The sequence below is a fragment of the Lolium perenne genome, chromosome 7 (assembly GCF_019359855.2).
Source record: "Lolium perenne isolate Kyuss_39 chromosome 7, Kyuss_2.0, whole genome shotgun sequence".
Classification (NCBI taxonomy): domain Eukaryota; kingdom Viridiplantae; phylum Streptophyta; class Magnoliopsida; order Poales; family Poaceae; genus Lolium; species Lolium perenne.
Window position 1 is genome coordinate 19,340,798 of NC_067250.2, and position 72,089 is coordinate 19,412,886.

Sequence of the window (72,089 nt, forward strand, 5' to 3'; positions counted from 1 at the left end):
AATAGCTTGCCTTGAGTGGTATAGTGGTCAAAGTGTTCCTCTTCTTCTTCGTAGAAGACCTCCTCCTCCTCGTAGCCTTTGGTACTAGCGTCTATAAACAGATACGAGGTAACAATCACCAAGCAAATACTTAAGTACTCTATTTATCACACAAGATGATCTAGCATCATCACAATCATCACCCAACTTAATACTAGGGTTTTCTATTAGGTCCTTTGAAATTAATTTCCTCTCATTGAACATTACTAAGATTTAATTTCCTCAAATAAATAAGTATGAGATCATGTTGACCAAAGTCACCACTTCATCTTTATCCATTTGGGAAAATGATTTAAATGAGATACTTCACCTCATACAATTTAAATACTATTTTGAAAATGATTTAATATCTCAAGTAATAACATATGGGGTCATGAAGACTAAGGTCATCACCTCACATTGAATTACTTGTGAAAGTGATTTAAATGAGATGCTACACCTCATAGATTTGAAATACTAAATTTCAAATAATTTAAATGAGCTAGAAATGGCCACATAGCCACTATTTGAATCTAGCTCATGATCATTTGAAACAACCATGTCATATTTTTGCATAAACAATTATAGTGTTTGAAAACTGAATTATGAGAATTGGAATCTCCTCAAAATTCATTATGGTTGATTTTTAATAAATGTTTGAATTTTGAAAAGGTACTTCCTTGTTATTTTCTTTGCAAGTGATCTTCAATGAACTAGGGTTTGAGACCAGTGGGGTTTGATAGACAAATTAATAAGCTTTCCAGAACAATTTGAATCACTCAATTTGGGTTTGTAAAATTGAAGTTATTCAATTTATAGCAAAGCATGAGTATTTGAATCTAGTTCAAAAGAATTAAACCGATTTGATTCTGTGGGCTCGAGCGGGAAAACGAAATGGGCCAGAGAGAGAGAAGCAGGCCGGCCCAGCAGTGCTTCTCGCACTCGCGGGCCGCCTGACAGCGGGTCCCACTGTCAGCGTGACTTAACGCAGCAAAACGGTACGCGAGAGATTGGCCGTAGGATTAGAATCAGATCCAACGGGTGAGGTGCGTCGTCGTCTCTGACGAGACCCAACCCTGGCCGCGGCGAGCCTAGGGGGTCGGAGACTCACCGGAGCTCCGGCGAGGGTTGGCGTTGGCGGCGTTCAACGTGGAAGATGATGGCGAGGCTCCTGGTACCGGCGGCTTCTCCTAGGACGGCTCCAATCGATGACGAGCTTGCAGGGTGCTGGCGGGGCTCCGGAGAGAAATTGGGGTGACTCCAGCGATAATGTGGAGGGGGGAGTGGTCGAGGAGAGTGAGAGGAAGGAGGGGAGTGGAGTGGTGTGAAGATTGGCGGCCGGGGCGTGCTCCTTTTATAGGGTCGAGGAGGTGCTGCGGGGCACATGCAGGTCATCGTCGACGACGATGCTACAACAGCGCAAAGGCGTGGGCGAGGGCAGGGGACGGTGCTACGTCGTCTGGCGGTCCTTGCGAGCGTCATGGCGTAGCAGGAGGGGGACGGGAGCGTGCGGGCGACGTCGCTGTCCGTGAGTACTGCGGCGGTGGTCGTTGATGAGGACGACGGCGATAGGGCGCGAGGAGGCGAGTGACGATGTCTAGCAGGTTCCTGGTGTTGAGGTGAAGCTACGGGCAGAGGCTGAGGTCAGGAGGTGGTCTCAGTCGCTAGGGCGAGGACGTGCTCTGGCGTGTCCAGGGACGTGTCCGTGCGCATCCTGGCGTGTCTAGGCGTCGTGGGCACGTCCTGGCCAGGGCAATGTTGAGCTCTCCTTGGCCAAGGGCTTGTACCAGCAGGGTCAGGTGAGCAAGGTCAACCTCCAGGACATGCTGAGGTAGACCAGAGGTGAGAGGAGAGGGGGGTTGGCATGGTGGTGGCATGTGGGTGACATAGGCAAGGTTTGGGTCACTTCTCTCCTTGGAACAGTGGGGCAAGTGCATGGTGAGGTCAAGGAGAGGTGCAGGGATACTGTGGATAACAAAGATAGTGATGGTTTAGTCCAAAACCCACTGGATATTAGAGAGTTTGTACTTGCCATATTTGTGCACACAAGGTGTTTGTTGAAATGGTCGAAAGAGAAATTATTTTGAATTTTGCCAAAAAAAATTCTTGGGTGTGAATCTAATAATGTTTGGCACACCTTGGTGGTCTTGGTTTGAAATTTGGGAAGGTTTGGTGAAAATCCAAAATGGGGTTGATCTAGTTTCTGTTTCAAAGTTGCTACTTGGCATGCCATTTATAAGAATTTGAAAATGAATTTGCAAGGTTGGTCAACACCAAAGATGATCACCTTGATGTGTTCTTGGATGACGTGCAAAGAGTTGAGAAATTTTGGTTTAGAAATTTCTAAATACAGGGGCTCAAAGTGGGTAACATGTTAAAATTGTCACATATGACCATTATCATATGTGACTTGTATTTTCCATTTTCTTTTCTTTTGTTTTGATTTTCTTTGACCAAAATGTATTATTATGAGTTTATAAATGTTTTCAAACCATTTACACAAAGTAATCATGGCCTAGGTTAAGATTTGGAAAAGTGGCCATAAGCTCACATAAGCTTTTTCTTTTATTTTATTTTTATTTTGCTTTGTTTCTTTTTGACTCCAAAGAGCAAGGTTTAGGGTTTTAGAAACATTGGTAAACACTTCAAACAAGACTCATGGCAAAACTCACAACATTCATGCTTGAACACTAGGCACATAGGGGAATGTAATTCAAAAAAATTGTTGGCTCCAAATTTTGGAAAAAAAAGGGAATTGGTCTTTTCATTGTTTTAAAAATTGGGATGTTACATCATCAACCTTGAGAGGTTCCACCATGGACATAAAGGCGTGGTGCTCACAAAAGTTTGCTAGTTGCCTCTGGGTGGACACCTTGCTCTTGAGATCTCCGAGAATGTTCTTGAATGAATGAGACTTGAGTCGTAAGTTTCTTGTAGTAGCATCTTCACGGCGAGTGTTGGCCTCAAGGATAGGAGCTTGAGAGGCCTCTTGATCTTCATCATGGCTTAGGTCCTCGCCTTGACCTCCATTGTTGTTGTTGAGGGAATCATCATCATCATGAGCGTCGGGCGACTCTGGGTTCATAGAATAGGTAGTATCCGGAGTGGTCGTCCCCGAGAGGTCTGATGAAGAACTTGTAGCTTGGACTTGATCCTTGGTGGTGGTTGTTGATGAACTTGCGTTTGTTGTTGTTGATGTCGATCTTGGGGTAGTGGTTGCCTTGCATTTGGTTCCTCAATAGAAGAATCTTGTCCTTGTGGTGTAGATGGCTCTACTTGAGTAGCTTGGTCCTTCCCTGGTGCTCAAAGGAGGGAGCTCTTGGGGTCAGTAGAAACCAACACCCATCCTTTCAATGGCCTCCGGGGGAATTGCATCTCCTTTCTCACAAGAAGCACTTCGCCCTTCTAGAGAGATATCATCTTCATCGAAGGTCACATCACAAGTTTCCACAACGCGTCCATTTGACTTGTTGAAGACCCTATAGGCATGAGAATCCGTAGCATAGCCAACAAAGATACCTTCTTGAGCTTTTGAGTCAAACTTGGAGAGACGTGCATCCTTGATAAGCACATAACACTTGCAACCGAAGACCTTGAAGTAGGAGACATTTGGTTTGTTGCCGGTGAGGATTTCATAAGGTGTCATCTCCAAGCCCTTGCGGAAGTATAGACGGTTGGTGGCATGACAAGCGGTAGAGATAGCCTCGGCCCAAAATTTGTAGTTGGATGTTGACGTGGGAGTCGTAGCTTCCTTGTGACGGTAAAGCACACGTCCATTGGGAACCCCAAGAGGAAGGTATGATGTGTACAGCAGCAAGTTTTCCCTCAGTAAGAAACCAAGGTTTAATCGAACCAGTAGGAGTCAAGAAGCATGTTGAAGGTTGTTGGTGACGGAGTGTAGTGCGGCGCAACACCAGGGATTCCGGCGCCAACGTGGAACCTGCACAACACAACCAAAGTACTTTGCCCCAACGAAACAGTGAGGTTGTCAATCTCACCGGCTTGCTGTAACAAAGGATTAGATGTATAGTGTGGATGATGATTGTTTGCAGAGAACAGTAAAACAGTATTGCAGTAGATTGTATTCGATGTAAAAGAATGGACCGGGGTCCACAGTTCACTAGAGGTGTCTCTCCCATAAGAAATAGCATATTGGGTAAACAAATTACAGTTGGGCAATTGACAAATATAGAGGGCATGACAATGCACATACATGACATGATGAGTATTGTGAGATTTAATTGGGCATTACGACAAAGTACATAGACCGCTATCCAGCATGCATCTATGCCTAAAAAGTCCACTTTCAGGTTATCATCCGAACCCCTTCCGGTATTAAGTTGTAAACAACAGACAATTGCATTAAGTATGGTGCGTAATGTAATCAATAACTATATCCTCGAACATAGCATCAATATTTTATCCCTAGTGGCAACAGCACATCCATAATCTTAGAGGTTGCTGTCACTCCCCCAGATTCACGGAGACATGAACCCACTATCGAGCATAAATACTCCCTCTTGGAGTTACAAGCAATGACTTGGCCAGAGCCTCTACTAGCAACGGAGAGCATGCAAGATCATAAACAACACATAGATAGATTGATAATCAACATAACATAGTATTCTCTATTCATCGGATCCCAACAAACACACATGTAGCATTACAGATAGATGATCTTGATCATGATAGGCAGCTCACAAGATCAGACAATGAAGCACAATGGGGAGAAGACGACCATCTAGCTACTGCTATGGACCCATAGTCCAGGGGTGAACTACTCACACATCAATCCGGAGGCGACCATGGCGGTGTAGAGTCCTCCGGGAGATGATTCCCCTCTCCGGCAGGGTGCCGGAGGTGATCTCCAGAATCCCCCGAGATGGGATTGGCGGCGGCGGCGTCTCAGTATGTTTTCTCGTATCGTGGCTCTCGGTACTGGGGGTTTCGCGACGAAGGCTTTAAGTAGGCGGAGGAGATAGGTCAAGGGGGTGCCCGAGGGGCCCACACCATAGGCTGGCGCGGCCAGGGCCCAGGCCGCGCCGCCTGGTGGTGTGGCCACCTCGTGGCCCCACTTCCTTTCCCCTCAGGTGTTCTGGAAGCTTCGTCCAAAAATAGGACCCTGGGCGTTGATTTCGTCCAATTCCGAGAATATTTCCTTACTAGGATTTCTGAAACCAAAAACAGCAGAAACAAAGAATCGGCTCTTCGGCATCTCGTTAATAGGTTAGTGCCGGAAAATGCATAATAATGACATATAATGTGTATAAAACATGTGAGTATCATCATAAAAGTAGCATGGAACATAAGAAATTATAGATACGTTTGAGACGTATCAAGCATCCCCAAGCTTAGTTCCTACTCGTCCCGAGTAGGTAAACGATAACAAAGATAATTTCTTAAGTGACAATGCTACCAACATAATCTTGATCATACTATTGTAAGCACATGTAATGAATGCAGCGATCAAAACAATGGTAAATGACATGAGTAGACAACTGAATCATAAAGCAAAGACTTTTTATGAATAGTACTTAAAGACAAGCATCAATAAGTCTTGCATAAGAGTTAACTCATAAAGCAATAATTCAAAGTAGAAAGCATTGAAGCAACACAAAGGAAGATAAAGTTTCAGCGGTTGCTTTCAACTTGTAACATGTATATCTCATGGATATTGTCAACATAGAGTAATATAACAAGTGCAATATGCAAGTATGTAGGAATCAATGCACAGTTCACACAAGTGTTTGCTTCTTAAGATAGAGAGAAATAGGTGAACTGACTCAACAATAAAAGTAGAAGAAAGGTCCTTCAAAGAGGAAAGCATCGATTGCTATATTTGTGCTAGAGCTTTTATTTTGAAAACAAGAAACAATTTTGTCAACGGTAGTAGTAAAGCATATGAGTTATGTAAATTATATCCTACAAGTTGCAAACCTCATGCATAGTATACTAATAGTTCCTGCACCTTGTCCTAATTAGCTTGGACTACCGGATCATCACAATACACATGTTTTAACCAAGTGTCACAGTGGGGTACCTCTATGCCGTCTGTACAAAGGTCTAAGGAGAAAGCTCGCATTGGATTTCTCGCTTTTGGTTATTCTCAACTTAGACATCCATACCGGGACAACATAGACAACAGATAATGGACTCCTCTTTAATGCATAAGCATGTAGCAACAGTTAATGTTCTCATATGAGATTGAGGATATATGTCCAAAACTGAAACTTCCACCATGATTCATGGCTTTAGTTAGCGGCCCAATGTTCTTCTCTAACAATATGCATGCTTAATCATAAGGTGGTAGATCTCTCTTACTTCAGACAAGACGGACATGCATAGCAACTCACATGATATTCAACAAAGAAATAGTTGATGGCGTCCCCAGAAACATGGTTATCGCACAACAAGCAACTTAATAAGAGATAAAGTGCATAAGTACATATTCAATACCACAATAGTTTTTAAGCTATTTGTCCCATGAGCTATATATTGTAAAGGTAAAGAATGGAAATTTTAAAGGTAGCACTCAAGCAATATACTTTGGAATGGCGGAGAAATACCATGTGGTAGGTAGGTATGGTGGACACAAATGGCATAGTGGTTGGCTCAAGGATTTTGGATGCATGAGAAGTATTCCCTCTCGATACAAGGTTTAGGCTAGCAAGGTTATTTGAAACAAACACAAGGCTGAACCGGTACAGCAAAACTCACATAAAAGACATATTGTAAACATTATAAGACTCTATACCGTCTTCCTTGTTGTTCAAACTCAATACTAGAAATTATCTAGACCTTAGAGAAACCAAACATGCAAATCAGATTTTAGCATGCTCTATGTATTTCTTCATTAATAGGTGCAAAGTATATGATGCAATAGCTTAAACATGAGCACAACAATTGCCAAGTATCACATTATTCAAGGTGTTATACCAATTACCACATATATCACTTTCCAATTCCAACCATATAACAATTTAACGAAGAAGAAACTTCGCCATGAATACTATGAGTAAAGCCTAAGGACATATGTGTCCATATGCAACAGCGGAGCGTGTCTCTCTCCCATACAATGAATGCTAGGATCCATTTTATTCAAACAAAACAAAAACAAAAACAAACAGACGCTCCAAGCAAAGTACATAAGATGTGACGGAATAAAAATATAGTTTCAGGGGAGGAACCTGATAATGTTGTCGATGAAGAAGGGGATGCCTTGGGCATCCCCAAGCTTAGACGCTTGAGTCTTCTTGATATATGCTGGGGTGAACCACCGGGGCATCCCCAAGCTTAAAGCTTTCACTCTCCTTGATCATGGTGTATATCATCCTCCTCTCTTGATCCTTGAAAACTTCCTCCACACCAAACTCAAAGCAACTCATTAGAGGGTTAGTGCACAATTAAAATTCACATATTCAGAGGTGACACAATCATTCTTTATACTTCTGGACATTGCACAAAGCTACTGAAAGTCAATGGAATAAAGAAATCCATCAAGCATGACAAAACAGGCAATGCAAAATAAAAGGCAGAATCTGTCAAAACAGAACAGTTCGTAAAGACGAATTTCTAACAGGCACCAGACTTGCTCAAATGAAAAAACTTAAAACTAATGAAAGTTGCGTACATATCTGAGGATCACTCACGTAAATTGGCATAATTTTATGAGTTTCCTACAGAGAATTAGACCCAGATTCGTGACAGCAAAGAAAACTGTTTCTGCGCAGTAATCCAAATCTAGTATCATAATTTTATTAGAGACTTTACTTGGCACAACAATGCAATAAAACTAAGATAAGGAGAGGTTGCTACAGTAGTAAACAACTTCCAAGACTCAAATATAAAACAAAATACTGTAGTAAAAACATGGGTTGTCTCCCATAAGCGTTTTTCTTTAACGCCTTTCAGTTAGGCGCAGAAAGTGTGTATCAAGTATTATCAAGAGACGAAGCATCAACATCATAATTTGTTCTAATGATAGAATCAAAAGGTAACTTCATTCTCTTTCTAGGGAAGTGTTCCATACCTTTCTTGAGAGGAAATTGATATTTAATATTACCTTCCTTCATATCAATGGTAGCACCAACAGTTCGAAGAAAAGGTCTTCCCAATATAATGGGACAAGATGCATTGCATTCAATATCCAAGACAACAAAATCAACGGGGACAAGGTTATTGTTAACGGTAATGTGAACATTATCAACTCTCCCCAAAGGTTTCTTTATAGCATTATCAACAAGATTAACATCCAAATAACAATTTTTCAATGGTGGCAAGTCAAGCATATCATAAATTTTCTTAGGCATAACAGAAATACTTGCACCAAGATCACATAAAGCATTACAACCAAAGTCATTGACCTTCATCTTAATGATGGGCTCCCAACCATCCTCTAGCTTCCTAGGAATAGAAGTTTCGCGTTCTAATTTCTCTTCTCTAGCTTTTATGAGAGCATTTGTAATATGTTTTGTGAAAGCCAAATTTATAGCACTAGCATTAGGACTCTTAGCAAGTTTTTGTAAGAACTTTATAACTTCAGAGATATGACAATCATCAAAATCCAAACCATTATGATCTAAAGCAATGGGATCAATGTCCCCAATGTTGGAAAAAATTTCAGCAGTTTTATCACAGGCAGTTTCAGCAGTTTTAGCAGTTTCAGGCAGTTTTGCTCGCTTTGCATTAGAAGTAGAAACATTGCCAACACCAATTATTTTACCATTGATAGTAGGAGGTGCAGCAACATGTGGAGCATTAGCATTACTAGTGGTGGTAATAGTCCAAACTTTAGCTACATTATTCTCTTTAGCTAGTTTTTCATTTTCTTCTCTTTCCCACCTATCATGTAGTTCAGCCATTAATCTTATATTCTCATTAATTCTAACTTGGATGGCATTTGCTGTAGTAACAATTTTATTTTCATTATCCCTATTAGGCATAACTTTCAATTTCAAAAGATCAACATCAGCAGCAAGACTATCAACTTTAGAAGCAAGTATATCAATTTTCCCAAGCTTTTCTTCAACAGATTTGTTAAAAGCAGTTTGTGTACTAATAAATTCTTTAAGCATGACTTCAAGACCAGAGGGTGTATTCCTATTATTGTTGTAAGAATTCCCATAAGAATTACCATAGCCGTTGCCATTATTATAAGGATATGGCCTATAGTTGTTACTAGAATTGTTCCGGTAAGCATTGTTGTTGAAATTATTATTTTTAATGTAGTTTACATCAACATGTTCTTCTTGTGCAACCAATGAAGCTAACGGAACATTATTAGGATCAACATTTGTCCTATCATTCACAAGCATAGACATAATAGCATCAATCTTATCACTCAAGGAAGAGGTTTCTTCGACAGAATTTACCTTCTTACCTTGTGGAGCTCTTTCCGTGTGCCATTCAGAGTAATTAATCATCATATTATCAAGAAGCTTTGTTGCTTCACCAAGAGTGATGGACATAAAGGTACCTCCAGCAGCTGAATCCAATAGGTTCCGCGAAGAAAAATTCAGTCCTGCATAAAAGGTTTGGATGATCATCCAAGTAGTCAGTCCATGGGTTGGGCAATTTTTAACCAAAGATTTCATTCTTTCCCATGCTTGTGCAACATGCTCAGTATCTAATTGTTTAAAATTCATTATGCTACTCCTCAAAGATATAATTTTAGCAGGGGGATAATATCTACCAATAAAAGCATCCTTGCATTTAGTCCATGAATCAATACTATTCTTAGGCAGAGATAGCAACCAGTCTTTAGCTCTTCCTCTTAATGAGAAAGGGAACAATTTTAATTTTATTATGTCACCATCTACATCTTTATACTTTTGCATTTCACAAAGTTCAACAAAATTATTGAGATGGGCAGCAGCATCATCAGAACTAACACCAGAAAATTGCTCTCGCATAACAAGATTCAGTAAAGCAGGTTTAATTTCAAAGAATTCCGCTGTAGTAGCGGGTGGATCAATAGGTGTGCATAAGAAATCATTATTATTTGTGGTTGTGAAGTCACACAACTTAGTATTTTCAGGAGTGGCCATTTTAGCAATAGTAAATAAAGTAAACTAGATAAAGTAAATGCAAGTAACTAATTTTTTTGTGTTTTTGATATAGCAAACAGGATAGTAAATGAAGTAAAACTAGCAACTATTTTTTTTGTATTTTGATATAATGCAGCAAACAAAGTAGTAAATAAAATAAAGCAAGACAAAAACAAAGTAAAGAGATTGCGATGTGAAGACTCCCCTTGCAGCGTGTCTTGATCTCCCCGGCAACGGCGCCAGAAAAAGAGCTGTTGACGTGGGAGTCGTAGCTTCCTTGTGACGGTAAAGCACACGTCCGTTGGGAACCCCAAGAGGAAGGTATGATGTGTACAGCAGCAAGTTTTCCCTCAGTAAGAAACCAAGGTTTAATCGAACCAGTAGGAGTCAAGAAGCACGTTGAAGGTTGTTGGTGACGGAGTGTAGTGCAGCGCAACACCAGGGATTCCGGCGCCAACGTGGAACCTGCACAACACAACCAAAGTACTTTGCCCCAACGAAACAGTGAGGTTGTCAATCTCACCGGCTTGCTGTAACAAAGGATTAGATGTATAGTGTGGATGATGATTGTTTGCAGAGAACAGTAAAACAATATTGCAGTAGATTGTATTCGATGTAAAAGAATGGACCGGGGTCCACAGTTCACTAGAGGTGTCTCTCCCATAAGAAATAGCATATTGGGTAAACAAATTATAGTTGGGCAATTGACAAATAGAGAGGGCATGACAATGCACATACATGACATGATGAGTATTGTGAGATTTAATTGGGCATTACGACAAAGTACATAGACCGCTATCCAGCATGCATCTATGCCTAAAAAGTCCACTTTCAGGTTATCATCCGAACCCCTTCCGGTATTAAGTTGTAAACAACAGACAATTTCATTAAGTATGGTGCGTAATGTAATCAATAACTATATCCTCGAACATAGCATCAATGTTTTATCCCTAGTGGCAACAGCACATCCATAATCTTAGAGGTTGCTGTCACTCCTCCAGATTCACGGAGACATGAACCCACTATCGAGCATAAATACTCCCTCTTGGAGTTACAAGCAATGACTTGGCCAGAGCCTCTACTAGCAACGGAGAGCATGCAAGATCATAAACAACACATAGATAGATTGATAATCAACATAACATAGTATTCTCTATTCATCGGATCCCAACAAACACACATGTAGCATTACAGATAGATGATCTTGATCATGATAGGCAGCTCACAAGATCAGACAATGAAGCACAATGGGGAGAATACGACCATCTAGCTACTGCTATGGACCCATAGTCCAGGGGTGAACTACTCACACATCAATCCGGAGGCGACCATGGCGGTGTAGAGTCCTCCGGGAGATGATTCCCCTCTCCGGCAGGGTGCCGGAGGTGATCTCCAGAATCCCCCGAGATGGGATTGGCGGCGGCATCGTCTCAGTATGTTTTCTCATATCGTGGCTCTCGGTACTGGGGGTTTCGCGACGAAGGCTTTAAGTAGGCGGAGGAGATAGGTCAAGGGGGTGCCCGAGGGGCCCACACCATAGGCTGGCGCGGCCAGGGCCCAGGCTGCGCCGCCTGGTGGTGTGGCCACCTCGTGGCCCCACTTCCTTTCCCCTCAGGTGTTCTGGAAGCTTCGTCCAAAAATAGGACCCTGGGCGTTGATTTCGTCCAATTCCGAGAATATTTCCTTACTAGGATTTCTGAAACCAAAAACAGCAGAAAACAGCAACTGGCTCTTCGGCATCTCGTTAATAGGTTAGTGCCGGAAAATGCATAATAATGACATATAATGTGTATAAAACATGTGAGTATCATCATAAAAGTAGCATGGAACATAAGAAATTATAGATACGTTTGAGACGTATCATTGGACTTGTACTCCATCATCATAGTTCGAGCGGCTTCAATCAAGGTTTGATTCTTCCTTTCAGCGACTCCATTTTGTTGCGGGGTGTAAGTTGCGGAGTATTGGTGTTGAATGCCTTCCTCGCCAAGAAAGTCATCCAACGTGTAGTTCTTGAATTCCATCCCATTGTCACTCCTAATTACGATGATCTTGGCGTTGAACTTCATTGAACTTGATTGGCGAATTCCATCATCGTCCTTTGCGTCTCACTCTTGTGCTTAAAGAAGAAGACCCAACAATACCGTGAATAGTCATCAACTATCACGAGGCAATACTTCTTCCCTCCAAGACTCTCATGAGACGGCGGACCGAAGAGGTCAACATGGAGGAGCTCCAAGCATCTTGTGGTGGAGATGATAGTCTTGGCCTTCTGAGGAGCCCCATGCATTTTTCCTTCAACGCAAGCCCTACACACATGATCCTTACAAAAGGAGACATTGTCCTTTAGTCCGAGAATGTGGCCTCCCTTGTGAAGGCTTTGCAAAGTCCTCATGTTAATATGGGCTAGCCGGCGATGCCAAAGCCAACCCACATCACCTTTGGCAAATAAGCAAAGAGAGGGAGAAGTGGTCTTTCCGGAGAAATCGACCACATATAACCCACTCTCTACATACCCAACAAAGGCTACACGTAATGACTTTCTCCACAAGAGGACCACCATATGTTCATCGAAAAAGGTGCAAAGACCCATACGTGCAATTTGATGAACGGAAAGTAAATTGTAACCAAGGGTCTCGACTAAGAGAACATTCACAAGTGAGATGTCCGGTGTTACCACCACCTTACAGAGACCCAATACCTTAGAGCGCGTGTTGTCGCCATATGATACGGTAGATAAAGATGGCTCGAGTTCGACAAAAATGTTCTTGCTTCCGTTCATATGACTTGTGGCTCCACTATCAACCACCCATTTTGACCCACCGGAAGCATAGTCCTACAATGAATCAAGTTTTGGATTTAGGTACCCATTTTTCAATGGGTCCTATCATGTTAGTAACAAGGGGTTTGGGAACTCAAATAGTCCAATCAATGTTTTCCTCAAAAGGACCAATAAAACGAGCACAAACATGACCATAGTAATCAACAAAAATAACATGAGAAGGGTTGTTAGCACCGGCATAGCCCCTTGTGGTGGAATCGGGAACTCCACACCTCCTTGGGCTCGAGTCACCTTCCTCACGCGTGATACCCATGTTCTTGTTGTTCTTCTTCTTCTTGGTCCTTCTTCTTATCTTTCTCTTTGGATTGGTAGCTACACCTCCTTCATTGCTAGAGCCCTCATTGGCTCCATCTTTAGCTTCAAGGACTCCTTCCAAGTATTTGGCTTGGATTTGGATCCTATCAATCTTTGCCTTCAAGCAATTGACTTCATCTTCATGCTCCGGGTGAGGGTGAGTGATATCAAACACTTGGACCTCCTTCTCCTTGTTCACCCGGAAATGCTCTTTCAATGCATCTTCTTGGAGAGAGTTCTTCAAGAGCGAGCGCTTGTGCCCTTCCAAAGTGGCAATCTCATTATCATGATTGCAACAAACTCAATCCTTGCTCAAAGGAAAGTACTCCTTCAAGGCCTCTTCTAGCATAGCGTTGACTTCTAAGAGCTTGGCCTCGCTCCTCTTCAAGATGTCAATCTCCTCTTCATGATCACAACAAGTGACCTTCTCTTTGCTCATGCGGAAGCACTCCATCAAGTGCTCATTTTGCACGCCATTCAACTCCAAGAGCTTGGCTTTGGTCTTCTCAAGAGTTGTGATCTCTTCATCATGATTGCAACATGGTACCTTTTCCTTGCTCAACCGATAGTACTCATCCAAGGCTTCTTCTTGAAGGGAATTGACCTCCAAGAGAAATGCATTATGTCTCTTTAAAGAGGAAAATTGATCTACAAGCTCGTCACAACAAGAGTTAGGCACTTCAACTTCTTTCTCCTTGTGAGATTCCTCTTTAGGATGATCACTTGACTTAGAGAGAATTACAAATTTACTCTCTAAGGATTTTAAGTCCTTGGTGAGGGTTGCAACTTCCTCAAGTAACGAATCGTGGTCATCATCAAGAAAAAGTTTCTCCTTCTTGATCTCACCCACTAAGGCAAGAGCATTATCTCGATCCTTAGTGAGTTGGGAGATGATAGAATTGTTAGAGACTTCAAGGGTAATAACACTTGCTTCAAGAGACATGCGCAAGTTTTGCTCCTCCTCATGGGCTTGAGTAAGAGAGGCAATCTCATTTGCCGCCTTCCTATCAAGCCTCTCCTTCTCCTCTATAAGGTCTTGAGCCGCACCAAGTTGAGCCATGAAGGCCTCAACATGGGTCTTGGTATCCCCTTGAATGTTAGTGAGGAAAGCATCCAAACCCACAATCTCATGCTTAATGGTAAGACTAGTGGCATCATCAATAGATATGGCATTAGATGAAGATGCAGGTTTGGAAGGGGATTCTACCTATGATGATACCTTTGCCATAAGGCAACAGGAGTTGTTGGCGACAAGGATCTCATTAGGAGAGTCGAAGAGAGAGTTGGAGGGAGTGGAGATGGCGAGGGTGGCCACTCCCTCTTCCTCCTTGTTCGAACTCTTGTCTTCATGTTCTCTACCTTCATCGGAGGAATACTCCTCACGAATGATGAAAGCTCTCGCTTCTTGGTGAAGGAGACCTTGGCGTCACCGGGCTTGGAGGAGAACTTGGAGAATCCGTTGGGGAGGGATTTGAACTTATCCTTGCGGACAAGTCTCCCACCATTGTCTTCCCTTCTCTCATAGATACAATCCGCGACAAAGTGACTTTTGTCGCCGCAATTGTAGCAAGTTCTCCCCCTTTGCCCTTCCCTTGGGATCTTGGAGAAACTTCTTGGAGAGTCACGAGGAGAGTATCTTGAGCTTCCTCTTGGTCTTGAGCTTCGAGTATTGTTCCCATCCCAAAAATTCTTGGTGGCGAGAGCCATGTGCTCATGGTAGTTGGTCTTGAGATCATCCGGACTCCAGTCCATGGGATCCTCTTCACTTTCACTTGCATCATGTTCCCTCATCTTCAATGCGAGATTGGCTTGTGGGTGTTGTGAGCACGTGCAACAAGATCCTCCGCATTCTTCTTGGAGATGTCCAATGCGATGACTTCGCTAAGGACTTCATCAGATGTCATAGCGCGGAAGGAGGAATTTTGGAGGATGGCCGTCAACTTCACTTCCTCATATGTGAGGAGAGCGTTGTAGAACTTTCTTTTGATCCAATGGTCATCCACAAAAGTTGCTCCAAGATATTGCATTTTCACGGCAAGAGAGATGAGGAGTCGGTACATCTCTTCAGGAGATTCTCCTTCAATCATGAAGAAGTTGTCGGCCATGTTGTTCACTTCATCGAAACGAGAGCTTTGAATGCTCTCATTTCCGAGGAAGATCTTGTCGAGTTTATCCCATGCTTCTTTGGTGGTCTTGAGCGAGAGGATGTGAGCCCGGTACTTGGGTGTGACGGCCATGTGGATCATGTTGATGGCGGTGGTGTTGAGTTGGTCATCCACCACTTCTCTTCTTCTCAATTTCTTTGGATCTCGTGGTGAGTAACCTTCCTCAATGATGTGCCAAAGCTCGGTGGAAGTGTTGCGCACATGCGAATGCATTAAGAATTGCCAATTTTCAAAACTATTGGATTCAAGTAGCGGTGGTGAACCATGAGACAAAATATGAGGCGTAGGAATTGGAACATTTATGGTGTAATCACTTGGTGGTGGCACCGCATGATTACCTCCTAAATGTTCCGCAGCCGGTGGTTCATCCTTCCCTTTTGATGAAGTGCCGACTTCCCCAAGCCCTTCCTCTTGAGGGACTTTAGTCGATTGAGCGACAAAGCCAACAAGAGGAAATGGATTAGCTTTTGGTGGAGGAACCTCGGTACTTGCCTTAGGATCTATGGTGGGGGTTGGTTTTGGAGCAATCAAGTCCATCATCATAGCCTTCATTTTGCTTATGAGGGATGACTCCAATTTCTTGAGGTCATCCAACGTAACTGTTGTGCTATCGGTGTTTGATTGTGGAGGTGATTGCTCACCGGGAAGGGTCCCATTCCCAATCGCCTCTTGATCAGCCATTTCTTAGGAGGTAAAGCCCGAGCAAGAAAACCTCGCTCTGATACCACTTGATTGGATCATTAGCGAACAAGAGGGGGGTGAATGGTCGCTACACCAAATTTTAATCCTTTTTCAGTTTTAGGCGGTATGCGGAAGTAAAGGTGGCAACTTTGATGATAGGGGTGTTCCTAGTATGATCCTAGCGATGCAACGAGTAATGGAACCGAACAAGATAGTAAAGAGAGGGAGCGAAACAACCGGGCTAGCGGAGACAATGCGAGGTTGTTGTGGTCAGAAACCCACCGGCGGGTAGCGACAGGCAACACAGTAGAGCCGGGAACAACTTAGGGCTTCGGCTGGCCCTGGTCCCTCCGAGCGACGGCCCGCAAAGCTTTCTGGTCACACGTCCGATGCTGATGCTAGGGCGTGCCACCTGACCTATACCTGGTCAGGAAGGTGATGGGGATGCCTCGCTTAGTTTCCTGCATGGCATACACGTAAACATTAAATACGAGCCTCGATCGGCTCTCAGGTTATCCTGTGAATCGGCTCATGAGAGCCGATCCACCCATGATTCGTACGAGGTGCACGAATATATGGTGGTCCTGCTTGATCAAGATAAAGCTAATAAGATCTACGACGATTTGGGGTTTTCACCGCATAATCGAAACATCCTACTCAGGATTGGGCCTCGCGGCCACGCACGGTGGTCGTAAGCCGATCCTAGACAAGGCCTAAAAACCAACACGAGGTTGATCCCCGGAACATCCTGTCTAGGACTTGCGAACGACACCCTACGTGCCGCTGGATCCTCCAGCCCCTTATAAGGCCTAACTATTGCAGATATTAAACTAATCCTTGAAGAATCAAGGAGCAACCGTAACGGATCGAATCTACTAAATCATGATCAAGCGGGGTGCCGCCCCTACACCTAAGATAGGTGTAAGGGCGGCGAGATATGCTAGGGGTTGCACTACGCAAGCATATGATACGAAGAACTATGCTAACCCTAACACATCTATGATAACTACGTTGCTCGCCATCAAAAAGGCTTCAGTACGAGCAACGCATGAACAACGTGGAGCTTGTGCTGCCTAGATCGCAAGATGCGATCTAGGCAGCATGTCGCTTACCGGTAGAAGCCCTCGAGACGAAGGAGTTGGCGATGCGCCGAGATTGATTTGTGTTGGTTGAACGTTGGTTGTTGTTTATTCCATAAACCCTAGATACATATTTATAGTCCAGGGGACTTTCTAACGTGGGAATAGTCTCAACCGGGCACGGGCCCAAATCTAACTTAAACCTACTATGTTACAGATACAAGGGCAAACTAGCCCAAACTTGCTATTCAAGGCCGATTCACGTATATTCTTCGTATATAATCTTCAAGTCCATCTTGATCGCGGCCCACCTCTGACTTGGTCAAATTCTGGTGATAACACATGCCCCCCTGGTTTTGGTAATGATAATTTCAAAACCACTCTGTTTTTTTCCTCCGAGGGGTCATGTCGTGGCAGAGCAGACCTAGCGCAGTATTCTTCATCACGATGACCTTGGCATCACTTTCTCGAGGACTGCGATGGCATTGAATCTCCACCATGCTTCTCCTTATTAAACTGTGCCGATTGACTAGCCTCTTTCATCCCCTTCCTCTGTCCTAGATATCGGCATTAACAAACCCCTTGCTTGGGCAGACAGTGAAGATGACGATGACGACGCAGAGGAAAAAACTATGATCGAAGGCTAGAGCAGCAGTGACAAAGAGTTCTCTGGAAGCAACGCCGGTGACAGCTACGCCGCCATCGACGAGGGCAGCGAGGATTAGTGAAACGTCAGTAGTATGCGAGCAATCGGCTCTTCTTCTGTTCCTCTTTGAGCAATCGGCTCTTCATTGTAAAAAAACCCTCCTTCGTTAATGAAGAAGTATTCCTAGTCAATTCTTTTGCCGATAGTCAAAGTCACAAAATCTCCCAAAAAGAGCCGATGGCATCGCACCGGCCTCTATCATAAAAACACGAGTAAAGTCGCTCTAGCCGCCCTTCCAAACGGTAACCTGCGACCTTCATCTGAAAAGGCCAACTCAGATCCCCAAATCGCCGCCTGAGCAGTTCCAACCCACAACCCTCTACACAGATCTTGACCGCGCCGCCCCCAGCTCCTTCGACGCATCCCATGGCGGAATCATCCAACGCCGATACCCCGGCCTCCGGACTAAAGGTAATTCTCAACCTCCTCTCGCCGTTCGACTTGACATGGAATTAATGGCAAACACCTGAATTAATGTCTCGCTCCGCTACTGATTTAGGTTTCAGACATTCTTCTGCCACATCCTTCCCTCGCAAATTCGATGTGCCTCGGTCCTCGTTCTTCCGAGAGTCCTGCCCTGTTAATTTCGTGCGAAGCTAACAGAATCCCCTTCGTGAACCAGAACCTAGATCTGACTTCCTGGGCCGACTGCTTGCGAGCCTGGCCTAATCCTCCTGAGGGTTGGGTGGCATGGTACCATAGAGTATCAAAAACCCACTATGCCTCTTGGGAAACCATAGGGATAGCCGATGCCCTGTCATTATCACTATCTCCTCTTGAGAAGAATGAGAACATCCTGAAAACCATCGGCTACTTCTGGTCTGATGCACTGAATTGCTTCATGTTTGGTCATGGCCCTATGACACCGACCCTGTTGGATGTGGCCATGATCACAGGCCTAGACATTGCATCCCCCAGTCCTTCTGCATTCAAGCTGCCGAAAGTTCCTTTCACCCTTTCCTCTAAAAAAGAATGCACCAGCTGGGGTGCCTACCTCAATCGTTATATGAAAACCAAAGGCCCTGTGACCGAGAGAGAACACACAGCCTTCCTGAACTTCTGGTTGGAGCACTTTATATTCTGTGGCCCATCACTCGCCCCCACCAAGAACTACCTCTCCCTGGCTTATGAACTTGCCAAAGGCACTCAACTTGGTCTTGGCAAACTATTTCTTGGAGAGGTCTATCGATCTCTTCAATTGATGTCTGTCAAGTTGTTCTCTCAGAGGACAGTTAAAACTGGAGGTCCTTGGTGGTTTATTCAGTTATGGGCTCAGCTGTACTTTCAGCACCAAATCCCAGACTTCCCACCTTTGACCACCTGTACCTTCCCGGATGTTAATGGAAAGGAGATCCGATGCACCAGCTATGGCCAAGCTTTGTATGGCCTCCCAGGCAGCAGGCTAATCCCAAAAGAAGCAGCGGGGTGGTTCAAGATTTTCTTCCAAGGTTTAGACAACCCTCTGTTCTTTCCTTACACTGAATCGGAGAACTTTGAGAACCCAGTCTCCTTCCGATTGGATAACTTTGCCGATGACGCTAGCACCCGGCACCTGTACTCTATCATGCTTCGCCCTTGTTTTCTTCCAGTTGGCATGAGTACTTCCAACCGGATCATCAAGCCCGGCTATGAATCTTACCAACCGGTAGTAGTAGCCCGGCAGCTTGGTCTCGGGCAAGTGCCTCCACACTTCTTCTTACACCACCTAACAGCAAGCAGAGCTGAACTGCCTGATATCCTTACTGGCCAAAGGTGCTACACTTTCTTCGATGATCTGGCCATCCCGATCCCTCACAACCTTCGTTTCACCTTCACTACCGACGGCTTTGAGGCTTGGTGGCTCATGTGGAAGACCCACGCCTTCAGACGAGCTCTGGGACCGCTGTTGAGACAGCTTGATGCTGAATATGACGTCCCCGCAGACCAGGTACCCTTCCCATAATTTCCACCATGGCTTCAGGTAATTATTCGTATTCTGATTCCGTTTCCTGGCAGCAACAAGACGGCCCGGATCCTGCACAGGCCGATGGCTCTCCCTTCGTATTCCTTCCTCCGGCTCCAGTGGTTCTCTACTGTCAGAGCTCGCCTCCCTTGAAGAAAGTCATAATGCAGGGTCAGCCGATTTCGCCGAAATCGGCTCCCAAGAGCAAAGCGTCTTCGGGGCCGGTTGCCCCCCGAGCCTCGACTCAGGCGAAGACGGGAGTGAGGAAAGTGGCTGCCAGGAAGACCCTGAAGCGTAAAGCCCCTGCTCAAGAAAGCTCACACATAAGTTGGCTTGCCCTGTCCGCATTCCTCAGTTTTCCCAGTTATCTGTCTTTTTTCCGCAACGTATCTGTGCTTGCATTCTTCAGACCTCCACCGAAGAGGACTCCAGCGGGGAAGCAGAACCCAGCCAGAGGGATTCGAGCTCGGATAACTCAGAGAGGTCCTCCACACAGAGCCAGACGACCTCGCCAACGCCAGCTTCGAAGAAAAAGTCGATTCCCGAGTCTCCTCCTCCCCAAGTCCTGACCAAGTCCGGGTGGCGCGTGAAGCGCCGATGCGTCCAAAGGGCTCGCAAAGGCTCGCAAGCCCCCCTCTCAAGCCAGGAGGTTTCAAATGTAACCATCTCTCTGGTTTTATATTCCTTGCTATCCAGTGTCGCTTGGATCGGCTAACCATTTTCTTCTGCAGACTAATGATATCTCTAGCAGCGACGTCGAGGAGGTACTGATGCCGCTTCCCCAGCTAGACCTAGTCGCCTCGACGACCGCGGCTGGCCCAGTGGCCAACATGGCTCAGTCCACGACAAAGCCGATTACCACACCATCGGCTGCTCCTCCTACGTTGGGACAGGTACGCCCCGCTTCTTTGGTTTTATCATCTTCTCCGTCGCGTACTAACACAGTTTCGTCTGGTCAGGGCTGTGATCTCTCGAGCTTGCTGACGTTAGATCCCGAATCCATCGAACCAACTACTGCCAAGGCAAATGAAGAGCCCAGCCCTAGCACGGTCCATGGCACACTCCAGCGCCTCAAGGATCTGCTCTCTTCCTCAATTGAGACCCTGCTTGAAAATTCTGAGGAAGTCAAAGGTATCTTCGAAGGTATCCAGCCCCATCTTCCTATGGCACTGCAAGTGAAAAGCTTTGGCCAGCTGTGACTCTGTCGGCCTTTAAGTCAAGGGTGCAATCGGCTCGTCAGAGGATTAATCTTCGCCACGCCCAGCTTCCACTGAGAGCCGATATCGCGGACAGGTGTCAACGGCTCAACGAGAAGAAGGCTACTGTAGACGCCAAAACTGACACCTCTGCCAATAACGCCGAACTCGAGACCCTGCGTAAGGAACTGGAGAACCTCGAAGAGAAGGTCCGGGTGACCAAGCAGCTTATCAAAGATAAGGAAGCCCTTATTGCCCATTCTCAAGAGGAAGCCAAGGGCCTCACAGCCGATCTAAAAAACGACCTGGCTGAAATTCGTGCCCTGAGTAGTCAGCTGGTGACAGGCAAAGACGAAGACGACGAGGCTGAGATCGCCGAGGTGGGTCGCATCCGTGCCGACGCCCTTCACGCCCTTAGCGCGTTTCTTCAGTAGAGCCTGCCTGCGTGAACTCTGTCAAAGACTTGTACCTCTAGGGCCGATGACCGTGCGTCTGTATCGGCTCATCTTGGTCGGCTGTACTCGTTGTATTTTTTTTTTTTTTTACTGGCCGGTTTTCCACCGGCTCCTAATACTTCATTGCCCCTATGTGTCTGTCTGCTCATGTGCCCCCTCGAGCCGAATCTGTCAGGTAACTGCGGATATCGGCTCTGCGGTTTGTTGATAGGATTCTGCCGGAACATCGGCTTTGCAGTCGTGGACCAATCCTGATTTCCCTGCCCTTGCAAGCCGATGTAAACCCATACTCCAGTCTTTTGTCACCTGCTAGATTAATGCTGAATGCCGGCGAACGCACGGCCCGGATAACATGGGGCGGCTGTTGAATTGGCCTCTATTTCGATGGTACTGGTCGAAAGAGATGTAGATCTCGTCGTGCCGGCCAATGTCTCATCACCGGCTTTCCTTTGCTTGGCGCGTCGTAACCCCCTTTTGGCGGCTGACGCTCGTATGTGACAAGAGTGTCGTCCGCCATCTCAGATGTAGATGGCGATGTGGTTGATGTAGAAGCTTGTCCCACCGGGCGTGCCAGAATGTGTTGTGGTCAGAAACCCACCGGCGGGTAGCGACAGGCAACACAGTAGAGCCGGGAACAACTTAGGGCTTCGGCTGGCCCTGGTCCCTCCGAGCGACGGCCCGCAAAGCTTTCTGGTCACACGTCCGATGCTGATGCTAGGGCGTGCCACCTGACCTATACCTGGTCAGGAAGGTGATGGGGATGCCTCGCTTAGTTTCCTGCATGGCATACACGTAAACATTAAATACGAGCCTCGATCGGCTCTCAGGTTATCCTGTGAATCGGCTCATGGGAGCCGATCCACCCATGATTCGTACGAGGTGCACGAATATATGGTGGTCCTGCTTGATCAAGATAAAGCTAATAAGATCTACGACGATTTGGGGTTTTCACCGCATAATCGGAACATCCTACTCAGGATTGGGCCTCGCGGCCACGCACGGTGGTCGTAAGCCGATCCTAGACAAGGCCTAAAAACCAACACGAGATTGATCCCCGGAACATCCTGTCTAGGACTTGCGAACGACACCCTACGTGCCGCTGGATCCTCCAGCCCCTTATAAGGCCTAACTATTGCAGATATTAAACTAATCCTTGAAGAATCAAGGAGCAACCGTAACGGATCGAATCTACTAAATCATGATCAAGCGGGGTGCCGCCCCTACACCTAAGATAGGTGTAAGGGCGGCGAGATATGCTAGGGGTTGCACTACGCAAGCATATGATACGAAGAACTATGCTAACCCTAACACATCTATGATAACTACGTTGCTCGCCATCAAAAAGGCTTCAGTACGAGCAACGCATGAACAACGTGGAGCTTGTGCTGCCTAGATCGCAAGATGCGATCTAGGCAGCATGTCGCTTACCGGTAGAAACCCTCGAGACGAAGGAGTTGGCGATGCGCCGAGATTGATTTGTGTTGGTTGAACGTTGGTTGTTGTTTATTCCATAAACCCTAGATACATATTTATAGTCCAGGGGACTTTCTAACGTGGGAATAGTCTCAACCGGGCACGGGCCCAAATCTAACTTAAACCTACTATGTTACAGATACAAGGGCAAACTAGCCCAAACTTGCTATTCAAGGCCGATTCACGTATATTCTTCGTATATAATCTTCAAGTCCATCTTGATCGCGGCCCACCTCTGACTTGGTCAAATTCTGGTGATAACAGAGGTTTGTTTCTTGCAGTTCCTCCCACAAAAGGGAGTACATCTGCGTTGAGGAGGTGCTAACCACGAAGGCTAGGCGGCCACGAAGGCGTCACCTTGTTCCTCGAGAAAACCCCACGAAGGATCTTCCCCTTCTCCACTAAGTAGCCGGTCGAGGCGGCGGTTCCCTCACAAGGTTAGGGCGACCTCCACAACACCGGAGGCTCCCAACACCCTATGGGGCTAGCACAACTCAAAGCTAGCCTACATAGGAGCACTTCCTCCAAGATCCCACCATAGGAACCCTAACTCCAAGATCCACTAAGGACTAGATGATATTAGTGAAATCTCTCTTGGTAGAACTATAGATCGGGGTCTCCTTCACCACTCCTCAAAGTTTGGCAAGATTGGTTGGGTAGGTAGGGAGATCCTCAAGGTTTGAGCTCAGCAACAATGGAGGAGATAGAGAGAGAAGACATAGAATCGAGCTGGAGAAGAAGGGGCCCTTTTATAGGTCCCTCCAAATCCAACCGTTATTTGCTGATCCCGCATGACCGGTACTACCGCTTGGGGAAGCGGTAGTACCGCTTTGGATTGAAAATCTACTCACAGATCTGCCACGTGGGCAGAAAGTAGTACTACCGCTTCCGGTACCGCTGAGGTACCGGCAGGGCTTATGAATGTTTCTGACATCCTCCCGGTACCATTGCGGTACCAATGCGGTAGTGTCGTAACTGCGTTTACGGTACCAAAGCAGTACCTTGACGGAAGTACCGCTTGGGAGCGGTACTACCGGTCGAAGTACTGTTGAGGTACCGTAACCTCTTCTGTGTGCTTTTCCTTAGTGCAAGTCCAGAGCAGTATCACTGACCGGTACCAATAGGGTAGCGGTACTACGAGGTATAGATTTTGCTCTTTCAAGAGGTTTCAATCCCTAATCTTGCAACTACGAATCTCTCTCTCTCATTGCAAGTGGGATGTGATGGACGAGGTGATGATCTTGAGGCGGTTGATCTTCACGGGAGTCGATGATGGCCTTCTCCCTCTTCAGATCAAATATCTTATATTTTGGGGCAAATGGTGGCTACTCCGTTGCGTTTCTTCTATGTTGTACTTCACGAAAGAGGCTTTCCTTGATATGGGGAAGGCGGCGGCGCGCAGTACGGGGCGGGCGGTACGGTCGGCCCTGCCGTACGGGTGCCCGCTAAACTCTCTGCTGCGCCTGGATGGAATCAGCCTCTAAAGGAAATCTTCTTATTTTGTTGCAATCGGCTCATAAATAACCTCGGATCCTCCATAAATGATGGTTTCCTGAAATACATAATCGAAAACAAGGTTTCGCGTGGATTGCGATATTAACATTAGTTGAAACACAAAATCCAATGAAAACCCAATAAAACCAAGTGATAGATGGTGAAGAATCCGCAGGAAAAAGCATCGAAATTTGGAGCTATCAGGTATCATCATACCTAGTTTGACCTCGTTATCGGATAATGTCAGGGAATTATCCCCAATATGGCAGAGTCTTCGAGTGGACGACCGCGCAGCATTTCGCGGATCAAGAAAAGATGCTACGATGCAAAAGATATAAAGAAAAGAAGATAAACAATAAGAGACGGGGCCTGGGCCGGCTTCCGGTTGTGCGCCCGCGACCCGTCCGGGTGCGCCCCTCCTGGGCCGACTTGCCCTTCCGCACCTGGGCCGGCTTCCGGCTGGAGGCTTTCCTGGGCCAGCTTCCAGCTTCGGCCCACGGCCGGGCCAACTCCCCGCTCCCCGCGGCCCATCCGGCTTCCCCAGCTCCTGCGAGGCCCTGGCCGGCTTCGCTGACCTGCTTGTTCGCTCCAGGTCCACCTGGGCAAATCCTATACACCGACCAAGTCGGTGCCTACCAGGCACCGCACACCCTGGTCGGGTACTGGGCCTGGCCCATTTTCACCTTTTTTCGTTTTTTTGTTTTCTGTTTCTGTTTCTATTTTTTTCTTTTCTTTCTTTTTCTGTTTTCTTTTTTGTTTCCTTTTCTTTTCTGTTTATTTTTATTTTTGTTCAAAATTGAAAAAGTTCGAAATTGAAAAGTTCAAACTTGAAAATAGTTCAAATTCGAAAAATGTTCAAATTTGAAAAGTGTTCAAAACGAAAAATGTTCAAAGCTAAATATTATTCGTATCCGGAAAAATGTTCAATTTTAAAATATGTTCATTTTCTAAAAATGTTCAAATTTTGGGAAAATCGAATTTTTGAAAAAATGTTCAATCTAAAAAATATTCAAATTTTGAAAAACAATATTCAAACATAAAAATGTTCAAATCCGAAAATTATTCAAATTCCAAAAAATGTTCAGATTCGAAAAATGTTCAAATCCAAAAAATGTTCAAATACGAAAATTGTTCATATAAAAAAAATCTTGAATTTTTTTCAAATTTTTGAAAATATACAAATTTAAAAATATTCAGATTTTGGAAAGTTCATATTATAAAAAAATTATTTTTCCGAAAAAAAATTTACATTAGCATTTTAGATTTATAAAAAAGAAAAGAAATGAAACAGCAGAAAAGGAGAAAAACAGAAAAAAACAAAAAGAAACGTGACTGGGCCGACCCAGCAGGCTCCCTTGGGGTGCGGTACCTGGTCCGCACCGACCAGGGTGGTGTATAGCACCACCCGTCCAGCTGGGGCATGCGCTCGCGTGGAGCAGCGATCGCTCCATCGATCGCCCGGGTCGGGAGCTCCCTGGCCGGCTCCCCCAGGTGCGGCCATCCTCCATGTGATGATCATCCAGCTGCGCCACGTACCTGCATGGCCGGCCGCTCCCAGGAAGGATCGTGGTGGCCAGCTTCTCCAAGGCCACGCACGAGCTAGCTTCACCATCCAAGGAACGATGAAGTCATTGGATCCCTCTGCCAGGAGTACGATCAAGCATCGTGACTGCTACGTACAGCGACAAGGCGAGAAGACAAGTGATAGTGCTACCCTATCAGCTATCGGTAGACTCACACTAGGTCACTGCGGTGCAACAGTATACTGTACCATTACTGTAGCGTACAGTGTGACAAGACCCTAGTAGTCAAATCATGAATAGTACCTGTGGGCCAACATGTCCCCTGGGTGCCACTATATAAGACACATTAGGGAAGACTACAGCCTCATCCTCATACGCACAGGCAGCTCCTTGGGCCTCTCTCGCTCTCTCTCTCTCACGAGCTCATCTCAGTTCACAGTAGATTCTTCCTCCTCAGGACAAACAACTTAAGGAGCAACTCTGTACCACTCATATATACGCTCATATACATCAGACATGCAGGAGTAGGGGTTTTACCTCCATCGCGAGGACCCTGAACCTGGATACATCACCGTGTGTTGTGTACCAATCTCGCATCCGGATACCGTCGACGTCCATACAGGCCTCACTTCTCCTCTACTCAAGCTACCCCATGGCATACGCCATGACAAAACCACGGCAACAAGGCTATTCAACTCGTTCCTATGTGATTCCATCCTCGTGACCTAGTCATAAGCCACACAACTTCATGAATATAATCTCACCGGGTGGGCCCAGAGTATCTATACGTTACGCGGACGAATAAATCCCGCTCTTGACACATACACCTCAGCCTACCCCCTCGGAATACCCCGAGAGCACCTTTTGATCACCTTGTTACGGAGTGATGGTAGATGCAATCAAAGCAGCCTCTGGTTATAGCTATTAGATATGATCTCATGGGCTAAACACTAGGTCACTGCACTTCTCTAAATATCGCAACGTTGAACTTTGTGAGTTGTTCGCGTTATAATACTTACATATTGGGTATGTCCATCTATTATTCACCCAATGATATGATCACATTGTGAATTGACATAAATGTCCATGATCGGGAAAACTCGATCATCGAATGTCCACAATGAGCTAGTTTGCATATATGCTCCCTAGAGACTTTTGTTTGTTTACAATACCACATGTGTATCAATGTTTACGATTAATACAATTATAGCATGTCACAACACTCTTATGAACTTTTGAGATATAATAATAAATATTTCTTATTATTTACCTCTAGGGCACTATCTCCAACAGGAGGTGTAGTTATCGTCCATGCTTATATTGCTGACGCTGATGAGAGGCTTATGAAGCCCAAAATATTGGAATGGCTTCGATATAACGCTGCATCATGGCATGGCGGTAAGAATGGGCTGCTCTTGAAATGCGACGGTCTTGACTTCTTTGTGTTTGAGAAAGTTGGTGGGTGACCCGGCCGCTTGGTGGCGCTAGCCCGGGATCGAGCGTTGAAGAGGCTCGTAGGCCTCATCCAGCAGATAGGCTGGTGGCTATCACAGCTCATTAGTGCCTTCCCCTCCCTGGCAATCGCTCGCTCGAGCGATCGGTTTCTGTGGCGCGGAGCGCTCGCGCGAAAGCGCGACTCAATTCCCTTTGTATCATGTAGTGTTTTAATTGCGTTCACACGTGTTCACACTAACAACTTGTATTACTACTTTGCAAGTTGCATTAGCGTTCACACTGCATGCATGCACATGCACAGAGCATCCCTTTTGTATCATGTAGTGTTTTAATTGCGTTCACACGTGTTCACACTAACAGCTTGTATTACTACTTTGCAAGTTGCATTAGCAACTTTTAGCACGAGGCAGACTCTCAATTCACTTTTTGCAATTCCCTTTTGGTTTTTTTTTTCGTACGGTAATTCATATTTAATGGGGTCCTTTTGCAATTCCCTTTTTCGGGCCAGTGGTGTTTAAGGGGGAAAATAACGGGTGGGAAGATCCACTTGCAAATCAAATGAACTACCACTTGCTACTCAAATTAAGTATTGTTTTAAGTTGTAATCTAACAAAAGTTGCTAAAAAAATTCTTAATGAAAATTACTTTTTAGGGTTGCTAGGTATTTATATTTACCGTTGATAAATAACGGGGCACCGGGTTGATAACTTGTAAACAGAAAAGAGTCTCTACATTTTTTAAATTAAATTAATTTTTTAGGGTTGATATTTTTTTATATTTACCATTGATAAATAGCGGGTCACCGGGTTGATAGCTTCTAAACTAAAAGAGAGTGTCTAAAATATTCTAAATGAAATACTTTTTAGGGTTATTATTTATTTTATATTTATCGTTGATAAATAACGAGGCACCGGGTTGATAGCTTGTAAAATAAAAAATATTCGCTAAAATATTCTAAATGGAATACTTTTTAGGGTTCGTAGTTATTTATAATTACCATTGATAAATAACGGGGCACCGGGTTGATAACTTGTAAACTAAAAAGAGTCGCCAAAATATTCAAAATAAAATTAGATTTTTAGGGTTAGTAGTTATTTATATTTACTCTTTGATAAATAACAGGACACCGGGTTGATAGCTTCTATACTAAAAAAAATCGCTAAATTGTTTTCAAATAAAATTAACTTTGGGGTTGATAATTTTATATATTTATCGTTGATCACTCAAGTACGGAGGGGTTGATTATTCAGATAGAGAGGGTTGACAACTTTTAGCCCGAAAAAAAGTTTCTCGAAACATATCAACATGGGTGCTACTTTTGAAGATCTCGTCGAGAAGGATTTTTTGGTGAAAGCGAATCTTAATTTGGAGTTGTCGTTTGAAAGTTAAAACGTTTTGAATTTACAAATTTGGAAAAGATTCCGCTGACATCAGCATATTCGTCTATTTGTGCATATACATGCAGAACTTTCCGTCAATAGCCTACACCAGGTTGATAATTTTATATATTTACCGTTGATCACTCAAGTACGGAGGGGTTGATTATTCAGATAAAGTGGGTTGATAACTTTTAGCCCGAAAAAAAGTTTCTTGAAACATACCAACATGGGTGCTAGTTTTGAAGATCTCGTCGAGACGGATTTTTTGGTGAAAGCGAATCTTAATTTGAAGTTGTCGTTTGAAAGTTAAAACATTTTGAATTTTCAAATTTGGAAAAGATTTCGCTGCATCAGCGGATTCGTCTTTTTTGTGCATGCATGCAGAACTTTCCCTCAATAGTCTGCACCAGGTTGATAATTTTATACATTCACCGTTGATCACTCAAGTACGGAGGGGTTGATTATTCAGATAGAGAGGGTTGATAACTTTTAGCCCGAAAAAAAGCTTCTCGAAACATATCAACATGAGTGCTAGTTTTGAAGATCTCGTCGAGACGGATTTTTTGGTGAAAGCGGATCTTAATTTGGAGTTATCGTTTGAAAGTTAAAACGTTTTGAATTTTCAAATTTGGAAAAAGATTCCGCTGACATCAGCGGATTCGTCTTTTTGTGCATGCATGCAGAACTTTCCCTCAATAGCCTACACCAGGTTGATAATTTTATATATTTACCGTTGATCACTCAAATACGGAGGGGTTGATTATTCACATAGAGAGGGTTGATAACTTTTAGCCCAAAAAAAAGTTTCTCGAAACATATCAACATGGGTGCTAGTTTTAAAGATCTCGTCAAGACCGACGCATAGGTGAAAACAGATCTTAATTTGGAGTTGTCGTTTGTGAGATAAAACGTTTTGAATTTTCAAATTTGGAAAAGATTCCGCTGACATCAGCAGATTCGTCTATTTTGTGTATGCATGCAGAACTTTCCCTCAATAGCCTGCACCATGTTGATAATTTTATATATTCACCGTTGATCACTCAAGTACGGAGAGGTTGATTATTCAGATAGAGAGAGTTGATAACTTTTAGTCCGAAAAAAAGTTTGTCGAAACATATAAACATGGGTGCTAGTTTTGAAGATCTCGACGAGACCGACTCAAAGGTGAAAACAGATCTTAAATCGGAGTTGTCGTTTGTGAGATAAAATTTTTTGAATTTTCAAATTGAGAATGATTCTCGTTTTACGTCATCCGATTTGTTCCCTTCTACATGCATGCAAAACTTTCCTGAAATAGGATATACTACAGTCCAAAACGTTCCTAAAATGGAAAAAAATTATGTCCTAAATCGATCGCTCAATTTGCTTTGAGCAAACGATCGCTAGCTAGGGTAGCCCTATGGCTGGGGGTTTAGTCAACGTTAAAGAATGTACCAACTGCTCGGCGACGGCGAAAGATGTGTGGGCTTGCAACGCCTTAGAGCATCTCCAGTCGCGTCCCCCAAACCGTCCCCCAAACCGCGCCGGATTGAGCGTTTGGGGGACGTGTTTCGTTCGTGCCGCGTTTGGGGGACGTCGCTCCCCAGTCGCGTCCCCCAAACAAAATTTCGCAAATTTTAAACTTAACTAGATTCGATTAGATTCGTCCAAACTTACATAGATTCGAACGAAATTTGACTAACTTTAAAACCAAACCTAATCTAGAACCACTTGCGGCGGCCGGAGGCGTCGTAGTACTGCTGGAAGTTGTACATCTCGTCGGTGACGACCTCCTGCTTGACGCGCTCCTCGACGGGCTCGTCGACGGGCTCGTCCTTCACCAAGCCGCTTGGTCCTGCCTCGCCGTCGTCGGTGAGGTCCACCAGCAGCTTGCCGGAGTCGCGGATGGACATGGCGATCGCCGCGTCCAGGTCGCCCCTCCAGGCGTCCTTGTCGTCCATGGACGCCATGAACGCCGCCCGCAGCCCTGGGCAGCCCTCGGGGTCGTTGCTGCTGGCGATGAGCCGCTGCTGCCGCTCGTACTCCGCCAGCAGCGCCGCCTGCGACGCTTCCTCCGGCTCCTCCTTCACCTCCGGCTTCGGGATGAGGAGGGCGCCGCCGCGCCTCCCTTGCTGCCGCCCGCTGCCGCTACCGCCACGCCTCGTGTTGACGGGCGTCGCCGGCTCCTCCTTGACCTCCCGTTTGGGGACGGTGTAGGGCTGTTATCAACAGATTTTGGCCAAATCAGGAGGTGGGCCGTAAGGGGGGTGGGCTTGGAAGATTACACGTGAAAGACCTCTGAAGCGGCCTCGCACGAAGAGTTTGGGCTAGACTGCCCGTGTATCTTTATTTATGGTAGATTATATCTTAGATTGAAGTTGGAGTTTGTATCGTGCATGGTGGGGACTATTCCCACGATTAGAGAGTCTACGGACTATAAATATATATCTAGGGTTTATGGAATAAACAACAACCAACGTTCAACCAACAAATCAATCTCGGCGCATCGCCAACTCCTTCGTCTTGAGGGTTTCTACCGGTAAGCGACATGCTGCCTAGATCGCATCTTGCGATCTAGGCAGCACAAGCTCCACGTTGTTCATGCGTTGCTCGTACTGAAGCCTTTTTGATGGCGAGCAACGTAGTTATCATAGATGTGTTAGGGTTAGCATAGTTCTTCGTGTCATATGCTTGCGTAGTGCAACCCCTGCATGTCTAGCCGCCCTTACACCTATCTTAGGTGTAGGGGCGGCACCCCACTTGATCATAGTATAGTAGATTCGATCCGTTACGGTTGCTCCTTGATTCTTCAAGGATTAGTTTAATATCTGCAATAGTTAGGCCTTATAAGGGGCTGGAGGATCCAGCGGCACGTAGGGTGTCGTTCGCAAGTCCTAGACAGGACGTTCCGGGAATCAACCTCGCGTTGGTTTTTAGGCCTTGTCTAGGATCGGCTTACGATCACCGTGCGTGGCCGCGAGGCCCAATCCTGAGTAGGATGTTCCGATTATGCGGTGAAAACCCCAAATCGTCGTAGATCTTATCAGCTTTACCTTGATCAAGCAGGACCACCATATATTCGTGCACCTCGTACGAATCATGGGTGGATCGGCTCCCATGAGCTGATTCACAGGATAACCTGAGAGCCGGTCGAGGCTCGTATTTAATGTTTACGTGTATGCCATGCAGGAAACTAAGCGAGGCATCTCCATCACCTTCCTGACCAGGTATAGGTCAGGTGGCACGCCCTAGCATCAGCATCGGACGTGTGACCAGAAAGCTTTGCGGGCCGTCGCTCGGAGGGACCAGGGCCAGCCGAAGCCCTAAGTTGTTCCCGGCTCTACTGTGTTGCCTGTCGCTACCCGCCGGTGGGTTTCTGACGACAACACATTCTGGCACGCCCGGTGGGACGAGCTTCTGCATCAACTACATCGCCATCTACATCTGAGATGGCGGACGGCACGCCAGTCACGTACGATGACTTAACCGAGGAGCTCAAGAAGAAGCATGACGAGATCAAAGCACTCCTCGAAGCCGACCTCATCGGCTCATATCACAGAACCCGTTCACATGGCATCAGGTGGAAGGGGTTCTCACCGGAAGGGGCGCTCGATGGAGTGGACCTATCCGTCCCGTCAGAAGGGCGAACCAGGGCCGTGCGCCAGGAGATTAGCGGCATGGTGGCTCACTCGTTGCGCCTCCATTCTGACAGCCTGGTGAATACTTTGGAGCACGTCGCCGTTCGGATGATCAAGGAGGTCGTGAAGCATCAGCACTCTCTATCAGAGCCAGCTCCCAGGACCTGCCAAGGAAAAGCGCCTGATGCACCGTCATGCGCCGTTGACAGGGTCAACAACACTTACCCTGGGAGGTGCCAGTCAAGATACTCGTTCAACGTCAACATGATAGAACTGGGATACCCCCTTGATGACGATGGAGGCGAGGGCAACGGCTCTCGCAGTGAAGATAAGGAGGAAGCTGCTCCACGCGATCGGCTCCGACACTGTCGAAAGGTCCTGGTGATGATCAAGATGGAAGCCGATTCTAGCGATCGGCCCGTGTCATCCGTACCACCGGTTCTCCCAGTATATGGCGTCGACCTCACAGGGGACGGAAAGCTAGGGTATGGGTTCACATCGGCTTGCAAGGGCAGGGAAATCAGGATTGGCCCATGACCGCAAAGCCGATGTTCCGGCAGAATCCTATCAACAAACCGCAGAGCCGATATCCGCAGTTACCTGACAGATTCGGCTCGAGGGGGCACATGAGCAGTGGGACACATAGGGGGCACATGAAGTATTAGGAGCCGGTGGAAAACCGGCCAGTGAAACAAAAAAAAAATATATATATATATATAATACAAAGATACAACGAGTACAGCCGATCAAGATGAGCCGATACAGACACACGGTCATCGGCCCTAGAGGTACAAGTCCAGCAAGACATTTGACAAAGTTCACGCAGGCAGGCTCTACTGAAGAAACGCGCTAAGGGCGTGAAGGGCGTCGGCATGGATGCGACCCACCTCGGCGATCTCAGCCTCGTCGTCTTCGTCTTTGCCTGTCACCAGCTGACTACTCAGGGCACGAATTTCAGCCAGGTCATTTTTCAGATCGGCTGTGAGGCCCTTGGCTTCCTCTTGGGAGTGGGCAATAAGGGCTTCCTTATCTTTGATAAGCTGCTTGGTTACCCTGACCTTCTCTTCGAGGTTCTCCAGTTCCTTACGCAGGGTCTCGAGTTCGACATTATTGGCAGAGGTGTCAGTTTTGGCGTCTACCGTAGCCTTCTTCTCATTGAGTCGTTGACACCTGTCCGCGATATCGGCTCTCAGTGGAAGCTGGGCGTGGCGAAGATTAATCCTTTGACGAGCCGAGTGCACCCTTGACTTGAAGGCCGACAGAGTCACAGCTGGCCAAAGCTTCACTTGCAATGTCATAGGAAGATGGGGCTGGATACCTTCGAAGATACCTTTGACTTCCTCAGAATTTTCAAGCAGAGTCTCAATTGGGGAAGAGAGCAAATCCTTGAGGCGCTGGAGTGTACCATGGACCGTGCTAGGGCTGGGCTCTTCACTTGCCTTGGCAGTAATTGGTTCGATGGATTCAGGATCGAACGTCAGCAAACTCGAGAGATCACAGCCCTGACAAGACGAAACTGTGTTAGCATGCGACGGAGAAAGTGATAGAGCCAAAGAAGCGGGGCGTACCTGTCCCTACGTAGGAGGAGCAGCCGATGGTGTGATAATCGGCTTTGGCGCGGACTGAGCCGTGTTGGCCACTTGGCCAGCCACGGTCGTCGGCCTGGCTAGGTCTAGCTGGGAAGGCGGCATCAATACCTCCTCGACGTCGCTGCTAGAGGTATCATTAGCCTGCAGAAGAAAGCGGTTAGCCGATCCAAGCAACACTGGATAGCAAGGAATACAAGACCAGGGAGATGATTACATTTGAGACCTCCTGGCTTGAGAGAGGGGCTTGTGAGCCTTTGCGAGCCCTTTTGACGCATCGGCGCTTCACGCGTGACCCGGACTTGGTCAGGACGTGGGGAGGAGGAGACTCGGGAATCGACTTTTTCTTCGAAGCCGGTGTTGGCGGGGTCGTCTGGCTCTGCGTGGAGGACCTCTCTGAGTTATCCGAGCTCGAATCCCCCTGGCTGGGTTCTGCTTCCCCGCCGGAGCTCTCTTCGGTGGAAGTCTGAAGAATGAAAACACAGACACGTTGCAAAAAGAAACAGGGAAGGCAGATAACTGGGAAAACTAAGGAATGCGGACAGGGCAAGCCAACTTACGTGTGAGCTTTCTGGGGCAGGGGCTTTGCGCTTCAGGGTCTTCCTGGCAGCCACTTTCCTCACTCCCGTCCTCGCCTGAGTCAAGGCTCGGGGGGCAACCGGCCCCGAAGACGTTTTACTCTTGGGAGCCGATTTCGGCGAAATCGGCTGACCCTGCATTATGACTTTCTTCAAGGGAGGCGAGCTCTGGCAGAAGAGAATTACTGGAGCCGGAGGAAGGAATACGAAGGGAGAGCCATCGGCCTGTGTAGGATCCGGGCCGTCTTGTTGCTGCCAGGAAACAGAATCAGAATACGAATAATTACCGGAAGCCATTGTGGAAGTTATGGGAGAGGGTACCTCGTCTGCAGGAATGTCATATTCAGCGTCAAGCTGTCTCAACAGCGGTCCTAGAGCTCTTCTGAAGACATGGGTCTTCCACATAAGCCACCAAGCCTCAAAGCCATCGGTAGTGGAGGTGAAACGAAGGTTGTGGGGGATCGGGATGGCCAGATCGTCGAAAAAAGTATAGCACCTTTGGCCAGTGAGGATATCAGGCAGTTCAGCTCTGCTTGCTGTCAGGTGGTGTAGGAAGAAGTGTGGAGGCACTTGCCCGAGACCAAGCTGTCGGGCTACTACTACCGGTTGGTAAGATTCATAGCCGGGCTTGATAATCCGGTTGGAGGTACTCATGCCAACTGGGAGAAAGCAAGGGCGAATCATGATAGAGTACAGATGCCGGGTGCTAGCGTCATCGGCAAAGTTATCCAATCGGAAGGAGACTGGGTTCTCAAAATTCTCCGATTCAGTGTAAGGAAAGAACAGAGGGTTGTCTAAACCTTGGAAGAAAATCTTGAACCACCCTGCGGCTTCTTTTGGGATTAGCCTGCTGCCTGGGAGGCCATACAAAGCTTGGCCATAGCTGGTGCATCGGATCTCCCTTCCGTTAACATCCGGGAAGGTACAGGTGGTCAAAGGTGGAAAGTCTGGGATCTGGTGCTGAAAGTACAGCTGAGCCCATAACTGAACGAACCACCAGGGACCTCCAGTTTTAACTGTCCTCTGAGAGAACAACTTGACAGACATCAGCTGAAGAGATCGATAGACCTCTCCAAGAAGTAGTTTGCCGAGACCAAGTTGAGCGCCTTTGGCAAGTTCATAGGCCAGGGAGAGGTAGTTCTTGGTAGGGGCGAGTGATGGGCCACAGAATATGAAGTGCTCCAACCAGAAGTTCAGAAAGGCTGTGTGTTCTCTCTCGGTCACAGGGCCTTTGGTCTTCATATAACGATTGAGGTAGGCACCCCAGCTGGTGCATTCTTTTTTAGAGGAAAGGGTGAAAGGAACTTTCGGCAGCTTGAATGCAGAAGGGCTTGGGGATGCAATATCTAGGCCTGTGATCATGGCCACATCCAGCAGGGTCGGTGTCATAGGGCCATGACCAAACATGAAGCAGTTCAGTGCATCAGACCAGAAGTAGCCGATGGTTTTCAGGATGTTCTCATTCTTCTCAAGAGGAGATAATGACAATGACAGGGCATCGGCTATCCCTATGGTTTCCCAAGTAGCATAGTGGGTTTTTGATACTCTATTGTACCATGCCACCCAACCCTCAGGAGGATTAGGCCAGGCTCGCAAGCAGTCGGCCCAGGAAGTCAGATCTAGATTCTGGCTCACGAAGGGGATTCTGTTAGCTTCGCACGAAATTAACAGGGCAGGACTCTCAGAAGAACGAGGACCGAGGCACATCGAATTTGCGAGAGAAGGATGTGGCAGAAGAATGTCGGAAACCTAAATTAGTAGCGGAGCAAGACATTAATTCAGGGGTTTGCCATTAATCCCATGTCAAGTCGAACGGCGAGAGGAGGTTGAGGATTACCTTCAGCCCGGAGGCCGTGGTATCGGTATTGGATGATTCCGCCATGGGATGCGTTGAAGGAGCTGAGGGCGGCGCGGTCGAGATCTGTATAGATGGTTGCGGGATGGGACTGCTCAGGCGGCGATTTGGGGATCTGAGTTAGCCTTTTCAGATGAAGGTCACGGGTTACCGTTTGGAAGGGCGGCTAGGGTGACTTTACTCGTGTTTCTATGATAGAGGCTGGTGCGATGCCATCGGCTCGTTTTGGAGATTTTGTGGCTTTGACTATCGACAAAACAATTGACTGGGAATACTTCTTCATTACGAAGGAGGGTTTTTACAATGAAGAGCCGATTGCTCAAAGAGGAACGGGAGAAGAGCCGATTGCTCGCATACTGCTGACGTTTCACTAATCCTCGCTGCCCTCGTCGATGACGGCGTAGCTGTCACCGGCGTTGTTTCCAAAGAACTCTTTGTCACTGCTGCTCTAGCCTTCGATCAGAATTTTCCTCTGCGTCGTCATCGTCCTCTTCACTATCTGCCCAAGCAAGGGGTTTGTTAATGCCGGTATCTAGGGCAGAGGAAGGGAATAAGAGAGGCTAGTCAATTGGTACTGTTGAACAAGGAGAAGCATGGTGGAAATCCAATGCCATCGCAGTCCTCGAGGAAGTGATGCCAAGATCATCGTGATGAAGAATACTGCGCCAGGTCTGCTCCACCACGACATGACCCTTCGGAAAAACAGAGTGGTTTTGAAATTACCATTGCCAAAACCAGGGGGGCATGTGTTATCACCAGATTTTGGCCAAATCAGGAGGTGGCCCGTAAGGGGGGTGGGCTTGGAAGATTACACGTGAAAGACCTCTGAAGCGGCCTCGCACGAAGAGTTTGGGCTAGACTGCCCGTGTATCTTTATTTATGGTAGATTATATCTTAGATTGAAGTTGGAGTTTGTATCGTGCATGGTGGGGACTATTCCCACGATTAGAGAGTCTACGGACTATAAATATGTATCTAGGGTTTATGGAATAAACAACAACCAACGTTCAACCAACAAATCAATCTCGGCGCATCGCCAACTCCTTCGTCTTGAGGGTTTCTACCGGTAAGCGACATGCTGCCTAGATCGCATCTTGCGATCTAGGAAGCACAAGCTCCACGTTGTTCATGCGTTGCTCGTACTGAAGCCTTTTTGATGGCGAGCAACGTAGTTATCATAGATGTGTTAGGGTTAGCATAGTTCTTCGTGTCATATGCTTGCGTAGTGCAACCCCTGCATGTCTAGCCGCCCTTACACCTATCTTAGGTGTAGGGGCGGCACCCCGCTTGATCATAGTATAGTAGATTCGATCCGTTACGGTTGCTCCTTGATTCTTCAAGGATTAGTTTAATATCTGCAATAGTTAGGCCTTATAAGGGGCTGGAGGATCCAGCGGCACGTAGGGTGTCGTTCGCAAGTCCTAGACAGGACGTTCCGGGAATCAACCTCGCGTTGGTTTTTAGGCCTTGTCTAGGATCGGCTTACGATCACCGTGCGTGGCCGCGAGGCCCAATCCTGAGTAGGATGTTCCGATTATGCGGTGAAAACCCCAAATCGTCGTAGATCTTATCAGCTTTACCTTGATCAAGCAGGACCACCATATATTCGTGCACCTCGTACGAATCATGGGTGGATCGGCTCCCATGAGCTGATTCACAGGATAACCTGAGAGCCGGTCGAGGCTCGTATTTAATGTTTACGTGTATGCCATGCAGGAAACTAAGCGAGGCATCTCCATCACCTTCCTGACCAGGTATAGGTCAGGTGGCACGCCCTAGCATCAGCATCGGACGTGTGACCAGAAAGCTTTGCGGGCCGTCGCTCGGAGGGACCAGGGCCAGCCGAAGCCCTAAGTTGTTCCCGGCTCCACTGTGTTGCCTGTCGCTACCCGCCGGTGGGTTTCTGACGACAACAAGGGCGCCGACCGGTACGACGAGGACGGCGTCGATCGCGCCGGTCCCGATGAAGAAGAGTGCGAGGAGGACGAGTACGTCGTCCTCCTCAGCTGCCATTGAGGAGACGGCGGCGGCGACGACGGCATCTCCAGCCTTGGAGCGCCGTTGCGGAGGCCGCGGATGACGTTCTCGAGGGTGCGCCCCGGAACGCCCCAGAATAGGGCGCGGCCTTCCCTGTTCCAGCTGTTGGGGCCGCCGACGAGCCCGTCGGTGCTGTGCATCTCGACGTCGTACTTGGCCTTGAAGTACGTCGCCCACCACTCGTCGTTGTTGTTGGCCGCCCATGTTGGATCCAACCGCTCCTCAGCGTCGAGTTGAGCCCGCCGGGCCCTGATGGCGTCCTTCCACCGCTCCGTGCCCGGCGTCGGCGGCGGCGGGATGCCAATGCCGTTCACGGCCATCCTCCGGCCGCCGCTGCTTGGCAGCCGCATGTCCGGCGGGACTGGATAACGGGCGTGGTACAGCGCCCACGCCTCCGCCACGGTAAGGCTGCTGCGGCCAAAGCCGTTCGCCGCGGCGATCTTGCGGGAGGACGAGCTCGACATTTTTTGGAGAGACGACGAGAAGATCTGGGAGGGGTGAGGCGGCGGCGACGAGAAGGTTTGTGAGCGGTGAGAAACTGCAGGGCGTCTTTAAACAGCGGCGGCAGCGGGTGGTTGCACGCAATTACGCCGGCGCGGATGGCCACGCGGCCATGCACGACGAGACGCGTCCCTGCGTCGCCTGGGAAAACAGGGACGCCATTAACGTCGCTTGACCAAAGGTAGGCGACGGGGTTTTAGCCTTCCGTGCCGCTGACGGGTCGGCCCCGCGTCGGTTGGCCTCGCTTTTCGTTGTGTCCGGCGTCCCCGGAGCGTCCCCTGTGGGACGGGGACGGGCTCGGGGCGCCGGACACCGTATAGGGCCGCGCCGGACAAAAAAAGGCTTTGGGGGACGCGGCTGGAACGCTTTTTTTGTCCGGCGCCCCAAATCCCTTTGGGGGACGCGACTGGAGATGCTCTTACGGTACTTTGCAGCAGTACAACCCTTTATGTCATCCATGTGTTATGTTGCTTGTATACATACCAACCCTATACTATTTTGTTTACGAGTATAGGCAATGTATGGCATACCTCGTCGGAAAAAATAAACGGGGAACCCCACGCGCACAGGTCTATTTAAAGGAGCTCGAGCTCTCCATGAACTGAAGCACAGTGCACAGCTCACACCTGCAAAATCCTTAGCGCGCAATGACAATGGCAGACCACCTCATCGGCATGCTGCCCCCTGTCCCCGATTGCGTCACCAGTGCGCGCATTCTCCTCATAGCCACCGTCTTCTTTCTCGGCGTTGTCGCAAGGCTGCTGCGTAACCTGGCGCCTCACGGCACCCGGCGCGGCCTGTCCATCCAAGTCACGGACAGCGCGGCAGCGCATCGCGCCCTGGTGGAGCACAGCGCCTCGGTCCTCAACCGCCCCATTGGCGTCGTTCCTAGCGGCATCCTCACGGTTGAGCGCCACTACAACATCCTGGCGGCGCCGTACGGTCCCTACTGGCGCGCCGTCCGCCGCAATGTGACTGCCGGCGTCCTCCGCCCCTCCAACCTCGCCCTGCTCGGCGGCACCCGCGCCCGCGTGCTCGGTCGCCTCGTGCATGACCTGAGGTCCGGCGCCCCGGCAGCCGAGAGCATCTATTTCTCCGTCTACTCTCTGATCGCGGAGATGTGCTTCGGCGAGGAGGTCGTGTCGGAGCTAGGGGAGACACGCCTCCGTGCCATGCACAAGCTACAGACTGACTTCCTCTCCGTGTTGCCTTCTTTTGGGGTCTTCGTCAGGTACCCGAGGATGGGCAAGCTCCTCTACCCTTCGCGGTGGCGCCAGCTTCTGGCTCTCCGGCGGCGGCAAGACGAATCGTACCTGCGGCTCGTCGCCGAGGTGAAGAAGAGTAACACTGACCGGAAGGACGACAGTCGTGTGAAGACTTACGTGGAGTCCCTCCTGGACCTACGTATCCTAGAAGATGGTGGTAGGGCCCTCACCGATGGCGAGTTCGTCAGCCTCATCTCGGAGTTCCTCGGCGCCGGGACTGAGACCACCGCTAGCACGCTACAATGGACGATCGCCAACCTCATCAAACGCCCCGACCTACAGCAGAAACTCCGCGCAGAGGTCGACGCCGTTACCAGCGGCCAGCGCAGCATCATCGAGGAGGCCGAGCTGTCGTGCATGCCCTACCTCAAGGCCACCTTGCTCGAGAGCCTGCGCCGCCACCCGCCGCTTCCGTTCGTGCTGCGCCATGTGGGCCGCGAGGTGGCCGCCAAGGTGCTCGGCTTGACCACCGTGCCGGAAGGCGGCGCGGCCGTGAATTTCCTCGTGGGGAAAATCGGCCGCGACCCCGCGGCGTGGTCGGATCCGACTGAGTTCAAGCCGGAGCGGTTCATGTCTACCGACGGGGACTGCAAGAACGCCGACCTAACTTGCACGAGGGAGCTCAGAATGATGCCATTCGGTGCCGGGAGGCGGGCCTGCCGGCGGTCGCGCCCGCCATGCTGCACCTAGAGTACTTCCTGGCCAATCTGATCAAGGAGTTCGAGTGGTGGGAGGCCGACGGCAACGGCAATGCGGTTGACCTCACCGAGTTCCACGGCTTCTTTGTTACCATCATGAACCGCCCGCTCCGTGCGCGTCTCGTGCCTCGCCAAGCGGAATGACATACAGTACCAAAGTCTCACCAAAGGAACCCTAAATTTGTCTAGCTTTCACTTCTACCAAGGAGTTCCCAGAGAGTACTATAGACGTCAGTATACCAGCAGCAATAAAATCAATCCAGAAGACTACCGTGTGCTACATTTCAAGCATTTTCACGTTTCTTGTGCTTCTTTTGCAATTGCAAACGATATACGAGAGGTCGAGAGCAACGGTGTATGAGGAGTGATGGTGAAACCACAGCATAGCTGCATAGGTAGAGGCGGCGTAGAGCATATAACTTTCGGGTGCTACACACAAAAATGTGCTTTTATTTCAGAACTGCCTTTCATAAATTATATGTTCCCAACATGAAGAGGATTGAACTATGGGAAAAGTTGAATGGAGCAGGTGCGTTCTACGCACCTCCACATTTTTCAACTTTGTCTTTTTTGTATCTTCCAAATTGTGTAATATTTTGACTTGATTTTTTGTAGCTCACTCAAAAATAACAAATAGAATGGAGGAAAAGTAGTTCGGAATTTTATTGTGCAAATTTAAATTTTAAATTATTTAAAATTCAAAATAAATTCTTAAAATACATATATAGATAATGACATAAAAAATTCAAAATATTTTTTCCACATTCCAATTGTTATGTTTAAGTGATCTGCAATTTTTTGAGTTCAAAAAATGTGTGGTGTGGGAGAAACAAAAATGAAAAATTATTTGAAAGGGGAACAAAAAGAACTTGCACGGATCTTGATGCAGTATACACGATGTGGATACAGGTGCTCACCAAGCACCTGCTCTGAAAGTCCACTCTCTTGAACTATTCAAAGAGATTATCCTTATTTCCGACCCAGAAGCATTGCTAGAACTCTGCAGCAGGAAATTCATCCAGGTTTTGTCTAGACCAGTTTTTATCATCCTCCATCTGAAACATCGTATATCCCACCAACAAACTACATCCCGAGTCGCTCGGACGGGCGTCTCCAGGGGCGACCAAAATCTACCAGAAAATCCACCGTTGCCGGTGCCAGCGGTGATGGCCTCCGTCCGTCAAAGGCGGTTGGTGAGGAGGGCACACCCCAATACCCCATTTTGCATGGAGCGGTGGTTTTTACCGCGGGTGCGTGGTGTTGTTATCATTGCGCGGCGGCGAGGATGCAACACGGTGTGAGGAGGCAGCACGTCGACATCGCGTTGGGCTGTGCAGCGAGCGGCGACCAACAGCCATGTACCTTGTAGGACGTTTAGCGAAGCATGTGGTTTACACGTCTACCCAAATATCACCAACGCGCCCAATATGTTTTTTATCCAATGTTTTTATTGCGGGCCAAATACTCTGCCAAGTAAATGAACAAATGAACTACCCTTCTTCATCTCAACATAGAAGGGAAGTATCTTGCTCTCAATATTGTAGCACATAGTGAGGTGGTCTCCTCAAACAAATGAACTACCCTTCTTCACCAGAAATGAACAAATATTGTAGCATAAATGAACAAATGAACTACCCTTCTTCACCAGAAGGGAAGTATCTTGCTCTCAATATTGTAGCACATAGTGAGGTGGTCTCCTCAAACAAACTTCATGATTGTTTAGCTAACAATGTCAAACTAAAGCAATGTATGTCTCTGAACCTGCTTCCCCTTGTTTTTTCGGAATGCATAGTTTCCACCATGCTAGACAGTGCATGTCCCCACCAATAATGTGGCATCGCATTAGTGATTTTTTTACATATTTGTTTTTGAATATGTAGATAAAAGAAGTATCGAAGATAAAGTAAACTAAACTAAACAAGTAAAATAAATAGAAGCGGTAAAAAGATAATTGTTTTGGGGTTTTTGTGTGAAACTAAATGAAGAAACTACATTTGTATTTTCGGATTTAATTATTGCTGCAAATATAAAGTAAGATACAACTAATGGGAAGGTGTTTCTTATGATTAAAATTGGATCGGGGTTCATGGGTTCACTTGTCTATTTTATTTTTAAGTTTTAGTGGACATTAATAATTCATCAATGATATAATATTAATGGAACTTCAATATGTGTTTGATAAGCATTCCTATGGGCATCATATCCTAACATAGATATGATGCAACACATCTCTCTTATACTCCACAAGAAAGGAAAAACTCCAAGAAATCTTGTATTAAGAAATATTAGAGCATAGCTTCAGGTAGTATGACATGTTGTTTGAACATCAAATATGCTACCTTGATTAAACAAGATTACCACAGTTGTCACTTGATGAACATAGCACATGAATTCACTTTATCCCTAGTGAGGTAGCAAAGGAAAAGGTAAAAAGCCATTATAGATCATGAATTTTGTGTCACTATTCATTCTCTATAATTATGCTACTCCATCTAATACATACATCTCCCCACACATGTCCTGCATACAAGTTAGATGAGAACAAGCACTTAAGAACGGAGTATATAATATGCATCTATCAATACATCTCACACATAATAGATTCCAATCTCATATATTGATATCATAGAATAGAGATCCACCACATAGGAATTACATATATGACCATAATCATGTTGGGCAGCTCATATGGTACTAAGATCTATGCAGAACAAGAGAGAAATAGATCAAGCTACTGCCACAAACCCATAGTCCAGAGGTGAACTACTCCCTCTTCATCATGGTGGTGTTGGAGAAGGTGGAGATCCTTTCGGCGACGGCTCCAGCGGAGTTTCCCCTCCAATCTTCACTGTTGCGGCCTCTGTTTTCGTGTTTCTTTGTTCATGCGACACCTTCCTCGAGAGAACCATTGTGGGTCATATATATATATATATATATATATATATATATATATATATATGGGTTTATAGGTCAAACGGAGTCCACGGGCGAAAGAATCATGCAAAACGGGCAGTCGATGCGAAAAGAGTGTGGGCGGCACCCCCCTCTCCCCTTACTGGGCGTGCCACCACCTCTCTTTTGGAATTTGGGCCTCAGGCGCTCCCTCGTGAGGTCCAAGTGCTCCAGATGCTTCTCGTGGTGAAATATTGACATCTCCGAAATCCTAGCTCAATTTGACTCGGTATAGGTCTCTGAAAGTTAAAAATACACAAAATAGGGTTTTCCCGTTCTACAGAGTTATAAACTAAACAAAGGGGATCATTGGTAAATCCCCATAAATCAATGTAAAACATGGATATAACATCATATATGTTGCAAATATGTGGGAACATGTGTCAATAAAGTACAAAGTTCATGTATGCATTTTACATGCTCAATGACGCCAATAGGCATCGCCGTATCACCATCTCACGGAGCTTCCGCTCAGAGCCTCATCAGTGCCACCTGAGGGTCGCCGAAACAACCTGACGGGTGGAGCACCGCCACCAACTCACGGTCTCCAGATCTGCACTAATGTTTCCCCAACACAAAGACGACAACACAAGGATCACTCTAGGCCCTTCGCCTCTCTTCCCAATTCGCCAAGAGCAAGCGCCGACACCTTTGCTGAGCCAGACACGCAACATCTCCATCTCGGGCCTCCTCCCGGGCATCTTTGCCCCTATACAGCTGTAGTGACCTCCAAAGCCCTCGAGACCCGGGGAGGGGCGAAGGGCTCAGCAGTCCAATTGCCCTAATGAAGAAGTTTTGATGTGTCCAAAATTTAAAATTAAAATCGTTCGAGCGTGGCCTCTCTTTTTTATATGGTGTGGGTATGCGGTTGAGCACTAGGGGCCCAAAGCCCTAGCCTTGCCATCATTGTGCAGCGAGTCTCCAAGTCGATCAGACGAGGAAAGTGGAAAATATCTCATTGTTGTGACTTTTCAGAGAAAAACGGCGCTGGTTGGAGGAAGCAAGAGGAGCTCTCCAATGCTCCACGGAGCATGGATCGTATACTACCTCTCGCCCGAATTACTTGATGCAGAGCAGAGGCGAAATAAGGCTAATCAACCTTATGGTGTAGAATTAGCATGGATCCAGTTGGCGCGAAATTTTGCCATGCCAAGTAAACAAGCTAAGTTGCTGGAACGCGGTATTACAAAATGGAACTTCACAACCACAAATCTCGTGTATAATTGGCATGAATTAGTTGGTACAAGTTTGTCATGCCAGGCAGATAAGCCATGTTGCTAAAATGCGGGATAGATATTACTTGCTACTAAAGTGGATGTATCTACAATTAAAATGTATCTAGATACATTTTTATTAGTGTCAAGTACTTCCTCACTCCCATGAAACGTGTTCAAAATTTATCTAAATTCGGATATATCTAGACACTAAATAGTGTATAGATATATCTAAATTTAAAAATATTTATAATATGTTTAATGGATAGGAGAGAGTAATATGAATCTAGAAGTATTACCAAATAAAACTGTACAACCATAAATCTTTTCGTAGAATTGGCATGAATCACTTTGCCGTGCCAATAAAATTGGCATCCTGCCTGCCGGCAAGTCGGATGTCATCTCGATCGGCGTGGGAGCCACGCGCGCGCGTGGCGCTGGCGGGGATAGGCAGCGCGTGCTTCCACGTCAGTGGTGCGTGGCGCACATGCGCTGCTGCACTCTCTGCCCAGATTTGATTCAGTGTATTTTTGTTTTTGAACGGGATTCGATTCGGTGTCCGGTGCGCCTTTCCACGAGAAATGTCTGCGAATCTGATCAGTTGCTCTTTGGACCGGAGAAATTGCAACACCGAAATGCTCGACAAGTGTAGTGGGCCGGCCCATTTTATTAGATGAAAAATACGGACTATCTGTTTAGATACATTTAATGTCAGATAGCGAATCTGTTCAAAAAAAAAAAACGGCAGATAGCGAACACAAACTCAGCTTGTCGTTTATGTCGACCGTAGACGCGCGGTCCAACGCGTTTTGGTCCGCGGCTATCTTTTTTCTTGTTCTTTTTCTCAAGTGGCTCAATATAAAAGAATAATATTGCAACCAAATTTAAACAACGTACATCCAAATAAACAACATACCCTGACCAAAAGAATAAATAAACAACATACTCTGATTTAGCCTATATTCTAAGTAAGATAACCAATCAAAACTACATTAAAAATAACAATTAAAAATAGCAACGTCTAATAGAAAAAGTGACACACTTCGTTTTTGGTGTTATTGTTGACTAAAAACAAGAAAGAATGTGGATTATTTTAAAACAACTTTTAAGAATAAAATGTAGACGGTTTTAGAATAGAAGGAGTAGTTCACAATCAATATAGTCCACGAATAAACAACATAGTTCACACAAAAACAAATAAAATGAGATGACTACTGATTTCCTGCCAACACATAGTGATGCTCTAACAAATCCGCTTGAAGTCCATCCTTAATGCACATGAAGGAACTCGTCAAACATTGATGCCCCAAATTGCGGCGCAACTAATACTCTGAAATTGTCACACAAGCGGCCATCACCTTATACATGGTTTCAACGCTCCATGTTCTAGTAGGGTGCCGAACAATTGCCCACAGAGATTGGAGCATATCAAATGACCGCTCCACATCCTCCTTACAAGCCTCTTGTTGACCTCTTTTTTTCTCCTTTTCAGAGACATGGATTGTCTTTACAAGCATGGACCAATCCGGATAGATGCTGCTAGCAAGATAATAGTGATTGTTGTATGCATGGCCATTATTCTCATAATGAATGAGCATTGCCTTCCACAATCCTTGATAATACCTAAGAGCGTTAGGGCATGTTGATGTTATTGTGTGAACTTGTCATGCGAAATAAAGAGTGTCAAATCCATAGATCATGTGAAGCAATAGTCTCACGAATAACAGCCCATCCGTTTGAATGACTACTATACCACTCTTGCGATGAAAAATGATAGTTCTTCGCTGCCAATGTATACAATCTATTCTTTCAATCATCCTTGAAAATCAACAGCCTCAAAATGACATCCCAGCCCTCTGCATGCCAACCTTCCACCCATGCCATGCAAAATAAAAGTTCTTCCTTGCCAATGCATGCATCTATGCTTTCAATCATCCCAAGAAACTAACCGTTTGGTAGTGTCATCAACACTTGGATCCCCTCAGGTAAATATGGTCAAACATCACAATCACGTCCTTGCGGAACTTGTACATCGAGTCAAGGAATGTAATCTCACTTATTCGCAGTTACTCATCAATAAGATCACCATCCACTTCACATGCAAGAATGGTAATAGTTACAGAACTGTTTTGGTACGACGTGCAGCGAAGCTTACCGACGACATCACGCTTGAATTTGAATTACAAGTCGTAATCCCTCACACCTTCCAGAAAAATTAAGAACAGCCTCCTTGACATCCTATGGCGGTGCCAGAATATGTGCACCGGATATATTGGATTGGTAGAGTGCAAGTAGTCTCTCTAGAGTGTGTAGGGGCTACCTTCTCAAATTTTCTTGATATTGTCCCTACGTGGCCTCATCGATCCTCTATGCACAACACTACTAGAAAAAGGCTACTAGTGGCGCACCTATTTTGGGTACCGGTGGCGCATCAGTGGTGCGCTACTACTAGTAGGCCACTGCTGAGTGTTACTAGTGGTGCATATTTGGTGTGCCATTTGTAATCCATATACAAGTGGCGCAACACATGATGCGCCACTACTAACACTTCGGTGCGCTACTGCTAACCCTCTTTTGTGCGCCACTACTAGCTCTTGGGTGCATCACTAGTAAAACTAGATGATACCCCGCGCATTGCAGCAGAAATTTCTTAGTGATGTATTGAATAAAAATGAACTCAACTATCTTTAAACAATTATGTAAAACAGGGCATTTGATAATTTCGAAGTAGATAAACACATTTATTACACGATCAGAGTACTCGCTGAGCGCATAGCTAAACATTGAGCAGCTTTGTGGATCTTTAATTTGGTCATAAAAAGGAGACGTGACATGTATGTTTCCTTGATGTATTCACTTGTGAAGAACATATGATCGAATCTATGGTTGCAATGTCTGCGGGTGAAGATCCATCTTTACTCCCATCTTGTATTGTCGTTTAATTTTCTTGAGTTATTATAGTGTGTTGATATAGATGTTGCTAGCTTCGCTCCGATGAGTTGAAGGTGGAAGTTCATACGCAGTGGGCCTACTTGGCATGCTAGATAGAAAACATTGTTTAAAAAATAGCATATAGCCTGAAAGTTATACTTGTAATTTCATATAAATGAATGGAAAGAGGCGTAAGATTAGCGTAGGCTGAACAGAAACCCTCGTCCCTCCCGTGCCGCCCCCGCGCGGCGGCCGGGGGGATCCCTACCGCTCCGCCGCCCCTCCTCCGTCCTCTCCTCCTCCCCTCCCTCGCCGCCGCCTAAGGGCGCGTTCAGGCAAGACCTGGCCGGCGGCGGCGGGATTGCTTCGTTCCCTCTCGCGTGGGGGTTGGGTGCGGGGCACCTACCTCGGGCCAGGGCGCGACCCTATCGTCGGGGGACTCGATGGCGGTGCCTGGCCTCGGCTCGATGACTGCATGGCGGACGACATGGCGGTGGTGTGCCCTACCAGCGGCGGAGGGAGGGGTAGGGGCGGGTTGCAGGGGGAAACCCTAGCCCCCTTCTCCTCGCCTCTCGGCGGCTGGCGGTGGAGGGCTGGCGTTCGACTGCGGCGGTGCCCAGGCGTGTGCGGTGTCTCCGGACTACGCGATCTGCTTGGTGTCTCCGGCGGCAACCATGGCCAGCCTGGGATGGTCGCCGGCGTGGGGGCCCGACCTAAATAAAGGCGGCGGTCCTAGGGCCTCCATTGGGTGAAGATGAAGACCTGTCGGAGGCCTGGACTTCATGATCTGGCCGGAGTCTTGAGTTCCGGAAGGCGCCGCCAGCGAGTATAATAGTGCTTCTATTGCCTGGAGTTTGCTGGATACTCTGGTATCCGGAGTGGTATTTGATCGTGCGCACCCATGCTTTTATTCCGACCGTTTGGTCTGGAGGGAGCGACGCGAAGCTCTTTTCTGTGTTGACACCAAGTTAGAGCTGATCCATGGTGAAGTCAGGAGAAGAGAATTTTATGAAGGCCGGATTGGAGGACTAGCTAATGGAGGTTCAAGTCTTTGCGCTGTTGAGGGGCTTGCTTGGTGTTCCAAACTTCGCAACAGTGGTATGAAAATGGGGGTGGCAGCACATGTGAAGTTCGGAGGCTTACCTTTCAGGGTGAAAACCCAAGGTCTGGCCTTAATTGGTTGTGCCTGACAATATCTTTGTTGAAGGCATTGTTTTGAGAGCGGAGACTATCTTCAGGGTGAAAATCTAAGATCTTTGATCGGGCGACGCTTTTGAAGATTCTGAATTTTAGGTGTTGTCTTGGTGGTGGTTGTATTACTGTTGCTAGGGCTAGTATAGTGTAGCGGGACTTTTATTTCTTAGCTTTATTTTTATATTTTTTGGTTGTGTGCATCCGTAATGTTTTAGGGCATTGCGTTGTTGAGGCCGGGTGTAATTGGTATCCTTTGATATTAATATATTCCATGTATCGAAAAAATAAAGAGGGATGATGTGGCTGTTAGCTTTTCCAAGGAGTTATTAAGGCGGCTATAAAATGGAAGTTCATGAGAAAAAAATATCGAGGCAGTTCGTGAGTAATGAATTATTATAGACCAATGAATTCTTTTTTTTTGAAAAAAAACATTTTTTTATTTGCCGGTATAGAGTTTCAAAAAAAAATCAAATTTTAATTTATTTTACACCATTTTTTCTTTTTTTACTTGTTTATCTTTCACCCAATACACTTTTAACTCTAAGTACACTTAATCTTAGGTCAAACTACAATCATGTTTGAACTTCCCGGGTCGGTCTCCCATCCTCACACTACTCCAGCCTCAGCACGCTTAACTTTTTGGTTCTATCCGGATGAGCTTCATTAAAGAATTGACACCTTGCTGATAATAATAGCATATCAATGCTATTAACCATTGGACCGTGATGTAACACCTCTTTATTTTTGAATTCCAGACAATTACTTAAGTAAACAACAATGAACATATAAGTAATAATAATATTAAATTCAAATAATAATAAAATAATTTTATTTTTTGGTCTTTTTCTATTTAATATGGAAATATCTTTAAATCGGAAAATAGAAATTCCACAAATAATATGTCTAAATCAATCAGAAAAATGAGAGGAATCTAAACATAACATCCATATCATCATTTGAACCTAAAAATTAGAGGAATTCAAATATGACGTTCAGTTTGCCATCTAGCCAAAACGACCCCCTCGGGACATGCGAAATGGCTGTACCGGGCGCGCTTGTGCACCGTTCGCCAACAAGCTAAACGGAAAAAAATTAGCACATAAAGTGATGTGTTATAGACCTAAAAACATTTTTCGCGGAATTTATTGAGCGACGGAAAGTGTACCCCTATTTTAAATCCGGTTAGTTTCCAGCGGATTCGGCGAGAGACCGCAGGAAGCCACAGTGATTCTCGGATAGCTAGAGCGCACATATGGCTTTTTATATGTGGTGCAGAGGCGGTGTTCTACCACTACGCGGAGGTCTCGAGCAATACTAAAATGCGCCCCATGTAGCTGCTACACAAAAAAACCTGTTTTGGCACTCCGAAAATTAAAAAACCATCGCCCATGGGTCGGAGTGGAAATCCGCTCCCTGGGCCTTGCTTCCCATCCCAGGGACCACGCACGTGCCAAATATGGCATCATTCCGACAAACTATGCGGTGTCACAGGCCGTTTCCTACTCATTTACCCTAAAAGCCATAGAACTCCAGACGTGATAGCCCTGTTTGTGAAGGGTTTTTCAAAATAATTGTTGTATCCTAATTCCGACTTTTTTAGTGGTTACTAGGACAAATAAAATGACGTCATGCGGCTCCGCGGGATTTTCTGACTTCGTCTAAATTGCCATTTGGCCAACATGGGCCCCCCACGAAGATGCGGTATGGCTGTACCGAGCGCGCTGGTGCACCCGTTCACCATCACGCTAAACGGAAAATATTTAGCACATAAAGTGATGTGTCGTAGACCTAAAAATATTTTTCCCGAAATTTATTGAGCGATGGAAAGCGTACCCCTAGTTCAAATCTGGTTAGTTTCCAGCGGATTCGGCGGGACACCGGAGGAAGCCACATGGATTCCCATATAGCTAGCACGCACATATGGCATGTTATATGTGGTGGGAAGGCGGTGTCCTACCACTACGCGTAGATCTCGAGCAATACTAAAATGCGCCCCATGTAACTGCTTCACAAAAAACCTGTTTTTGCACCCCGAAAATGAAAAAATCATCGCCCATGGGTCGGATTGGAAATCCGCTCTGGGGCCTTTCTTCCCATCCAAGGGACCACACACGTGCCAAATATGGCCTTGGTCCAACAAACTATTTGCGGTGTCATATGTCGTTTCCTACTCATTTGCCCTAAAAGTTATAGAACTTCGGACGTGACAGCTCTGTTTGTTAAGGGTTTTCCAAAATAATTGCCGTATCCTAATTCGACTTTTGAAGTGGTTACTAGGACACATAAAATGACTCTATGCGGCTCCGCGGGATTTTCTGACTTCGTTTAAGTTACCATCTGGCCAAAACGAGCCCCCACGGAGATACGGTATGGCCGTACTGGACGCGCTGGTTCACCCGTTCATCATCGCGCTAAACGGAAAAAGTTTAGCACATAAAGTGATATGTTCTAGACCTAAAAACATTTTTCCCGCAATTTATGGAGCGACGAAAAGTGTAGACCTAGTTCAAATCCGGTCACTTTCCAGCGGATTCGGCGGGACACTACAGGAAGCCGCATGGATTCCCAGGTAGCTAGCACAAAAATATGGCATGTGATTTGTGGTGCGAAGGCGGTGTTCTATCACTACGCGGAGGTCTCACGCAATACTAAAATGTGCCCCATGCATCCGCTTCACAAAAAAAACCATTTTGGCACCCTGAAAATCAAAAAACCATCGCCCATGGGTCGGATTGGAAATCCGCTCCCGGGGCCTTGCTTCCCATCCCAGGGACCACACACGTGCCAAATATGGCCTCGTTCCGACAAACTATGCGGTGTCACGGGCCGTTTCCTACACATTTCCCCTAAAAGCCATAGAACTCCGGACTTGATAGCCCTGTTCGTGAAGGGTTTTCCAAAATAATTATCGTATTCCAATTCCGTATTTTGGAGTGGTTACTAGGACACATAAAATAACGCCATACGGTTCCGTGGGATTTTCTGACTTCGTTTCAATTGTCATCCGGCCAAAACGGGAACCCAGGACATATAAGAAAGTGTTTGAATTGTTACAATGTTAACATAGTACTATACATGATTTTGACATAAACGGATAGAGGATATTTTTATGAACATTTTAATACCTTATACACATTTTCTGACATCATATGAATTAGTTATGATTTTTACAAAAATAGACAAATTTAAAAATAGTCTACGCCGAGGGTGGCCGTCGGCGTAGCCCTGTCTACGCCTAGGACCAAAGATATGCCGAGGGCTGCCCTCGGCGTAGACCTAGCTACGCCGAGGATCGGATGGGGAGGCTGGCCAGGCCGGGCCTACGCTGAGGGCCCCGACTTTTGACTGTCGGCGTATAAAAAGCCTCGGCGTATCGCACCATTCCTGTAGTGATGACTCAAAAGTCATTTCAGTTTTGCTGAAAGCAAATGAATTTGAGCCAGCTGCAGGGAAAGAAAAGGTAAAAGTATGCTAATGTGACATGATAGATCAAACAAGCCAAGTGAAAGGACTGTAAATTTTGCCGGGTGTACGTGTAACTAAATAACTTAGGAAAGCATATTGTAATGTGATGGATTAATTGGGGGGAGATTCCAGGGAAAGAAATACGCACGTACTTCCATCGAGCATTCATAGGCTGTAATGTCGTAGACGTGATAATGGCTGCTTCCTTCCAGCTTCATCAAACAACATGCAAAATCTAATCAATTTTTTTTTCGCGGGTACGCGAAAATCGTGACATATCTTTATAGAAGGGAGCAACAAAATTACAAGAAACCAAAGGAGATGCGAATATCTGCCCTCGGTCAACCCACGCACACACCCAAACAAACTAGAGACCTACTCTCGCAACATAACTCTCCGCTCCCCTCCCCTCGCAGCCCTCCACAGGCCAAACTCCTCTAGGACTGATACTATGATCTGCTCCGTGGACAACTGTCTCTCTAAGTTTCCAAACACACGTGCATTCCTCTGCTTCCATAGCGTCCAAGCAACAAGCAGTACGAACGTGTCAAAGCCTCTCCTGTCCTCCCTCCGAAGCCACTTCCTCGTCTCCATCCACCACCTTTCCAGGTTCGTATTCTCCCGCGGCTCATGTAGTTGCAGCCCCAACCTTCTCAAATAGCCAAACCAAACCATCTTGGCATAAGGGCACTGCGATAGGACATGATCGATATTATCCTCATCCTGAAGGCAAGTGGTGCAGGGGTCTGATGACCCACAAGTATAGGGGGTGTATCGTAGTATCTTCGATAAGTAAGAATGTCGATCCCAACGAGGAGCAGAAGGTGTTGACAAGCAGTTTCGATGAAGGATTCACTGTAAATGCTCACAGACAAGTATTCAGGGGGTTTTGATGTAACAGTTGAATAAAGTACGAGTAAGTAAAGTGCGAGAGTAATAATTGCAGCGAGTGGCCCAATCCTTTTTAGCACAAAGGACAAGCCGGTTTGTTTACTTATAATGACCAAGCGTTCTCGAGGACACACGGGATTTTAGTCTAGTGCTTTCGCTACATACGGCTAAATAATCTTCATTGTTATGATAAGTGTTGTGTGGGTGAACCTATGCTAATGTACCGCCCTTCCTAGGACTAATACATACTTGTGATTATACCCCTTGCAAGCATCCGCAACTACAAGAAAGTAATTAAGAATAAATCTAACCACAGCCTTAAACTCTGAGATCCTGCGATCCCTCCTGCATCGATATACCAACGGGGGTTCAGGTTTCTGTCACTCCGGCAACCCCGCAATTAGCAAACGAATACAAGATGCATTCCCCTAGGCCCATAAATGGTGAAGTGTCATGTAGTCGACGTTCACATAACACCACTAGAAGAATAACACCACAACTTAAATATCACACCATTGAATATTACTCATCCATAGTTCACTACTAACATTTAGACTTCACCCATTGTGGTGACCCAGCGTACCACTGCATGGTGTAGTACACAAGTCGTTGACATAACACAAGTGAAACACCGTTCCACTCATATTACATCTCTCAGAGTGGTACAACAGAAACATATGCGAGTCCAAGGTATGTCTATAGAAGTACACACGAACTGTTTACATAAGATCAACACAACCTCCTACCTTACAGTGAGGTAAAACTTCAAATAAAGCTCCAGAAGAACGGCTCGTAGTCTATCTTATTGCTAACTCAAGATTATGAGCTACTTGGCTTGCTATAGAAATCTAGCTACTTAGGTGCTAGGATTAGGGAAAGGTTCCCTTCTATTACTAGTCTAGGTTTCCATAATAGCTGATGCAGAAGTTGACTCCATGGAATTCTTTGATTGGATTCTTTATCTTGTTGCAGTTGACTCCTTTGTCTTCGAGTTCCACGGTAGTTTCTCCTTCGGTGCATTGCTCTAAGAAAGGGGTTCAAACGAGATAGAATGAGTACGAGCGTACTCAGCAAGTTCATATTAGGAAATATGTGTATCATGCACTAGCTACAGCCATAGACCAGAAAGTCATAGGCCAATGCAAGTTTTCATAAACATTTCTTCAAAAGGTTTATTTTATTCTGAAAACTATGCCCGTCAGTCTTCACAGGTTGACCAGAACTTCGTGGAGTTCCTTTCCTGCCGCGTTCGCAGTTCCCTTCCCGGAACAGGGAGTGACAGCCACAACTTGATACACTCTGCAGAGGTGCGTTACTTTTCCCACAAGAGATCTCACCCTTTTTGCCATCCGCAGGGACTTGCCCCCGTTCACACTTCCTTTGGTGTGAGGCCAGGTATAAAGATCCAAGCCCACACCGCCTTCTCCGCGACTGCAAACCCACCCTTTTGTCCGACCGTACACCTCCAGTAGACTTCCCCCGATAATACGGCTTTACTCATGGTGTACTCCGGACAATCCCTCATAGATCGTGGAGCTTATCATCACTAATGGATGGGGATTTAAAAGGATTTCCCAACCTATTGCGGCAGTGCCTCCAGCACCCCACCAGCTCTCCGATCCGTTGGCGTGCAGAAGGGAAAAGATACAGCTGGCTTTTCCAGAGCCATTATAGATCTCATGGTCAACGCGGTTTGTACGGCGCTAGAATCACTGGACGGCATTGGTAATTAATCCTAGGGTGATATAACCCATGCAATGGAACCTCCACCATATCAACACATACCATGGTTCCATTGCCCACCACATAGTCATATTCATAATTGTAAAATAATACTTTGCTTTTCAATGCATGAGTGATAAGTATAGTACTTTGCATATAGTTTGATAAAAATAATCAAATGACATGAGCAAGCGATGAACTTGCCTTTCTTGACTGCAAGATTATGCAGGCAAAAGCTTCGATACGTGAGAACTCCAAATGCTGAAATACCATCATCGTCCGGTAAGGACAATGTTTAAAGAACTGGCAAAAATGCTATAATGCATAGTATGAGATGCAATCGTCCCGAGCGTAACCTAACCTCGATGATTTAGGATGTATGAGTTGTAAAGATTTCTTTAGGGATGGTTGCACTTTTAGAATGGTTCTCAAACTAGGTTTTTAGTAGGGTTTGGTTATATTAGCATCATAACCAAGTGATATTAGACATCATAACAATCATACACATACAGAATAGTGATGGAATAATATGTAAAGAACAGTTGTCAATTTTAAGTTCTACGGGTCATGGTTGATGATTACTTATGCTATACTTCAAAAGAATAACTTTTGAAGAACATGTTGTTTAAGAAATATTTAGTATTTCAAAGAAGTATTGGGCTTCTAAGGTTTGATTGACACTTGTACTTCAAAAGAATAACTTTTGAAGAACATGTTAAAATAAAAATATGAACTACTATATAGAGGTGCTATGGCTTTCTAGGGTTTACTATTGGATTCCTTTAGTTTCACTAATAGGAACTAGTTTGTTCTTAATTTGGATTGGGTTTCTATATAGCAAGTATTGGTAAGGTTATTACTATGGTTTCCTATATACATCATATCAAAGGATGGTTGTTTAAGATGGTTCTATATATTAGCTATTAGGGTTTACTATGGTTTCACAACTACTTAACTAAGTAATCTCTAATGGTTGTCCAGCTAAGTGGTTTATCATTTCCTAAGTAGGGTTGAGTGGAATAGGAGCATGTGATGTGCATTACTACACAAGATTGGTATTAGGGTTTTTCATCATGGTTTAACTAGGGTTTGATGGTTGAGGTTAATCCTAATGGTATGGTACCTAGGATTGATGATCAATGGTACTAATCCAATTAACAGGTTAGGGTTTATACCTAGGTGATACTAGTGAATCATATAGGTTTTAATTTGGAAATAGAGGCATGAAATGATGACTCATGTGAATTGGTTCTATGTTGGTAGATCCTGACTTGTATTTGTTGGTCACATAATAAGGTTCTCTATGTAAGGTGAAATTCACATGATCACATGTAACACATAACTAGGGTTTTGGAGTTGCTTCTAATTTAGGGTGATCACATGAAATAATGAGATCAAGGTCTTACTCAAATTGTAACTAGGTTTCTAAATTATGGTACATCTCCTAAAATTATAATTGGTAATAGAGTTGTGGTTACTAATTACTTTGAATTAAAATTAGTAATGGTTTAACATTTTATTAATTTTCCACAAGAATTAATAATTAGGGTAACTTTTATTTAGGTTTAATTGAGAATTAGGGTTTAACAATTTTTGATTAGGTTTTAAAATAATTAACTTGTTAAATAAAGAATGTTTAAGTTACAAAATTTGAGTTATCAAAATAATCTTGGCTTTTAATATTTTCTTGATTATTACTATTTAAAGAAAATAGAAAATAGTAAATTGCAAATTAGGGTTTATGAATTACTACTAATAATTAGGTTAATGCAAATATGGTAAATAAAATTTAATCCTAACATTTTATTTAGTTACTGAATAGTTAAAATTTAATTTTGGAACTTGATTATTTATTGAATTAAATTTGCATTTTAAACAATTAGAAAGACAGAATTCATAAAGATTAAAATAAGTGAATTTTTATTTTGACATACATTTTTATTTTATATTTTATTTGAATAGAGTTTATTTTTGTGAGTATTTTGATATATTATTTATATTTTTTCTGAGTTGATATGAATTTTATTTATTTTGGCAAAGTTTCAGTATTTTTCTGGAATTTGAATTAAATGCCAAATGCTAAAGGTACCCGAGACAGAGTCTACCCTGGTCACTGACTGGTGGACCAATGTCCACGTCAGACGCCCCGTGAGCGTGGACCAGGTCAAAAGTTCTGCAGGGCCCCACGGCCACGTCACACTAGCCGGCGGCTTGACGCCGGCGGGCAGTCGGTGACGGCGCCGCCACTATAAGGCACCCCTGGATGCGTGGTTGGTATCAATCGAATGAGGAGACGACGAGGAACAAGATGGTGGTGGTGGAATGAGCTATTACTGGCCGGAACTTCATCGGAAACTATGACCCGCGGCGGTGCTCTCCGGCGAGGTAGCTAAACGGAGCTACAGACGTCGATAAGATGCGAGAGCAGGCTCTACAGATGCGCAAACTCACCCTGAGTATGATGGCGTGGTCGACGGTGTCGATTGGCGATGGGGATGAGCTCGATTTCGCCATTACCGGCGAGGTACTGAGAAAGGGAACGGCGAAATTGGATTGATCCCGAGCTTCCCTTGACGCTCTGCTCCTCCAGGATGCTCTACGCGGCCTGGCGCTTCCAACGAGCCACTGCACGGACTCCGGGATGCTCTCAATCGACGGTGCCATGGAGGTCGCCGGCGACAGAGACTTGCAGCTAGAGGAAGAATTAGGAAACGAGGGAGGATAAGGATGGGAGCCTAGGGTTTCTCGATCCGTGGCGATCTCTCCGACCTATTTATAGCTCCAAGCACGGTCTGGTTCGACGGCGATGCTTGGCGGTGAGCGTCCAGGATGCGGCGGTGTTCCAGTTAGGGTTTTCGGGCGGGAATCTTGATAATCCTACTGGCAACGGATTCCAAAGTCATGCGGTCGAGCTCTAGGACGTCTGACGAGGTCCGGGCTGTTCTTATCGACATCGAGGATGTGGCCGAGGCTTCACCTCTGCGCTGTCGTCGCCGGGGAAGAAGAAGAAGGTGACTTTCTTCTTCGCATGATTCTTAAAGCGAATCGGTACGGTGGGCTGGTGCTTAGTTCGTGGGCTGGGCTACTGGTGGGCTTGCTTGGACGTGGTGGTGATGGGCTGCTGCGGTCTTTGTTCGGCTTTGCCCGTAAGTTTCCCTCCATTTTCTTTTTCAAATTTCTGTTTTCTTTTTCTGTTTTATTTACTGGTTTTAACTTGATTTGAATTATGTGTTGTTTTGCAGATTCTAAAATATTTTAATATCAGGACAATTTGATAATGCTACCTGTTGTATTGTTTTGTTTATAAACAACCATTTCATAATTGATTAATTTTGGTGTTCTTGTGAAATGCATTTTAAATTAGAAATGAACATGGTTTTAAATGTTTATCTCTATTCCCTTTTATTTAGGAACCACTCTGTTTGAATGGTTGAAAATTATAACATGTGCTTGGTGAACACTTTGTCAAGTTTGACTTGTACATCATAATATGGAGTGTGCACATATTATAATTATAGCTAGAGTTTAAATTAAATGGCAATGGGAATGGATTGGTTCATGATTTTATGTGAAGAATTGTTTCCAAAGGTTTAAGAATATGGTTGACTTCACTCTGTGTTAAATAATCTTGCTTAGCAAACTACTGACTTGAATTATACTTGTGATCCATGATACACAAATTAGGGCATATCATTTTATGTGAAGTGGATTCTATGTGAAAGTGTTTAGGGTTTTGCATACTCTTCATTAAATTGCAATATAAGTAGGCATGAGGCATGGCAGGGTCTACTTATGATCCAAAGTAATCCATGGATTGGAACTCAAATGTGGTCTAGGGTTTTAGTAGTGATCACCCAAGTGATACACAACTAGGTTTAGGTATGAGCATAAGCATTGATTCTATTCTAGTGGCTAGAGTTATCCTCCTCACTTAGGTAGAAGTATTGTATCAAGGCAATGCTAGGTTAGTCTCAAGTGTTTGGATAAGCAAGGTTTAAATACAATATCATTACTACTCTATACAAGGCATGAGTATTGGTCTGGATTAACTACTATTGATATATTTATCATTTCATGTGATAGATTAGATCTATGGATCACATATATATGTTTAACTTATCATCTAAATTTATAAAGTAAAATCATGCATTAGACATGATCCACTTATTCCTCACTAATCTCTCTTCTTTAATACTTCTTTCAACACACTCACTTAGATTTCTTAGGGTTTATGATCATCACCCAATTTGTAATGATCAAAGTATTGGCCTCATAATAATTCCGTAGTAAATCATGGTTCTCTATCCAAGATCAAGTATAAGTCCATATACTTGAGTATACCTCTTTAGGTTGAGCTCTACTGAATAGGTAGGGTTCCCCTAGGGTTTATGATCATTACCAAGTTGTAATGATCACAACACTTGCCTCTATATAATTACTAGAGGAATAAATTCTTATTTACCATCAAGTGTGAGCTAGGTCAAGTAGGGTTTAGCACTTGACTTATATTTCATGTATCATTGATTAGTATCAACAAGTACCTCAATTGGATAAGGTTTAAATAGTGATCTAGGTTCTATTGAATGCATAATATAAGCATATGAATGATTCTCTCCTTTCTCTAAGGTTTAATGGAATGAGTTGGGAAATAAGGTTGGAATGGTCAAGGTTAATGAAGAATGAATATGAATGTCCTTGACATGGATTCAATTATTGTAGTTGAAAAGATATACCATGTGACTCATGGTAGAAATGTTTATTTAGTAAAAGACATGGATAAGATAAGTAAAGAATAGTGTCTTACTTAATTGTGTTCTTTGATTTATGGTTGAATAATTATTCCTGTGTTGTTATAAGGAATGGCATGTTGAGATCCTTTATAAGATCTTGTAGTTGAACCTTACTTAAGGTGTTGTTTGTTGTAAAACTAATTCATTTGATCTAGTCCATAGATCAAATCATCTCTTCCCAAAACAAGGTTTTAGCAAAGGTCACAGTGAAGTTTATAGCGCTTGACTTGATGATCTACTTCAGTTCCAGCAAGTCAAGTGAAACTTCAGTTACTGTGGTAAGTTTTATTTGAAGCGCGAAAATTCCCCGGATTTTTCTATGCATGAATGCAATGCACACTTTGGTTTTCTCTCATTTTATTGCCTCTAAACCTGGGATATTACAGCCTCTCCCCCTTAAACTGAACTTCGTCCCGAAGTTCGAACGCTCTCATGTTTCGGAATGTGGAACAGACTTGAACAGATCACCATCCTTCAACTCCATGGTGATCACATTAGATATAATTGAATATATCCCTAGTCCAGATCCTTCCTGGAGTCTTCTATTGTCTGACACTGATACTTTCTTCAATTCTATGATTTCTTCCAACACTCTAAGCTTATAGACTTTCTCTCTAAAGATTCTTGAATTAGGACATCTTATTGTGTTAATGGATTTTACTAATGGTTGTGGTGATAGCTTCCTATCTGGGTACTCAAAGCTTGGTTCTACCAGCTGCGGTAATCCAGCTGCGATGTAATATGGCAATATGGTGTACCAGCTGCGATGTCCAAACCTTAATTCTAAAAGATTTATTTAAAGTAGGGTATTGTTTTCCCTTACTACCATAACGAAAGTAATGGTACTTGGTAAGGTATTTACAATAGGCATGGTCCTGGTTGTTTAGTCCTACGAATGGATTAGACTCATTTAGTCCATCCAATCATGGCTTCTAGTTTATACTAGTTATCTTCCCTTTGGTTTCTTTAGGTTCCATGAAAGGAATCTTTCTAATAATCATTAGTTTTGGTATGATTAATACCTTCAGTCTTTTGTTTTCTTAGGCTTTGATTGTCCTCCGACATCTTCTTCATCCAACTTCATTATCTTAAGCTTACTTAAGTTCTCTTGGTTTTGGAGTAATTACTATTACCCACTCAAGTTAAGGTCTAACCCTTACTTCCTCGAGATCTAAACCTCGGCTTCTGGTCTGACATCCTCCTGAGAGTACTATTATATGGGTACCTCCCAACAACCTTATAAAAATAAGATTGGACTTCCTCTCAGTTCAGACCTTTTTCTTCGTCTATCATACTCCAAATCATATTTAAATACTTCTCCTTCAGCCTTCCTCTCCCCCTTGGAGTTTACTAATAATCTTCAAACTTCCTTTCTTCAAATCATTAAACTCCAAGGTTAGGTAGTTGGTTTAAGTCTAGTTTATATTTTGTACCTTTCTAAAGTCTCACGAAGAATTCTTTGCGGTGTATCCACACAGTTGTGGGTATCCATTATGAATCCTCCGACTAAATATTTACCAACCACGAGATACCAGCTGTGAAATACTAGCTGCGGAATTCCCCTTTCTTTTAGGGTAAAGAAATGTTCAGGCTGTGGCTATCTGGTACCAGCTGCAGACTACCTAGTAACAGATGTGACTTATTGGATACCAGCTGTGACTATGTTATGGTTTTAGGTAATATCTACCTACCAGCTGTGGCTGACGAGGAATCACCTCGGCAATGCCTACGTATTGTAGACTAGGGTTTCGGGAGAGCGACGATGGAGATTTCGGGGACGAGATTAGGCACACGACGTACCCAGCTTCGGGTCCCCTCGGTGGAGGATCCCTACGTGCTGCTAGCAATCCAGTATAAGATCATAAGTATGTTTACATGGTGTCGCCATCGGCGGAGCTATGTTGTCTATCTCTATGTCTATATGTTGTCCTCCCTATTTTGGATGCCCTGGCTGGCTTTATATATGCAACCAACCTAGGGTTTTACAAGAGTCCTAGTCGACTACTTCTTCGGGTTGCCTTGTTGGGCCTTCTCCATATTGAGTCTTCTCCATATTGGGCCGAGCCGGGTATACTAATAATGGGTACCCGAAGGGTATGCCCATGTCAGTAGCCCCCGAGTTTATAGGGAAGTCGAAGACTTGCGTAGAAACTCCAAGCATAACCATCTCCGGAGTCGAAGAAAATACAAGGCGAGGTCCATGTCGTAGATCATGTGTAGCGTAGATGATGTCGACAATTCTTGAAATTATCGGGTGCGCGGCAGCGCTCTCGATGGGAGTAGCCCCCGAGTCTATGGACAAGTGCTTGCACTTGGGCATAGACTCAAGTTGTACTACTCGATGAAGAACTTAACTATATTTCTGGAGGATTTGATGAAATCCATGTGCTCCCGATGGGAGTAGGCTCCACTCGAGTCGTAGAATCGAGTTGAGTCTACAAACCTTGATTGTCGTAGATGTTGTCGAAGTTATTTTTCTGTCGGGTGCGCGACCAGCGCTCCCGATGGGAGTAGCCCCCGAGGCTACAGCCAAGGACTTGTGCTTGGGTGTAGGCTCAACACCTTATGCCGCTATATTGTTATTCTTTCTCGAACTTTTCATATTTGTCGGGCGCGCGACAACGATTGCTCCCGATGGGGAGTAACCCGAGGCTATGAACAAATGCTTGCGTTTGATCATAGGCTCCCGCAATTTCTATTTTGTCATACTTGAATTCTTCTTTTTCTCAAAGTAGCCCCCGAGCATTTGGGCAAAAACTTGTGTTTGATCAAAGGCTCCCACAATTCTATATTGTCATAGTCGATTTCTTTTTCCAAAGTAGCCCCCGAGCATTTGGGCAAAAACTTGTAACTTATCGGGAGGGTGAACAATACTCTCGATAAGAGTAGCCCCCGAGCCTATGAGCAGGTGCTTGCACCTAGGCATAGGCTCAAGTTGTACTACTCGATAAACAACTTGGCGCAGCCCCTCTTTGTATCGACTCTAGGCCGTTGCTATTTTTATTTGACATCCATATCTATATTGTACAGGGATAACAGTAGTTGGGGCTAGTTCATCTGACGGATCAGGTACTAGTTAACTGCTCTAGTGGCAATCCGCAAAAACCTACTTCAAGATCACGTCCCTGGACATGATCTCGGGATACTGGTGTAAACTTCGACAGGTGCCGCTTAAGGTCTTACCATTCTGTCGAGTCCCAGTCATATTTATCGGGTACCTAACGCGTCCGTTAGGATTTTCTTCGTATCTGTTGATACGGATAAAAGTAGCAGAGCGCAGTCTTTGGCGATGCCACGCCACACAGAACGGATCTGGGGTCTTACCTTCGCAGAGTTTTGCGGCATTCAGAGATTGTTCGCGACTTTGGCGCTCTGAGAATATTTTGTCAAGTGCCTTGTTCGGCTAATGTAATGACCCATTTTGCGGGTTCTTCTATATTTTTCTCGGGCGTGATGAGACAGCCGAATATATTGGGTTCTTCTATATTGTCGTCAGGCACATCGCCGATGCTCTTGCTCAGAACAAATGACGAGTCAATGAACCCGAAGATTTGTCCATCCTCTTTTTTTTCTCCTCCTTTTTTTTTTCTCCTTGATGATAATTTCGTCGAGTTCCTCCCTCAGGAAAATTTCTTCGGGTCCTCGTTGAGGACAATTCTTCGGGTCATGTTCTTTCTTGAAGACAATTCTTCGGGTTCTCATTGAATAAAAATTTTCGGGACCTCCTTGAAGATAATTCTTCGGGACCTCCTTGAGGATAATTCTTCGGGACCTCCTTGAGGATAATTTTTCGGGACCTCCTTGAAGATAATTCTTCGGGACCTCCTTGAGGATAATTTTTCGGGACCTCCTTGAAGATAATTCTTCGGGGACCTGTTCTTTCTTGAAGACAATTTCGTCGAGTTCTCCCTATAGACAATTTCGTCGGGTTCTCTCTTATATACTTTGAATTTTACTTTCTCCTGCACAAATAAACAAACTTTCCCTATCTTTCCCTTGACTCTCTTTTTCGCATGCGGTGTTAGATGCTCAGATTCGATGATATGTAAAGTAAATATATGCCGCGCAGCCCCCGAGTGTCGGGTGCGGTGAAAGTAAACGATAATCAACTTTGTGTAAAATAAAGGAACACTTAGCTTATTAGGCACGACGGAGTTGATGCGATGAAGTCTTCGATGCAGAGAAGAAGTTGAGCCGAAGTAGAAACCACCAGATAACGAAAGTAAATGCCGCCATATTATTGACGAAGAAATAGCCAAAGCCCCCGAGCACTGCTGGGGTGATGTCATGATTGTTGCTTAGACGCCGTGTCACAGTTGTTACTTGAAGCGAAGTCATGGTCGAGCCCCCGAGTATTTAGCCATGATGTCGAAAGAAGTTGACGAAGTCGCGGTGTTATATAAGGTGACGCCATTTAGGATGAAGCCATTGTCAATGATATAATATGAGTCCATGAAGATGAATGAAGTATTTAAGATGAATCCATATTGAATATTGCGCCAATAAATATGAAGCATATATTGAAGATGAATCCGCCGATATCATAGAGGATGAATCCATTGACCCGAAGAAAATAAATCCAGTAATATTCATAGAAGATTAATCCATTGAACCGAAGAATCCCATAATATAGAAGATGAATCCATGAAGAAAATAAATCCAGTAATAATCCTCGATGATAAATCCAGTGACCCGAAACGCCTCGGGTAATGTTGTATAAGAGTAAGCCAGTAATATTCATATAGATGAATCTTATAAGATGAATCCGGTGAAAAAGAATCCGATAAGCCGAAGCCGAAGAAGATGAATCCATTGATCGAAGAAAATAATTCCATTGAGCCGAAAATAAATCCACTTAGCCGAAGTAGATATATCCAGAGGCGAAGAAAAGGATTTCACCAAGTAATCGAGTGCATTTGTGGTAACAAAGTAATGGCGCAACCCCTAGTGTTTGGGTGAATTTGCTGCAATAATGTAATGGTGCAACCCTCGAGTATACGGGTATGATGAAAATAAATAATAATTAACTCTCGGAAGAGGAACACTTAGCTTTTTTTCTGGGTGCGACGGAGTCGACGTGGAAGTAGGTCACCCGGCATATGAAGTCGATGTAATGGACGAAGCCGATGCAGTGGAGCCGTGTGTCGTTTAGCCGAAAATATTCGACAAGGTGGAAATAGTCGGCATGGAAGAGGGAATCGTCGAGTCCGCGGTGGGCGAGCCCCAGGGCGAGGTGTGTGCGCGTTGTTGGGTTAACGACAGGCGAGCCTCCGAGCATGCGACTGTACGCGGCGAAGTCGTCGAAACTTGTTCCGATCTGTAGTTATATTACGGCGCAAAAAACTGTACGCAAATAATAGTACGAGCCGAAAAATATTTTGTCAAACAAATTTTTGCATAATTGGAAATATAGCACCTGGATTTGTATTGGATGGCGAAGTCGGATGTTATTCGGCTAGCAGCCGAGTCGCTATTTTTTTGTTTCGCTGACGAACTTGTTGAAGTAAATTTTCTTCGGATCCAATCTGTGTGCCCGCTCCCTGCGCACGATGTGTGCCATTGAAGTAGATGTGTTCACGCAGCCGAGATACTTGTCCGTGTCGATGTCTGGGTTGCCAGACGAGGAATTACAGATTGGTTGTTCATCAGCAAGGTCCGCCTGCCTTGGGTGATAAGATGATCAGCCGCCGAAGTCTCCGTACGTGCGCAGGTCAATATGTCTTCAGCTGAAACAATCTGTCCCAAACTCCCAATAGCTTTCTTCGTGCACGTCGTGATTTGGCTTTTCGATGAGAAGCAGATTCTCGACCAGAATCTCACTGCCTTATGTTGTACTGGTGAATCCCTCCAAGCTCGTATGCGCGAAAAAATCTAGCAGGCCACAGCATATGCTTCCGCGTGAATACTTCTCTATAGCATCCGATGCATCCAGCTCTTGATTGAAGACGACAAGAGATCTCGCCCGAATAACAAAATCCAGTCGCCGCGATTCCCACAGACGGCGCCAATTGACGAGGAATCACCTCGGCAATGCCTACGTATTGTAGACTAGGGTTTCGGGAGAGCGACGATGGAGATTCCGGGGACGAGATTAGGCACACGACGTACCCAGCTTCGGGTCCCCTCGGTGGAGGATCCCTACGTGCTGCTAGCAATCCAGTATAAGATCATAAGTATGTTTACATGGTGTCGCCATCGGCGGAGCTATGTTGTCTATCTCTATGTCTATATGTTGTCCTCCCTATTTTGGATGCCCTGGCTGGCTTTATATATGCAACCAACCTAGGGTTTTACAAGAGTCCTAGTCGACTACTTCTTCGGGTTGCCTTGTTGGGCCTTCTCCATATTGAGTCTTCTCCATATTGGGCCGAGCCGGGTATACTAATAATGGGTACCCGAAGGGTATGCCCATGTCAGTGGCTACTTTTATAGTTTTAGTCAAGATACACCTCACTTCACATACTTTCTCTTCATGATTATCCTATATCAGCTGCGGTCTTATTATACCAGCTACAACTTCACTTGTCTATTTTCCTTCTTCCAGGATTTGTTTTGCAAGAAAACCACTTGTTGACACTATGAAAATAGTATTGTAAGTGACTTCACTTGCATTCCCTTCTTCCATAATGAATACGGCTCCACTTCTACTACTCCATATTCACTATTTTTCCCACTTTCATGATACTTCCATGTTGAAGTACTCCTTGATTAAGGATAGAAGTGAGTTTTGATTGGTCTTTCCTTTAGGGTATTGTGGTTGCTTTCCACAATTTCACTTCCTTCTTCTAGTGAATCTTCATCTTGTCTTCAAAATCTTCAGAATTCGTCACTTCCTCACGCGAATACCTTTACCCTCTAGACCTATAACATCAAGTAAGAGCTTGATATTGCAACATGCATTTGCATATCAAAGTCAAACTTCATGTATGGATCTAGTCAAACAATGAAAATCCAATAAAATCCAAGAAGATTCAGCTTTGTGCTTATAATACACATCCTTATATGCCTGAATATAATAATTGGGTAAGACATCCCTAAACATCAGGCTCAGATGTGTAGTATATAACACCACATAAGATAGGTTTAGGTTGTGATACTTAGCACAAATACGTGAATTTCTACTATTTGTCTCAATATTTATCTTAATTGCACATTTGCAATGAGACAAACTTGAAACAAAATGGCTTGGGATAGTTAAAGTTAACCTAGTTTTCTTTGGAAGTACTAACAAAGTAGTATACCATATATATGTGCTATTGAGGACTACTTCCTATAATACAATTAGTTCTAACATGTCTACTCTAAACACATGATTGTTTAGAATATACCACCTATAACTCTAGGATTTCTCAATGTGATATGCTCTAAATAAGCCTTCTTTAAAGTAAGGACTATGATTCTAACATACTTGACACAATAATTAGGATTTTAAGGCCTAAGCCTTCGAACTATTCCCTAAATCCTAATATTTATCATCCTTTTGTTATCGTACTTATGATGTTCTACTCCATCACATCATGATTCTCAAGTGAATCATATATGATTACCAACTTTACCATGAAAAGTAGACTTAAATACTCCTATCTCTCTTCCTTACCTCCTATGATTGACTCATCATAGGCATATACTACCTTATATATCTTATATTCCTCACTTAACATCATTCATCTTAGTGTTTTTTTTTTTAATGACTCTTACTTAACAATACTTATATTGGTATACTTCTTCCAATAGGATATCTTCCTTATGGTTGTATCCTCTCTTTGGACTACCATGTGTTGTATACCAACTGTGGTCTACTACCACCAATTATCTTAAGCTTCAATGGTGTTCTAATTATTTGGAATGAAGCAAGATAACTAACTAACTTTACTTAAGAAAGATAGATAAGAAAGATTGACTCAAGTGTGTCAGGATTATTCTCAAGTGAATACCCATCTCAAGTCAAAAGAATAATTGGTTTGTCTAAGATAACTTCCTATAGACACTACCAAACCTATAGGTCTCCTTTAAAGGGTTTTAATCCTAGGGTCAAAGCATTTGCTCTCGATGCAGTTGTGGTGACCCAGCGTACCACTGCATGGTGTAGTACACAAGTCGTTGACATAACACAAGTGAAACACCGTTCCACTCATATTACATCTCTCAGAGTGGTACAACAGAAACATATGCGAGTCCAAGGTATGTCTATAGAAGTACACACGAACTGTTTACATAAGATCAACACAACCTCCTACCTTACAGTGAGGTAAAACTTCAAATAAAGCTCCAGAAGAACGGCTCGTAGTCTATCTTATTGCTAACTCAAGATTATGAGCTACTTGGCTTGCTATAGAAATCTAGCTACTTAGGTGCTAGGATTAGGGAAAGGTTCCCTTCTATTACTAGTCTAGGTTTCCATAATAGCTGATGCAGAAGTTGACTCCATGGAATTCTTTGATTGGATTCTTTATCTTGTTGCAGTTGACTCCTTTGTCTTCGAGTTCCACGGTAGTTTCTCCTTCGGTGCATTGCTCTAAGAAAGGGGTTCAAACGAGATAGAATGAGTACGAGCGTACTCAGCAAGTTCATATTAGGAAATATGTGTATCATGCACTAGCTACAGCCATAGACCAGAAAGTCATAGGCCAATGCAAGTTTTCATAAACATTTCTTCAAAAGGTTTATTTTATTCTGAAAACTATGCCCGTCAGTCTTCACGGGTTGACCAGAACTTCGTGGAGTTCCTTTCCTGCCGCGTTCGCAGTTCCCTTCCCGGAACAGGGAGTGACAGCCACAACTTGATACACTCTGCAGAGGTGCGTTACTTTTCCCACAAGAGATCTCACCCTTTTTGCCATCCGCAGGGACTTGCCCCCGTTCACACTTCCTTTGGTGTGAGGCCAGGTATAAAGATCCAAGCCCACACCGCCTTCTCCGCGACTGCAAACCCACCCTTTTGTCCGACCGTACACCTCCAGTAGACTTCCCCCGATAATACGGCTTTACTCATGGTGTACTCCGGACAATCCCTCATAGATCGTGGAGCTTATCATCACTAATGGATGGGGATTTAAAAGGATTTCCCAACCTATTGCGGCAGTGCCTCCAGCACCCCACCAGCTCTCCGATCCGTTGGCGTGCGAAGGGAAAAGATACAGCTGGCTTTTCCAGAGCCATTATAGATCTCATGGTCAACGCGGTTTGTACGGCGCTAGAATCACTGGACGGCATTGGTAATTAATCCTAGGGTGATATAACCCATGCAATGGAACCTCCACCATATCAACACATACCATGGTTCCATTGCCCACCACATAGTCATATTCATAATTGTAAAATAATACTTTGCTTTTCAATGCATGAGTGATAAGTATAGTACTTTGCATATAGTTTGATAAAAATAATCAAATGACATGAGCAAGCGATGAACTTGCCTTTCTTGACTGCAAGATTATGCAGGCAAAAGCTTCGATACGTGAGAACTCCAAATCTTTGAAATACCATCATCGTCCGGTAAGGACAATGTTTAAAGAAGCGGCAAAAATGCTATAATGCATAGTATGAGATGCAATCGTCCCGAGCGTAACCTAACCTCGATGATTTAGGATGTATGAGTTGTAAAGATTTCTTTAGGGATGGTTGCACTTTTAGAATGGTTCTCAAACTAGGTTTTTAGTAGGGTTTGGTTATATTAGCATCATAACCAAGTGATATTAGACATCATAACAATCATACACATACAGAATAGTGATGGAATAATATGTAAAGAACAGTTGTCAATTTTAAGTTCTACGGGTCATGGTTGATGATTACTTATGCTATACTTCAAAAGAATAACTTTTGAAGAACATGTTGTTTAAGAAATATTTAGTATTTCAAAGAAGTATTGGGCTTCTAAGGTTTGATTGACACTTGTACTTCAAAAGAATAACTTTTGAAGAACATGTTAAAATAAAAATATGAACTACTATATAGAGGTGCTATGGCTTTCTAGGGTTTACTATTGGATTCCTTTAGTTTCACTAATAGGAACTAGTTTGTTCTTAATTTGGATTGGGTTTCTATATAGCAAGTATTGGTAAGGTTATTACTATGGTTTCCTATATACATCATATCAAAGGATGGTTGTTTAAGATGGTTCTATATATTAGCTATTAGGGTTTACTATGGTTTCACAACTACTTAACTAAGTAATCTCTAATGGTTGTCCAGCTAAGTGGTTTATCATTTCCTAAGTAGGGTTGAGTGGAATAGGAGCATGTGATGTGCATTACTACACAAGATTGGTATTAGGGTTTTTCATCATGGTTTAACTAGGGTTTGATGGTTGAGGTTAATCCTAATGGTATGGTACCTAGGATTGATGATCAATGGTACTAATCCAATTAACAGGTTAGGGTTTATACCTAGGTGATACTAGTGAATCATATAGGTTTTAATTTGGAAATAGAGGCATGAAATGATGACTCATGTGAATTGGTTCTATGTTGGTAGATCCTGACTTGTATTTGTTGGTCACATAATAAGGTTCTCTATGTAAGGTGAAATTCACATGATCACATGTAACACATAACTAGGGTTTTGGAGTTGCTTCTAATTTAGGGTGATCACATGAAATAATGAGATCAAGGTCTTACTCAAATTGTAACTAGGTTTCTAAATTATGGTACATCTCCTAAAATTATAATTGGTAATAGAGTTGTGGTTACTAATTACTTTGAATTAAAATTAGTAATGGTTTAACATTTTATTAATTTTCCACAAGAATTAATAATTAGGGTAACTTTTATTTAGGTTTAATTGAGAATTAGGGTTTAACAATTTTTGATTAGGTTTTAAAATAATTAACTTGTTAAATAAAGAATGTTTAAGTTACAAAATTTGAGTTATCAAAATAATCTTGGCTTTTAATATTTTCTTGATTATTACTATTTAAAGAAAATAGAAAATAGTAAATTGCAAATTAGGGTTTATGAATTACTACTAATAATTAGGTTAATGCAAATATGGTAAATAAAATTTAATCCTAACATTTTATTTAGTTACCGAATAGTTAAAATTTAATTTTGGAACTTGATTATTTATTGAATTAAATTTGCATTTTAAACAATTAGAAAGACAGAATTCATAAAGATTAAAATAAGTGAATTTTTATTTTGACATACATTTTTATTTTATATTTTATTTGAATAGAGTTTATTTTTGTGAGTATTTTGATATATTATTTATATTTTTCTGAGTTGATATGAATTTTATTTATTTTGGCAAAGTTTCAGTATTTTTCTGGAATTTGAATTAAATGCCAAATGCTAAAGGTACCCGAGACAGAGTCTACCCTGGTCACTGACTGGTGGACCAATGTCCACGTCAGACGCCCCGTGAGCGTGGACCAGGTCAAAAGTTCTGCAGGGCCCCACGGCCACGTCACACTAGCCGGCGGCTTGACGCCGGCGGGCAGTCGGTGACGGCGCCGCCACTATAAGGCACCCCTGGATGCGTGGTTGGTATCAATCGAATGAGGAGACGACGAGGAACAAGATGGTGGTGGTGGAATGAGCTATTACTGGCCGGAACTTCATCGGAAACTATGACCCGCGGCGGTGCTCTCCGGCGAGGTAGCTAAACGGAGCTACAGACGTCGATAAGATGCGAGAGCAGGCTCTACAGATGCGCAAACTCACCCTGAGTATGATGGCGTGGTCGACGGTGTCGATTGGCGATGGGGATGAGCTCGATTTCGCCATTACCGGCGAGGTACTGAGAAAGGGAACGGCGAAATTGGATTGATCCCGAGCTTCCCTTGACGCTCTGCTCCTCCAGGATGCTCTACGCGGCCTGGCGCTTCCAACGAGCCACTGCACGGACTCCGGGATGCTCTCAATCGACGGTGCCATGGAGGTCGCCGGCGACAGAGACTTGCAGCTAGAGGAAGAATTAGGAAACGAGGGAGGATAAGGATGGGAGCCTAGGGTTTCTCGATCCGTGGCGATCTCTCCGACCTATTTATAGCTCCAAGCACGGTCTGGTTCGACGGCGATGCTTGGCGGTGAGCGTCCAGGATGC

The 72,089-nt window shown here is 44.9% G+C and overlaps 1 pseudogene; it reads left to right on the forward strand.

Annotated features, from left to right (window-relative positions):
- The first annotated feature begins 39,524 nt into the window (after positions 1–39,524).
- Positions 39,525–41,372, forward strand: LOC127311236 (cytochrome P450 89A2-like; annotated as a pseudogene).
- The last annotated feature ends 30,717 nt before the right edge of the window (positions 41,373–72,089 follow it).